General features: G+C 37.9%; 3 protein-coding genes and 1 pseudogene across 3 annotated transcripts; 2 read left to right on the top strand and 2 right to left on the bottom strand.

Annotated features, from left to right (window-relative positions):
* The first annotated feature begins 16478 nt into the window (after window positions 1–16478).
* Window positions 16479–20155, top strand: LOC137711095 (tetraspanin-10). Its single transcript, XM_068450298.1, has 11 exons — window positions 16479–16746; window positions 17126–17238; window positions 17350–17404; window positions 17496–17551; window positions 18102–18149; window positions 18414–18462; window positions 18559–18642; window positions 18762–18829; window positions 19222–19347; window positions 19455–19530; window positions 19833–20155. The coding sequence occupies exons 1-11, from the start codon at window positions 16693–16695 to the stop codon at window positions 19896–19898; spliced, it is 795 nt and encodes a 264-aa protein (XP_068306399.1). The 5' UTR covers window positions 16479–16692; the 3' UTR covers window positions 19899–20155.
* Window positions 19832–33263, bottom strand: LOC137710046 ((+)-neomenthol dehydrogenase-like; annotated as a pseudogene).
* Window positions 33264–42418: 9155 nt separating this feature from the next.
* LOC137711094 (salutaridine reductase-like) lies at window positions 42419–44279 on the bottom strand. Its single transcript, XM_068450297.1, has 5 exons — window positions 44133–44279; window positions 43758–44004; window positions 43543–43617; window positions 43035–43217; window positions 42419–42920 (listed from the first exon to the last, which is right to left on the bottom strand). The coding sequence occupies exons 1-5, from the start codon at window positions 44159–44161 to the stop codon at window positions 42537–42539; spliced, it is 918 nt and encodes a 305-aa protein (XP_068306398.1). The 5' UTR covers window positions 44162–44279; the 3' UTR covers window positions 42419–42536.
* A 3260-nt stretch (window positions 44280–47539) lies between these two features.
* Window positions 47540–52132, top strand: LOC137710837 (probable DEAD-box ATP-dependent RNA helicase 48). Its single transcript, XM_068449974.1, has 10 exons — window positions 47540–48485; window positions 48617–48723; window positions 49104–49159; window positions 49247–49471; window positions 49574–49780; window positions 49909–49995; window positions 50199–50294; window positions 50372–50587; window positions 51035–51217; window positions 51570–52132. The coding sequence occupies exons 1-10, from the start codon at window positions 47629–47631 to the stop codon at window positions 51798–51800; spliced, it is 2265 nt and encodes a 754-aa protein (XP_068306075.1). The 5' UTR covers window positions 47540–47628; the 3' UTR covers window positions 51801–52132.
* Window positions 52133–72089: the final 19957 nt, after the last annotated feature.

The raw sequence follows: 72089 nt of genomic DNA, 5'->3' as shown, positions 1-72089 counted from the left end.
TGCTGCCTTCGGTAAAAAAACACTAGCTTGCTTCTGTTGAAATTGAGAAAATATTGAATCTTTGCTGTAGTGGAATCGAAGCTTGGCAACCAGATGAAGCCAATTCAAATCTCGAAAGTTCATAACGTTGATTGAGATTGGAAGTTGTGGTGGGGGTTCAAAAAGGGGTTGCAATCAAATTATATAGGAATTTTGATGTGGCAGGAGGTGGAGGTTTGAGCTGGGAATGAAGTTCCAGGTTGGGGATTGGGTTTGGGGCGATAAGTTGGGAGCGAACGAGTGAGACGGGAGGGAGAGAACCAGTGAGATGCAGAGTAAGGAAGAAGATGACGCGAGAGGTGAGGGTAGGATCGGCATATGCAAACTTTCATTAAACATTACTGTTCACCTGTGTTTCTAAAATAAAAAGTTGGTTTTTGAAAGCAGCAAATAGCTGCTTCCATTTTTCAACTGTTTCTCGCAATAATTTTGAAAATAAGTGCTTTGTTGTTGAGTTACCAAACACAATATTGAGCTCAACTTTTTTTCATTCCTGGTTTTAAAAAAAATTTAAGCAGTACCAAACTGGTACTTAGTTGACACACCCCGACCGAAATCAAGGCGTGCTGGCTGTCACGTGAGAGTGACGTAACCCTGTGCACAGTTCGAAAGTATAAATAATAATAGAAAAGCGAATAAATAAAAACCAAACTACTAGATAAACTGGTTAAAGTAATACACTAGTGTAAGACTAAGTGTGATAAATATAATCAGAGCACAAAAAGCCTAAGTGCAGTCCAGTAGGATGAATACTAATTACACAACACCCAAAAGTGATCCTACATTTATGTTGTTCTGTCAGAACCACCGTCAAAGTCCTTGTGAGCCACCAAAGCGCTTCTACCTAAAACCTAGAGGGGCGCAAAACAGAAAGTGTGAGTGGGCAAAAACAAAACTTTTCAAAATCATTTCATTCTCAAAAGTTCTAACCCCTCTCCGTAAAACCTGTATAATTTCCCAGAAAATAGAATACACACACACACACACACACCCCAACCATGCTCAGAATAGCAACATTCACAAATATGCCATGTCAAATATCTCAGCATAAATATGAAAATCAGGTGATATTAATCAATGCAAATGATATGTCAGCCAGAGTCACTTAACGTGACCTGTACTGCTGAATCTAGAGCTTAATCCACATCTCAACAACTATACTTGCACACGAGTCGGAACCACCTAAGTGGTCTGTACGACAGGACTAGGTGTAAATAAATACGCTCAAGTGCTACGATCACGTGAAAACTGTGTGAATAATCGCGGGTCACCTACGAATCGGAACCACCTATAGTGGTCTGTAGGACAGGACTGTGCACCTAACTTGGATCCAAGATGAGCGTATGGTGCGAGAGGTGAACATCACATGAAGGACCGTGCCCTAACTCTGGGCGGGAGCACTAACACCGTGGTGCAGGTTTATGAGCTCTCAATGCATCTCACATAACCACTAATTCACAATCATAAACTATAAACTTAACTGGAACTTACATGTGCGTCCACAGCACTAAACATACATATATGCAACTACTAATGCATAAATAAATAGGCAAACACTTTGCATGGCATTTGAAAACATATAAACATTCAATTTCATTTTTTGGGAAAACTCTCAAGTATATAGGTATATACGGAAAGCCAAAAGCCCACTCACTGGTATGTGGAAGAGTTGTAGCCCCCGAGCCTTGAGTGACTGCGCTCGTCCTCAAGATAGGTCTCACCTATATGCGAAACAACTATAAAAACGTCAATTTAAAGCACATAACCAAAACTAGGTAATAACTTCTCATACAATGCTTAAATAGGGTGCTTGAATATACCAACGTGATCTACTCAACCTCATAAACATCCTCATATTTTTAAAATAATTTTCTGACTACCCACGCGCAGCCACGCGCCAGCCAAGGCACAGCCAGACTCGCCGGCCACGCGCAGGAACGTGTCTGGCACACTGACGACGGTAGTTAACGTCGTTGGGAATATTCCGTTAAAACTAACCTAACACCGTTACTATCGTTATGAATATTCCGTTAAAATTAACAAAATATTCCCCTTTCTTATCTGGCTAGCCGTCGGACTCCGTCGCCATCGTCGGAAAACTGGGAAAAACTTTCATTCGTCAAATCTCACTCATTTCTCAACCAAAATTCACGAATTTTGTATGAAGATGAAGCTTACAAAGAGTAGAACAAAACCTTACCACTTTGGGGACTTAAAACCAACGGAATCTCACCAGAAAAAACCCACGATATTCCGGCCAAACCTGCAACTCACTGAAACTAGGCTTCCCGACGTCCAAAACACTTCAACTTTCTTCTCCGAGCTTCGTGAGAGTGTTCTAAAACTCCCTATGACCTTAAAAACTCCTAAAAACTTCACGATCATGTGTGCATGAACAATGCATGAAATCTGGGATTAAGGTTCTCGAGGTTTTCGAAGGTTTCAAGTCTCACAAATGGTATGGATGTACTCAGGAGCTTGCCAAGAACTCAAAGACACCAATTAAAACCTCAATCTGTGAATGGTTTATGGTGTTCAAAGGTTGTCTGTACGGTTTGTACAGAAAAATTTCAGAAAATCGAAAGAGGAAGAAAAGAGAGAATGCACGGGTGTGACTGTATATGTTTGTGTGGTCCTAGTTGAGTCAACAACCAAAAGAAACAACTAAACAACACCCCACAACGGCAACTAACATCCAAGGGAAATTTAGTCTTCTCACACCTACGGTGCAAATAATTCGAGACGGACTGTTACAACCTACCCCTCTTAAGAGAATTTCATCCCTGAAATTACACAACTACCACAACTCAAACACTAGTAATCATAAAACAAGCATGGATACAACTCTCTCATCCGGTCATCTGTCTCCCAAGTAACCTCCTCCATTGAGTGATTCATCCACTAAACTTTCACTAAACTCACAGTTTTGTTCCTCAGAACCTTTTCTTTCCAATCCAAAATCGTTACTGGTTCCTCATCATATGTCAAATCCGGATTTATTTCCAATGGTTGAGGAGGTATCACATACGACGGATCCGCAAAGTAATGACAAAGCATAGACACATGAAAAACATTATGCACTTTAGCCAGCTCAGAAGGCAACTCAAGCCTGTAAGCAACTTCACCAACTCACTCGGTGATCTGATATGGTCCGATGTACCTGGGACTTAGCTTGCCTTTCTTTCTGAACCATACTACACCTACCCACGGTGATAACTTCAGAAACACCCAATCACCAACTTTATACACCCTGTTAGTGGCATGCCTATCCGCTAAGCTCTTTTGTCGATCCTGGGTCGCTTTCAGGTTAGACTTAATTACCTGAACATTCTAAGTAGTTTCATCTATAATCTCGGAGCCCACCAAAACTCTTTCTCCGATCTATGACCAACGTAAAGGTGTACGACAAGATTTACCGTACAGTGCCTCCAAAGGTGACATGCCTAAACTTGAATGAAAGTTGTTGTTGTAGGAAAATTCCATTAAATCTAACTGCTTGTGCCAAGCGTCACCAAATTGCAACACCGAAGATCTCAACATATCCTCCAATGTCTAAATGGTCCTCTCTGATTGTTCGTCTATCTGAGGATGATATGTCGTACTATATAGTAATCTCAAACCCAAAGCTTCCTGAAAAGCTACCCAAAATTTAGAAGTAAATCTAGGGTCACGATCCGAGACAATATTCATTGGAACTCCATGGTACTTCACAATATTCGATATGAATAATTTAGCTAATCGGCTTAAAGAATATTTCTCCGTCACTGGAATAAAATGCGCTGACTTAGTAAGCCGATCAACTATCACCCAAATGGCATCATAACCATTATGTGTACGATGAAGCTGTACACAAAATCTATAGTAATGTTTTCCCATTTCCACTGTGGAATGGGAAGCGGCTGCAACAACCCAAACGGCTTTTTCCTTTCAACTTTAACCTGTTGACAAATGGCACACCTACTCACATACTCAGCTATCTCTCTTTTCATACCCGACCAATAATAAAATGGTCGAATGGTATGATACATTTTAGTACCAGCTGGATGCATTGCATAAGCTGAGATATGCGCTTCATCAAGAATTGCTTTCTTTAATTCCAAATTATTCAGCACATACATTCTACTCTCTTGTATAAGCATGCCATCAGACTCTCAAATTCTGAAGTCTTTCTTTTTCCCCTGATTCCTTGCTTGAATTATTTCCTGGGTCTTTTCATCATCCATCTAGGCTTCAAGTACATGATCAATTAAAATTGGCCTAACTTGAAAATTAGCAAGTAAGGCTTCCTCTCAATCTTCTACCCCTAACCTCACTTCAGTTCACCTCAAGTCTGCCAGAAGAGGAACACGACTAGCGTATAAAGCATTAATACGGCCCTAAGATTTTCTGCTAAGTGCGTTAGCTACCACATTTGCTCGACTAGGATGATAATCAATCGTGCAATCATAATCACTAAGCAGTTGCAACCATCTCCGCTGTCGAAGATTAAGATCCCTCTGAGTGAAGAGATATTGAAGACTCTTATGAGCCGTGAAAATCTTACATTTTTCTCCATAAAGATAATATCTCCACATCTTCAAGGAAAAGATAATGGCTGCTAACTCTAAATTATGCGTAGGGTAATTATCTCATGAGGCTTTAATTGTCGTGAAGCATAAGTAATCACCCTACCATGTTGCATCAGCACACAACCCAGACCATTCAAAGAAGCATCACTGTAGATTTCGAAATTGCCACTATCATTTGGGAGTGCCATAATAGGTGCATGAGTGAGACAATACTTCAACTACTGGAAACTCTGCTCACAATTATCATCTCACTCAAATTTAACATCCTTCCTAGTTAGCCTCGTCAGTGGTAAAGCAATCATGGAAAATCCTTTACAAACCGTCGGTAATACCCTGCTAAACCCAGAAAACTTCGTACCTCGGTGACGATTAGTGGCTGTTCCTAATTCTCAACGACTGCTACCTTTTGAGGATCCACCAACATACCTTGAGTAGATATGACATGTCCCAAAAATGCCACTTGATCTAACCAAAATTCGTACGTGCTAAACTTAGCATACAATTGGTGTTCCCTCAATCTTTTCAACACCAAAGTAAGATGTTGTACATGCTCAAATTTAGACTTAGAGTATACCAAGATATCGTCAATAAAGACAATGACAAACTTGTCTAAATATGGCTGGAATACTTGATTCATCAAATCCATAAAAGCTGCGGGTGCTTTCGTTAATCTAAATGTCATTACCAGAAACTCGTAATGACCATAACGAGTCCTAAAAGCTATCTTAGGGACATCCTCACTGCTGATCTTCAACTGGTAATAACCAGACCTCAAATCAATCTTAGAAAATATGCAAGCACCTCGAAGTTGATCAAACAAATCATCTATATGCGGCAATGGATAACGGTTTTTAATTGTTATCCGATTCAATTGCCAGTAATCAATGCATAGCCTCAAAGTCTCGTCTTTCTTCCTCACACACAACACTGGAGCTCCCCAGGGTGAAGTACTAGGCTGAATAAAACCTTTATCCACTAGTTCCTACAACTGAATTTTCAATTCCCTAAACTCAGCAGGAGCTATTCGATAAGAAGTTAAGGATATAGGATTTGTACTTGGAAGCAAATCAATAGTGAACTCCACATCTCGGTCTGGAGGCAATCCAGGTAAATCATCAGGGAATACATCAAGAAAATGCCTGACTACCCTTACGTCCTCCACGCTACTAGGAGCAACATCATTCAACATCGCATGGGCTAAATATCTCTGGCAATCTTTTGATAATAGCCTTTTTGCTCTCACAGCAGAAATAACACCATGTCTCACCCCACTCTGTTCACACACAAAAGTAACGACAGGTAATCCAGGACGATGGAAAGTAACTGTTTTCCCATAGCAATCTATATTGGCATGATTATAATGCAACCAATATGTGCCCAAAATCACATCAAAATCAACAACATTTAACGGGATAAGGTTAGCTGGCATAACTACATCCTCCACCATCACTGGACATCCTAGATACACACAATAGACATAACATATCTCCCCTCTAGGCATAGGAAACTCTAAATCATACCTTAGAGGTGTAGGGTGAGGTTGTGTCACTTGAGCAAATGTATGAGAAATAACGGAATGTGTAGCACCACAATCAATCAATACTCTAGCAAAATAACCAAGGATATTTAACGGACCCATGATAAAGTCAGGATTATTCGGAGCATCCTGCAAAGAAATATTGTGGATACGCCCCTGGGTCTGTTGTAGTCCACCACGACCTCTGCTAGTTTGACCACCTCGACTCTGCGCATTATGCCCCTGACTAGGCTGACCAGACTGCCTTGAAGATCCTGCACTACTAGAAGCAATCTCTCTTTGTTGGGGCTGTCTTCCCTAGTACCATTGAGATCCACCAGCTGGAATGGGAGGATATGACATATAGCCTCCAGAATACTAAGGATACCCACTCTGAGAATAAGGATCCTAGGGATACAGATACTGCCTTAAAGCATAAGGAACAGCGTCACCTTGATAATGGTAAGCACCACCACGACCCATTTGACCAAAACCACTAGACCCTGGAACTTGTTGGATCCACACTGGTGGTGGTAAGAAAGGCTGCTGGGGCCTCTGCTGATTCTGAGGACAACTTACAGCTCTATGTCCCACATGTAAAACATCCACTGCTGTTACTTCGCTTAAAGCTTTGAGTCTTGCGAGGTCCTTCAGAAGCTTGACCTTTACCTTTATCATCTTTCTTTTGATTACCATCATTTTCTTCTTCTTCACTCTCGCTAAGCATATTCTCAGAATCCTCAATCCTTAACAAAATCTCATAGAACTCCTGATAAGTATCACAAGGAGTAGTGGTCGCCATAGAACGCCACTTCTTCTTAATACCCAATCTGAAACGACGAATCATCTCAACTAGATTAGCAGCAACTTCCGGATGATAACGAGACAAATCAGTGAATCTCCTGTAATACTCATTCGCCGTTAACTTCCTCTACTTCAATTCAGTAAATTCTTACTTATTACGATCAATATACTCAGGGGGAACAAACCTTTTCCGAAACAACCGTTTAAACACTTCCCAGTTAGCAACTTTCTCTGGGGTTAAATGACAAATCTCCTGTCCCCACCAGGATGCCGATTCTTTACCTAAGAACCATGAAGTCGTCTCTAACCACTTTTCAGAAGGAAGATTCCCTTGACTTTGCAACACTCGAAAAGTCTTTTCAATATGTTCAAGCCACTGCTCAGCTCCCTCATATCCTTCATGACCCTCAAACTTATCCAGCTTTAAATTATACATGGTCTCTAAAGGTGTCCTATGAGGAGGGCGGAGCGCAGATTGAATAGCAGTAGCAATATCTTCCCCCAACTGAGCTATATCGGGGAAACTAAGCTTAGCTGAGCGACGTGGTTCTCTACGAGGCGGCATAGTTTTGACAGAAGACACCAAAACAATTAGAAAACTCACAAAATATGCAGGATTACCAAACCTAGGCTCTGATACCAAACTGACACACCCTGATCGAAATCAAGGCGTGCTGGCCGTCACATGAGAGTGACTTAGCCCTGTGCACAGTGCAGAAGTATAAATAATAATAGAAAAACGAATAAATAAAAACCAAACTACTAGATAAACTAGTTAAAGTAATACGCTAGTGTAAGACTAAGTGTAATAAACATAATCAAAGCACAAAATACCTACGTACAGTCCAGTAGAACGAATACTAATTACACAACACCCAAAGGTGATCCTACATTTGTGTTATTCTGTTAGAACCACCATCAAAGTCCTCGTGAGCCACCAAAGTGATTCTACCTAAAACCTAGAGAAGCGCAAAACAGAAAGTGTGAGTGGGCAAAAACAAAGCTTTTCAAAATCATTTAATTCTCAAAAGTTCTAACCCCTCTCCGTAAAACCTGTATAATTTCCCAGAAAATAGAATACACACACACACACACACACCACAACCATGCTCAGAATAGCAACATTCACAAATATGCCATGTCAAATATCTCAGCATAAATATGAAAATCAGGTGATATCAATCAATGCAAATGATATGTCAGCCGGAGTTACCTAACGTGACCTGTAGGGCTGAATCTAGAGCTTAATCCATATCTCAACAACTATACCTGCACACGAGTCGGAACCACCTAAAGTGGTCAGTACGACATGACTAGGTGTAAATAAATACGCTCAAGTGCTACGATCACGTGAAGACTGTGCAAATAATCGCGGGTTGCCTACGAGTCGGAACCACCTATAATGGTCAGTACGACATGACTGTGCACCTAACTTGGATCCAAGATGAGCGTGTGGTGCGGGAGGTGAACATCATGTAAAGGACTATGCCCTAACTCTAGGCGGGAGCACTAACACCGAGGTGCAGATATATGAGCTCTCAATGCATCTCACATAACCACTAATTCACAACTATAAACTATAAACTTACCTGGCACTTACCTGTGCATCCGCACCACCAAACATACATATATGCAACTTTGGGCGGGAGGTGAACATCATGTAAAGGACTATGCCCTAACTCTAGGCAGACACTTTGCATAGCATTTTAAAACATATAAACATTCAATTTCATTTTCTGGGAAAACTCTCAAGTATATAGGTATATACGGAAAACCAAAAGTCCACTCACTGGTATGTGGAAGGGTCGTAGCCCTCGAGCCTTGAGTGATTGTGCTCGTCCTCAGGATAGGTCTCACCTATATGCGAAACAACTATACAAATGTCAATTTAAAGCACATAGCCAAAACTAGGTAATAACTTCTCATACAATGCTCAAATGGGGTGCTTGAATATACCCAACGTGATATACTCAACCTCATGAACATCCTCATATTTTTAAAATCATTTTCTGACTACCCACGCGCCGGCCACGCGTAGACACTTGCCTGGCACACTGATGACGGTAGTTAACGCCGTTAGGAATATTCCGTTAAAACTAACCTGACGCCGTTACTATCGTTATGAATATTTCGTTAAACTAACATAATACTCCCTTTTCTTCTCCGGCTAGCCGCCGAACTCCGTCGCCATAGCCGAAAAACTGGGAAAAACTTTCATTCGTTAAATCTCACTCGTTTCTCAACCAAAATTCACGAATTTTGTATGAAAATGAAGCTTACGAAGAGTAGAACAAAACCTTACCACTTTAGGGACCTAAAACCAACGGAATCTCGCCGGAAAAACTCACGATATTCCAGCCAAAACTGCAACTCACTAAAACTGGGCTTCCCGACGTCCAAAACACTTCAACTTTCTTCTCCAAGCTTCATGAGAGTGTTCTAAACCTCCCTATGATCTTAAAAACTCCTAAAAAGTTCATGATCATGTGTGCATGAACAGTGCATGAAATATGAGGTTAGGGTTCTCGAGGTTTTCGAAGGTTTCAAGTCTCACAAATGGTATGGATGTACTCAGGAGCTTGCTAAGAACTCAAAGACACCAATTAAAACCTTGATCCATGAGTGATTTATGATGTTTGAAGGTTGTCTGTATGGTTTGTATAGACAAATTTCAGAAAATCAAAAGATGAAGGAGAGAGATAACGCACAGGTGTGAGTGTGTATGTTTGTGTGGTCTTAGTTGAGCCAACAACCGAAAGAAACAACTAAACAACACCCCACAACGACAACTAACATCCAAGGGCAATTTAGTCTTCTCACACCTACGTTACAAATAATTCGGGACGGACTGTCACATAGTCATCTCTTTGAAATAGAACAAGCACATATATATAATTTCCATGAGATATCAATAGATAAACTTTACTTCATTATAATGCCCATACGTTGGTATTGTGCTTCATAGAAAATGTAACATTTGATTCTGTGTATTAGCTAAATACAGTAAGGCCTCGTTTAACAACTCAGACAGTACTGATTATTTCAGTCGGATGAGATAAATAGTCATCAGATAGTATTGACTAAATTAGTCGGGCATTTGGTGTTTTGTCAGATTAATCTGTGCAATGGTTCATATTGTTCTTAAAATGAATAAAAAGAGAGAAAACCATAGAAAAACAAAAAAAAAGGAATTAATCATCATAAAAAAAAAATTAAAAAAAAAAGAAAAAAAAACCACAGGTTGAGTTTTATCTCCCAGCGTGCCTTTATTTCTTCATCTTCCCCAACCTCCCATACGAACCCCCTTCCTAATTTCTTCAATCTCCTAAAACCCACATCGATTCACCACCAAAACAATGCTATTAATTAAATTGAAGATGCAAATTGATGAAGAAAAGAAATCAATTCGTGGTGCTAGTTTGAGTTAACATGAGTCGTTGTTGGATCCAACGCCATTGGCTACGGGATGATTGAGTTGTTGAGGTTGTTGTTGTTGACGATGAAGATCGAGCTTCTTGATCTGAACTACATCTTCGTCCACATCGTCACACTTTGATGTCGACGAGTAAGACGCGATGAAATAAGAAACAGCAAACCAGATGGGAAATTGCTTAGAACTAATTGTAGAGGAGTGGTGGCCGGGGTGGAGAACTTGTTGAGGAGTGGCGGCTTCGTGAAGGTGGAGAGAATGCGGCCCGACTAATTATCTCGAGCTTTTGGGATGTTTTAATAATCCGGGTTCAACCATATAAAATTTGATAGACCCGTTAATTAAGAAAGTGCTTATTTAGTACGAGAGTGCACCAAACAACTACTTCCATATTATTAATCCTATCTGATGTGTTATCCCACGTGCCAAACGAGGCCTAAAGCACATACTTCACTGAGATATGGTAGTTCTGGACCAAATATCAATTCATCATTTTCCTCACGAGGATGAATGATTTTTCTTTAATGTCTAAAAATTGATTAATAATTTGAGTGTCCAACTCATGTTCTTCAATCCATATGTTTCTTTAATACCATAAACATTTTGATGGATAAGAATCATGCTGGTATATTGTTCGATCTGCAGCTCGAGACAATATTTCTTTTAACACTTTCTATTTTTTCTAGACTCTTTAGGAGTTCCATTTTAATATAAACTCTTGCAAGAGATTTAGTATGTTATAACAATATCATAATGATAGTCCTAACCAAGGCATTTTATGCCATCCACTGGTATAGAGTACATGATTTGTGTTTTACCCTTCCACGGCTTTCTTCAAGCAATTTGAATCCTTTAAGGATTTTCTACACTTCATGACACATTCTCCTTTGGAAATTATACAGGGTAGCTAGAGTTTGCTGGGGTTATGAGTAGGATTTCCATCATTGAATTTTGGTCTTCCATTCACTTAGTCAGTCACTCATTTTCTCCATTTGAAATTCTATGGGTTCATTATTGATCCTTCAGCTTCAACCTCCTGCATAGCAGAAGTGGTGTGCAACCTTTGCCTTTGAATGTCCTTCAAAACATCATTTCTTGGTGACTCATCCATCCTTGGTAGCTTCAGTGTAAAGAGCCAACAATGTATCAACTGTTTTGTAGTGTTGGTGACTTGAAATCCTACGCCAACAATAGCTGAAGATGAATACTCGAGAGCAATGCAAGGTAAGCAATCAAGCAAAGGTTCCAGCTAATCAATTTCAGACCGGAAGTTTGATTTCAAGTTTTGACTAATTGCTTTCTTTCTCCTTGTTTGTAGACAAAAGCAAGGGCAAAGGAAAAGACAGGAAAAAAGCATGATATGAGATACTTTTGTTCTTGAAGAAAAAAGTAGAACGATTTGATGCTATTGTAAAACTTCTTGGCTAAAATATTTTCTTGCTGAGAAAGTGAGTTTGGCATTTTGAGGGACTTGGTTGAAGAAGTATTCTCAGAGATGAGGGAAGCTGAGTATTTTGAGAGACTTGGTTAAAGATGTATTCTAGGCGAGGAAGAAGAGTTAGACACTTTTGGAGCTCTACCTTGCCATGGAGGGCGGAGGTCGACATATAGAGGGATTGCCTAATAGCAGGTAGTGGTGTTGTTGGGACTATCCCATTCACACTTGTCAGCAACATCTGCGTAGTTGGAATAGTAAAATTCACGTGCTTCAACTTTCTCAAAGATATTTTGGCAGAGTTGTCCTTGATAACTAAAAAGCTGAGGTTGCGTCTAAGAAATGCCAATGAATTTTATTCAGGAAAATCTGACTTTTGAAATTCGAAAAGTAGTCTCTTCAATTACAAGTGGCCATGTTCCCTATTCTTTTATTGAGACATCAATTGTATCCAAAATGCACACAAAGTTGCCCGCCTGTGAAAATTGCTTCTGTTGTATTTCTGAGATTTCACTTTATCTGGTTTCCTTTTCTTTCATCTTTTCTGGAAATGGCTTGCCCATCTGACCATTGTTTTGATTTGAATGTTGTGGAAGATGCAGACGTGCCTCTTTAGGACAATATTTGGTGCCCATCCTTCTTATCCTCTAATGGTCCTCTTACGGTTAGGGACTTTGCGATGAAGAATGATATAACTGCTGCTGTAGTAGCTAAGAACCTTCTTACTTCCAAAAGACAAAAGAATACTTTCAAAATGGTTTGATGAATTGGCTTTTCAAGACTTTTTGGCTTTCAATATTCAGTGTGCGAGTTTTGTATCCAACATGGGCCAATGTCGACTTGCTTGAACTCGCCAAGTTGAATCATTAGCGATTGAGGTGGCAAGTCTTAGACAAGAGATTAGAGGACTCAAGCATAAGAATAGAGAGTTGCACATACTTGCAAATAATTACTCAACCAACATGAAAGAAAGCTTGACTAGCTGCAGGAATTCGAAAGTCGGATTCAAAGTGACCATCAGAGGTTCGTGGCTTTATTCCGAAGGTATCCATTGCCTCCACTATCTAGAGTTCTACCAAGTACTGAGGCTTCAAATGATCAACCTTAGGTGCTTCTTCCTTCTAAAGTTTTGTCAAGTACTAAGGTTTCACATGATCAACTTTTGTGAAAGCTTCCCTTTTTCCTTTTGTTGTTGTTGTAATTCATGTGTATGTATAGAAAAGTTCCCTCTTTTTGGGTTTTATACATGTCTGAAACTTCTGGTTCAGTTTGTTAGATATAGGAAACTATGAAAACTTCTAGTTTCATTACTATGAATCAATGAATAAATGATGAAAACTTATGGTTCCATGAATATGATTCAATGAGTTGTTTAGCAAAGATGTTTTCTAATATCACATAATTCTTGGGCATTATGAATTCATGAAAGTATCTCTTGTATAAGATGTCGATAGTAACAAAATCAAGTTTTGCTAACTTCACAATTTTCTTATTCCCAAAAAGGAAGAAATTCAGGATGACGAAACTTACGATACTTAATTCATACTATATATAACACATGTCTACAGAAAATGTTAGAACTTTAAGTTCTTAACGTTATTCATATGTACTCGAAATTCATTCTTGATGTCGACATCATTAAAACTTTTAGGTTCATATTTTTGGAATTCATACTCATACTTAATCTGTACATGGATTAAGAAATCAGTAATGTTATTCTTACCATGTTTTTATATCATATTTATATATCACCTTATGTGGCATTTGATGTGGACAACCACATCATTTAAATTAATCAGAATTTAATTTAAATTAAAAACCATTTAATAAACCAATAATTAAAAAAAAACTGAAATTAAATGGTGATTGTAGCATACAATGAGTCTTCTCCTTCCTTCCCCGCTCCATCTTGCCTTCTCCCGTTTATTCTTCCACTTTTAAGCCTTTTTTTTTTTTTCAGTCACCTCAAGCAGATGAAGTAATGGAGCTATACTATTCTTTCTGGTTCAAGGTCTGGATCTTTAAGAAACAACCAGATCATGAAATCGAAGAAAACCTAGTAAACCCATCAAAGCCAGAGTTTTTACTGATTTCCGACAAGACTCCATCATACACAAAGCTTAAAGCATCAAATGAACTTGTGGGTTTAACTCATTTTCCACAATAAACCCATTAAACGCAACAAAATTCATTCTTTAACCACCATTCAATTCCCTAAGTCTCAGATAAAGACTACTTAGATACTTGAGTGAAGCTTGGTGGATGGGGATAGAAGTCGAGGAAGAGGAAAAAGGATACATGGGAGACATCTCGAGCACCGCCCGATCGTCGTCGACGACGGAGCGGTACTTGCGACCCTTCTGGCCATCGAACTCGTCTTCCGCACCAGCTTCAACATCGACATTGTCCATTTCTGCGCCTTGTTTGGATCGATCCGATACAAAACTATTCCTACAGAAACTGGATTTAAATCTATGCGAGAAAGGGATAGAAACAACATTTAATTTCACAGTCATCATTTAATTCCAGCTTTTTTTTTATTTTTAATTATTGGTTTATTAAATAGTTTTGTAATTTAAATTAAATTCTGATTAATTTAAATGATGTTGTTGTCCATATCAGATGTTACATAAGGTGATATATAAATGTGGTATAAAAATATGGTAAGAATAGCATTACTGTTAAGAAATTTATAGTCATCATTTGCATCAATCAAGGAACTTCTGGCCCAATCTTTTTATATGATGGAACTTCAGGTCCAATCTTTATATATGCTAATGATTAAGGAACTTCAGGTTCGATCTTTTTATACAATGAGGATCAAGAAACTTCAAGTTCTAATTTGATCAAGGAACTTCTGATCATGTATATACTCATCATAAAAAAATGTAGCACAATAAGTAAATTAAAGCATAGGGTGATAATTCCAACCACTATAAACAAATTGCTTTAACTAACTAATGATTGTGACAAGGGCTTTAATTGAGCACCATTCACATAAATATCAAAACTTAAAGATAATAATTGTTATTATAAGAAAGGTGACGGTGCCGCGCCATTCACATATATATTAACGTATGATTGGTGATTATACAGCACCAAACACTTTAATAACAAGATTAATAATGATAAGGAAAAAGTAAATATTAACTCACTATACTTCCCTTTTTCTTTCTAATCATGGTCATGTATCAACGGTAGTGTTTGAGAATTATAGGAAGAGCAAACTGTTGGATCTGACCCAAATTTTAGTATGATATGAATAAGAGGATAACGAACAACTTTCGTGTGCCCGCATCCGATCCCCAATTATTGTTCACCCCCGATGATCATGTTGGGTGAATTGTGACCTCGTACGATCGCCGTTTCGATCTAAACTACAAATGAGGTTTTGGCACTTATAAGATGGATGTCCAGTTTTCTACAAAATTGGAAACTGGGTTGGTGTTTAACATCTGCAACAATCGCATCGCTAGATTTCTTGAAATTTGAATATGTTATAGGTAATGGGCAGACAAACAACTTTCAAGAAGGAAGTATTTCAATCTGAGGTCAGGAAGTTGGAGTTCATAGGCTGTTTACATGGTTGTAAGATTTTCTGTCAATAATAATAATAGTTATATAGTCAAATGTACATCTGCTTAAAGAAAATTAGTTGTACAGGAGTATGAAGATAAAGTAAAAGGATTTTCTTATCTGTGAGATTCTAGTCGACAGAGGTAAAAGGTAGGTATTGCTTCACTAGATTTACGGTGTTGTGATTTTCACTAATACAAGAGCTTCTCGTGCTGATAACATATTGTGAAACTGAGGATATGTGTGCAGTGGAATATAAAGTAAATAAGACACAATATTTATAACGTTTGACAAGTGTGCTTATGTCCTCGGAGCAGCAGTAGTACTTTCTTTTATTATTTGAAATAATAGGAGTACAAAATAACTCTCAGTATTCTTTCTTCTCTCTCGCTTGACTCACTAGTATTTTCTCGTGCATATATCTCTTCTTTCTTTTTCTTTCTTTCTTTCTTTTCTTTTGTATGCTTTTCTCTCTTTTTGTGTCTTTTTTATTCAATGGTGCAAATACCTCTTTATATAAAAGTTTTCATTCTTCCCTGATCTTATTTGGTCGACCATGTTTTTCAACATACCAATCTTACGAAGATTTTTTCTTTGACAACATTGTAAAGCTACCATCATATCTGGTTGCCTATACTCTAGGCATTCACACCTCCATTCATAACATAAAAAATATTTTAATGAAATAAAATAATTTGTCGAAAATACTTGGTTCAAATCCATTTTGTATTTTCAACAAATTACCGAAATAAAAAAAATAAAAGAAAGTTGTTGTCGTGTCTGGTAACAAATGTCTGAAGAATCTAAGCTGTGTGACATAGATTCGCACCGAAGCCATGTCGCCTAAAGCGAACCGAACTACCTCGACAGCGGTCAACGTTATACTTTCACCTTTGACTGCAAGTTAAACATCAATTTCGAGTTAATTTTTGACCCTGAGTTACCGCTTGCCTTTGTTGTTTCGGTTATCTCGGTGTCGTGTGTCCGCTGGTAAATCCCGTGGATCATGAACCATGGGCAGGCGGTTGTCCATTGACCAAAATACCCTTCTGAACTCTGCATTATCCCCTTTGGGCCCCTTTCTGCTTCAAACTTCAAGTGCCACTTTATCAGCTCTCAGAGCCGCAGAAGCAAGTGGCCAATTTGTAATGAATGCATCTTCGGAGCCTGAGAAGAAGTCTCTGACATTTCTCTCCTCTCTTGCTTCTTATTTTCTGCAAGTTCAGAAAGATTAGATTTTGATAAAAGTTCAAGTCGTGAGAGGAATTTAGATTTTGGTACCAAAAAAAAGAGAGGGGGGATTTAGAAAGAAAAAAAGGAAGAAATGGGAATGGGAACAAGCACATTTATCATCAGATGGGTCAACTTTCTCACCATGGTAATCTTTCAAAGTTTTCATCATTCTGTAAAAATCTGTCTGAAAAAAAAAAAAACTGAAAAGATTGCTTCTATTTTGTCCTTTTTTGTTTGCTCCGTTTCTGGGTATTTGTTCGTTTTAAGGATGGGTTTGGTTCTGTTTATGGGTTTTAGTTTGAAACTGTGATTTGGTTTTTGTCTTTGTCATCCTAAATTTGATTGTTTCTTACCAGATTGATGTTTGTTTTGCAAAATTTTCAGTCTTTGCTCTTACATTGTCATTCAAATTGTTGGAGAGAATCTGTTGAAATTTGTGTAGCTGGTTAGCTAACCAATGAGCAGCTCTAGTTTATATGTTCTGTACATAAATTTGATGATGTCTTATTATGTTTGGTGTGCAGCTCTTAGCAATTGTTGTCGTAGTTTTCGGGGTGTGGATGAGTACTCATCACGATGGCTGTCGGAGATCCCTCACGCTCCCCGTTATAGGCATTGGTGCAGTCATCTTTTTAATGTACGCTTTGCTTTCTTTAACACCCGAGTTCTTATGAATTCTTCGATTCCACTCTCTAACTTTGTATTGATCTCGAGAAATCTACTTATACTTGTGTGCTTTGGCTGTTAGATCAATAATCGGCTTCTTGGGTGCAATGAAAAATAGCTCCATACTCTTGTGGATTGTATCCTTAGTAAATGAATTTTGGTTGATTTTTGATCGAGGTTGTTTTGCGGTCGTTCGTTCTTGTTTGTTCCTTGACTTTTCATGTGCAGTATCTGATTCTGTTGTGCTTCATACTGGTGGGAATCCTGGTGTTCACGGTATTAGCGTAAGTAAACATCATCTGGAGCTCAACACTCTTCGTAATTCAGTTTGTACTTCATATCCCATCCATCTATTGTCTGAATTTTTTTTTCCTACGCCAGTTGACAGGATATGTATTTGAAAATATAAGAGAAGTCGGTACTTTTATGCAGTTTGACATTTTGATCGGGAGTTTAAGAAAATTGTAGACTTGTGGTAGTCACAATGAAGTGGGCATGCTTTTGCATATATTTTTTGTTCTGGAAAGTACTTCATCATTCTCAAATGCAAGCTGATACAGGGGCTCAATTGCATTTTTGTCTGTATGCTTCTGTTCTCGATTCTGTCTGTGAAGATAATGTTGATTGTGATCTTCCATAAGTATTTAAATGTTTTCTCGATAGTTGATAACCTTACATGTGATTTTTTTGAATGACTGCAGTTCAACCCAATTCAATATTTGCTCCTTAACGGTTTAGTTTTCATTGTACCAGTTTCATAATATTTGTACGAGGGCCCAGTTTTATTTGTGTGTATGAGTTAGACGTCGCATAATTTTCTGCCTTTACTTGCAGGTTCATTGTCACAAATAATGGCTCTGGTCATAGCGTGGTTGGCTTGAGGTATGCAAATTATTTTCTGGTCACTCGACTTGCTTTATGGGAGGGCATGATCTTGATTTGTGGTATCTACTCCTGAAATATTGTCTGACCAGAACTTTGAAATGATTAGGTTACAGAAAATTGCAGCTGTAAAAGTTTAGTAGCTTCAAATCATCTAGAGAAGCACAAGTTTCAATTTTTATTTCGTCAAAAGAATGCACTTCTAACCACTGTAGGAATAAAATACAAAACATTTTTTCATCCTCTTTTTTCTCATATGGACAGGTACAAGGAGTATCAACTCCATGATTACAGTCCGTGGTTTCTAAAACAAGTGAGTTCCTTTTTTCTTTTGCAGTTTAATGATGATATGTAGTGTCCGCTTTGTTATGCGTTTTTTTTATATCAGTTGCTCTCTTTCGTGTTTTAGTTGAACAATACGCAAAACTGGAAGCACTTAAAGAGTTGTCTTGTGAAATCTAATGACTGCAACGACCTACCAAAAAAGTATAAGGTGCACTTCTCAAGCTTGTTTAAATTGCTTATTTGTCTGCATAATATTGTTGTGATTTCCTTTACCTTCTCTTTTTTTCCGATTGACTTAATTTCTTTCACTTCACTTGTTGGATTCAGACTCTGAAGCAATACAAATTGGCAAAGCTAACCCCTGTGGAGGCTGGTTGTTGTCGACCACCATCTGAGTAGGTGCCATACTTCTTGTTTTCATTTCTGTGTCTTTTGTTGTTTGGTAAGTTTCCGTCGCCTCATCCTCCTGACTGTCTTTCTGCTTTAAGATGGAGTTTCACTAGTCTGAAATATGCATATAAACTATTAAACTTCCATGAACTACACAAAACAGTCAACAAGAAATAAAGTGCCCCCCCGCCCGCGCCACCCCCCCCCCCCCCCCCCCCCCCCCCCGGGCGCAAACACAACAACTGAGATGATAAGCATTCACTAACACAAATATGTAAAAGTATGAGACGATAATATAAAATAATTAAGTATATGAAATAGACAATTGAAGTGCATGGTACATACTAGATAACATGTTACTGATTTACCAATTGCTGGGATTCAACTTTATTCCTAGATGCGGTTATCCTGCTGTTAATGCGTCATACTATGACATGAGCTTCCATCCAGTTAGTTCAAACAAGGACTGCAAACTTTACAAAAATGCCCGGGACACCAAGTGTTACAATTGTGATTCCTGCAAGTAATCATCACACCTTTATCTCAATTTTTTTGTCTCTTCTCGTTTTTCCTGTATTCTTGTGTATAAATTTAATCAATTCTGAGCACTATTCGTCAATCATTTTCAAGGGCTGGAGTTGCACAATACATGAAAACTGAGTGGAGACTGGTTGCGATCTTTAATGTTGCTCTGTTTGTTGTTTTGGTGAGGCATTCTCTCTATTTATTCAATCACAACCATTGAAATTTCTTTACTTAATAACAAAAGCTGAACTATGTAAATTATAACATTATCAAACATTTCCAAAATTTAACGAACAAGAGTAGACATTTTGTATGTGATGCATGGCTAAAGATTAGAGAATAAACATCTACTATATTCATATAGTTAGTCTCTGTTGAGAAGACTGCAATAACTTGCGTTCTACGGTTGTACCATCATTTAAGATCAATTTTCTCCTGTAAGTGCTTGATGCCATGACATTCCTTTTTTTTGTGAAATGCCAGTCTATGATATATTTCGTGGGATGCTGTGCAAGAAGAAATGCTGCAAGAGTCCGTTCCAAAAATTAACAAGAGGACCTCTGCTATGAGAAACGCTCTTAGGGACGAAGAAACTATGTAGTCCTGAAAATGCATTCAAGCAACCTGTGAGTGATTTCTTTTATAGAATTTAAACAAAGAAAGTGCTCCATCATACAATGGGGAAGTACTTGCTACCTAGAGGCTATCTGCCTTAAGATTGTATAAAAATGCTTTGTGATGCTACGGAAACAAATTATATCATTTCTTTACTTATCTGAGACTAAAGTCTGAAGCATTATTTTCTATCATGTTCTTGCCACACACACACACACATATCTACCTACGTATACTACAGTTACTGTATCATGATCGCAAATTTCAATCAAAGGTTGACAATTCAGTCTGTTCGAAGTAGAGGCCAGAAACTCGACTGTCAGGCAACCAAGCTAGCTCTACAGGACCTTTTGCGCCTTCTTCAACTGTAAGCATCCCAGTATTCTCGTTTATGTCAGTTCTGGTGAAACTAGGACTGACTGCGTTCATAGCAATGTCGGGATACGTCTTTGCCAAGGCTCTTGTATAAGCATTCAGTGCTGCTTTGGATACGATGTAGGCAGATAACTTGGCAGGCCAGACTTTGGCTTCAACCAAACTCTGCTTCACATCCTCCATAAATTCCTCAACTAGGTTGTCCACTTCCTCTTCTCTGAGGCTATCAGTATCTCCTAGAACCCTCTTTGCTTTCTCATTTGGTATTCCAAACTTAGACATGCAGTTGAAACACTAGAAATGAACAAAAATTCGTATACAATAGTTTTATATCAACAGAATGCGTCGTTATATAGGTAATGTTATCTTGCCACATTTCTATATGTCATGTTATGTTGTCAGTTTGATGACATAAGATAACATTTTGTTTGTATAAATTGGGAATGCATAGCATTGATGGATTTCAGATTCGGGTTTCGGTACTGTACTCTTAGCTTTCCCACCGAGGAGGAGACATTGACTATCGTTGCCGAGTTGGATTTTTGAAGCAGTGGAATAAGTGCTTCGGTAAGTTGCTTAACTCCATAATAGTTTGTTTTCAGGCAATCCCTTGCTGTCTCATAGGTTTGCTTCACAACTTCATTGTCGGATCCGGCATTGGAACGTTGAAGCTGCATCATTATTCTCTCTTGTCAATGAAATAAAAAGTTAATTATACTCTCTATGTACTATGTGAACAAAATAAAGAATCAGTGAAGCGAAACTTCTGAGTGACGAAGTAGCTCGACCGTGAGTGAGAGGCGAACCGTGTAAAAGTAGGGTTCCTAAGCAAACGAAGGTGGACAACGGAAGGGTTGGGGCTTATACTCCAACAGGTATTTCCATGGCTAGAAAGTCTTCTTCAATCCAGCCGTACCTTACCCATGATCGACCCGGGGCTTTTGAGCGAGCAAGCCACTTCTCGGCAAGCTACAACCAATGTCATGTATATATGTCTGCCCCTTCGCGTGCATGATGGGGTTGCACACGAGAAACGGTGTTATTAGTAGCGAGAAACGCTGTTAGTAGTTAACTTCGTAGACATGATTAACCCATTTTATAGCTGAAGCTTTAGAGTAATGATTATCCAACGCAGCCGATAGAAGAATACAAACTTCCAAAATGATGTACAAAAAACAACCGAGTTCTATTGACTTACATCATCAGGTGCTATGGATCCAAGAGTTCCTGCATTATTTACCTGCAATATTGTAAAAGTATTTACTTCTTTTAGTGCTTAACCAAGTGATAAGGAGACCTTGGAAGTTCTCGTGCTGCATCCCTTTCTTTCGTCGGCAGACTCAAACATAGGAAAAACATCGTAACAAGATTCGTAGTTAGAGACGGGAATTACCAATATGTCAAGCTTTCCGACTTGAGTTTTGAGAAATTCGGCCTGAGAAGCAATGCTTGTTGAGGAAGTTACATCAAGCTGATGAAATACTACCCCATAGAGGCCATAAGAAGCCTTCAATTTCTCAACAGCTTCTGTTCTCCTCACATCTCTTGCAGTTAAACACCACCCCAACTCCATGAGCAGCTAATTGCCTGCTTATCTCATATTCAATCCCTTTGTTGCCTCCAGTAACAACTGCAATTCTGTTAAGAAAGAATATTAATAAAACCGTGATCACTAATTAAGCATCGTTACTGATCCTTCGTTGTCACGTAGCACTTCAGGAGAGGATGCGGATCGATTAAACGAAAGATTGATGTACCCCTTGGACTCAAAAACTGGTGGTTGTTTCTGCCATTTGTTGGAGATTTGGAGGAGGAAAAAAATGTTAGCTATGTGGATGGTGGTGATGATTTAGAGGGACTACTCCAAGTGCTTCTTCATCTCTTGTTCTTAGGCTATTTATAGTTTAATTACTAAGCTACTGATTTATCATTTGTCAGAGATGGTCACGTATGCCGTGACATTATCAAATGTTTGAGAATTCTATTTTCAATTTTCTTCGGTTAGGGAGCAACTTATATGATATGAGTTCATTGTCATTGTGACATTTGTATTATTAATACAATACCAAATAAAAAGAAACTTACATGTAGTATGGTCAGTGGCACAAAACGTCACAATTGCGATGTACCATTTTCATGTAAAAGTTTTTCTCCTTCAATCATATTTATTGTTCAACGATGTTTCATATCCAGTTCAGTCATATGGATTCATTTGGATTTCAAGAAATTGGTGGTTTTCATTTTTCTGTTTATTCTTTGTTGTGTTCTTTGTCAAATTTTACACGTGGCACGAGCTTAGAATCTAAGTAAGAAGAGACACTCTCATATTATTGGGGTAATGTTTGAGCATGTGACTAGTATCCAATGGATGAATTGGTGATACCACTAAGACTGTATATTGGTTGCAAGAGAGAGTCTTTCCCAATTAAGCCGGAAAGTGAGTCCATTGTTGCCGCATAAACATCTTACGAAATTATTAACCATGGTTTAACAAATATGAAATTTGTTTTAAAACATTAGATAATTTGTTTATAATGTTTGAAAAGGTACTTAATCCTTGTGTTTTTCACAAGTGATATTAGGGAAGATGAGTATGAATACAAGTTGTATGAACGAATATGCGCTCTTTTTCTTTGAAAAACATGAAACTAATCACGAATAAGATCATCGTTAGATCTTTAAACCACACATGTCAAATTGTTGCTAAGAAATTATATCAACAGAAAATAAGCAAACAACACACAAAAATGACTCTAAATATGCCTCAACATAGAAAATTCATCCGCTGTCATATTGGCATGAATATGCATTCCTAATCACTTAAGTTGAATTTTATTTCTTTTGGTCTAAAAATATTATCAATTTAAAGAATTGTCCGTAAGAAAATGTCTCTTATTTAAATTTTGGATTTGATTACAATACTTACATGTACATTTACCATCACGATATTCAAATAGTAGTTGTATTAAATATAGGTAAATATTGTAGCCAAATCCAAAAAAGGGACTTGAAGACGCAGCAAACAAGAAATTCAACTAAAACACTCAAATGACTGGAGACGTAGCAAAAGTTAAAGACAATATTAGTATTGTTTGAAGTGACCTCTGTCTCTTTGATAATTCTATAGTCAATTTCTTAACACGTTAAATGTTTTAGTCCAACGATTGTTTTTCATAAGCATGACAACAGTATTTTATTAGAAAAACTAATGAAAAGGGTTTGAAAATTTTAAGTTTAAACAGTAAGTGCAAAATAAAGGGTAAAGTGAATAGTATTAGAATTGACTTTTTAGCGTAAAAATGTGATTTTTCGTAAAAATGAACAGTATCAAAATCCTCAAAAGTGGGCCAGATTCATTTGGAATTCAAGAAATTAATTAAGACCCAAGCATATATGTTCTTTTATGGATTTGACAAATTGAAGGCGGCATTGTTTTTGGGGTGCATTTTTGCTCACCCTGTAAACTTTGATGCATGCTTTCCACACACATCTAAGCCTGCCAAATTATGGGATTGAGATTGGGTCTTTCAAACCAAGCTCAATTCGTTGGCTATAAATACTAGGCACTCATTCATAAAGTCAATAAAGCAGAACGCATCATCCGAATCGAGGCAGAAGACATGGAGAAAGAAAGAGATAATTGCTTGTCGTTTTCAACTCCCTCCTATAAGCCTTGGATTGGCTTTCTCAGGATAAGGTTTGAAGTCGATTAATCTAGTTAAGCTAATCTTAAGTGTGGGCAAAAAGAAGGAAGCAAGTCCACACGCGCATCCTCACACTCAAATGCTCAAACTCCCAAAAACTCTACACACTCAAAAGATTTAAAAAGCTCTTTGCATTCTTCGCCACACTTGTGAAGAACCATCAAGCACCACTACACATGCAGGTTCTTCCACCGGCTCAAGCCAAACTCTTGCAACGTTCATTGGTTCGAGAACAAGTCACTACGACCCCCAGATCAACAACCCTACACGTACATTTCGCAACCCAGGAGATCGAATCGGATGATCACATTTTGGAATAAGAGATTGTAACCCTAAACATTCATTTAAAACAAATATTATTCTGTACATGTGTTCTTGTTTCGTTTGTCATAGGAATTTTCATGTTTACAAGGAAATCCCCTGGGTCTGAGGATTTTGATAGTCGTAACGTGTCACCATGACACGCTTGACCCTGATATTCCTTGAACACCAGGGTAGACACGTGTTGGCCGACACCCGAAGGTGACGAAGCCATATTAGGATGCAAGAGAACTATGAATATGAATAAAATAATAGAAATTTAAATATAATGAATGTGCATTTAAGGAAAGTATTCAGGGCATACAACTAAACTAGAACACTAAAAGAGGAATAATATAAAATTGAATGAATAAGTGAATGTGTAACATCCCACATCACCCAGGGGAGTGATCCTTATATGTATATTCCCATCTCTACCTAGCACGAGGCCTTTTGGGAGCTCACTGGCTTCGAGTTCCATGGGAACTTCGAAGTTAAGCGAGTAGCGCGTGAGAGCACTCCCATGATGGGTGACCCATTGGGAAGTTCTCGTGTGAGTTCCCAGAAACAAAACAGTGAAGGCGTGGTCGGGACCCAAAGCAGACAATATCGTGCTATGGTGGTGGAGCGAGCCCGGGATGTGGTGGACCTCAGGCCGGGATGTGACAATTTGGTATCAGAGCCTAACCCTGGCCGTTGTGTGCCGACGAGGACGTCGGGCCCCTAAGGGGGTGGATTGTAACATCCCATATCACTCAGGGGAGTGATCCTTATATGTATATTCCCATCTCTACCTAGCACGAGGCCTTTTAAGAGCTCACTGGCTTCGGGTTTCATGGGAACTCCGAAGTTAAGTGAGTAGCGCGCGAGAGCACTCCCATGATGGGTGACCTATTGGGAAGTTCTCGTATGAGTTCCCAAAAACAAAACCGTGAGGGCGTGGTCGGTGCCCAAAGCGGACAATATCGTGCTACAGTGGTGAAGCGGGCCCGGGATGTGGTGGACCCCGGGCTGGGATGTGACATAATGGGTCCTACACCGAAAGGACTCGAAGATACCGATGCGGAAGAGCCTTTATGCCATGATCGTATGCCTCGAATCTAAATCCTGAGGGGGCACAAAACAAACATGAGTAGACCAAGTTGATATTTATATATATGTATATATATATATATATATATTACTGATACAGTTATCAACATACTAACCCCCAAAGTTTTATGAAAACATCAATAGCATAATATATAATAGGTTTTCGAAACCTTAGCATGCCATAAAATTCTTTCATAAAACATATCTCGTATATAATGGGCTAAATAGTGGTATCCAGTAACGATATCTCCCGGCCCAATATCAGCTCCATGTCTCTGCGCCCGTAGCCAGAGATTATTTCTCTCGGCCCAATGCTAGTTCCATGTGTCTCAGCCCTAAGCTAGAGATTATTTCTCTCGACCCGCAACCAACAACCATAATCATCGCCCGTGGCAGTATAGTGACCACTAGATAAGCACAAAACCATTGAACATAGACTTTCAAAACATAGGTATATATATATATATATCTCAAAAACATCTTCATAGTATAAAGTCATCCATCATCTATACTGTAAAAAACATGTGTTTGATAAAATATGGTAATTCAAAATATTCTCAGTAAGCATAATATCTCATAAAACGTAATCATTAAATCATGTTTTTCATGTATGCATTTCAATGTTCAGAACTTGATTGTATTAAATACATGTAATTATTTTAGCCAAATCCACATAGAAACTGTAGACGTAGCAAACAAGTAATTTAACTAAAACACCTAAATGATTGAAGACGAAACAAAAGTTGGTTGAGTTGTGACCTAAAACAAGAGATTTAGAATTGAAACTTCATTAAAACTTGACATATTTTTTATTGAGAACACATTGTGCTTAGGAGTACATGTCACATGTGCATATAGAAAATTCACAAATATGCCATGTCGAATATCTTAGCATAAAAATATATAAGCCAGGTGATATAAATCAATGCAATTGATATGTCAGCTGGAGTCACCTAACGTGACCTGTACGGCTGAATCTAGAGCTCATCCATATAGCCGGAGTCACCTAACGTGACCTGTACGGCTCAAATCTACATTTCAACAACTATACTTGCACATGAGTCGGAACCACCTAAAGTGGTCTGTACAATAGGACTGGGTGTAAATAAATACGCTCAAGTGCGGGAGGTGAACATCACGTGAAGGACTGTGCTCTAACTCTGGGCGGGAGCACTAACATCGGGGTACAGGTTTATGAGCTCTCAACACATCTCACATAATCATCAATTCACATAAACAATCTATAACTCACCTGGTACTTACCTGAGCGTCCATCGCGTCAAATCACAATATGCACAAATCATACAAATTCATAGTCTAAGCATAAAATCAATAGGCATGGCAAACACAATTTCATTCAAATCGATTTTCTGGGAAAAATCTCAAGTATATAGGTATATACGGAAAACCAAACCCCCCCCCCCACTGATATGTGGAAGGGTCGTAGCCCCCAAGCCTCGATTGACTGTGCTCGTCCCGAAGATAGGTCTCACCTATATGTGAAACAACTATATAAACGTTACATAAACAAAACTAGGTAATAACTTCTCATACAATGCTCAAATGGGGTGTTTAAATATACCAACGTCATCTACTCAACCTCATGAACATCCCCATATTTTAAAATAATTTTTTATACGTCCCACGTGCCGCCACGCGTCGGCCAAGGCACGGTTAGACGCGCTGCCACGTGCCTGGCATGCCTAACGGTAACCGTTAACGCCATTAGGAATATTCCGTTAAAAAGTAGCATATTCCGTTAAAACTAACCTGATGCCGCTAGAATATTACGTCAAACTTGACGGAATATTTCGTCGTCTTCAACCTCGGTTCGTCGGTGACAGTCGCCGTCGCCGTCGCCGGAAACTGGAAAAACTTTAAACCTTAATATCTTCTTCATTTCTCAACCAAAATCCATGAAATTTTCACCAAAATGAAGCTCTAAATAATAGAACACATTCTTACCACTTTTGCGAACTAAAATCCACGAAAATTTTTCGAAAAATCCTTCGATATTCTGGTCACCTCTGCAACTTGCCAATCCGAGCTTTACCAATGTCCAAAACACTTCAAAATTACTCCCCGAGCTTCGTGAAGATGTCCTAAAGCTTCCTAGAACCTTAAAACTCACGGAAAACTTCACGATTACGTTTGCATGAACAGTACATCAAATCGGGATTTCTGGTTCTTGGGTTTTCAAAGGTTTCACGTCCAACCAAAGGTATGGATCGACTCCTGAGCTTGCAAGGAGTCCAAAAACACCAACAACGATCTCGATCTACGACTGGAAGGGTTGGTTTGAGGTTTGTCCGTACAGTTGTACGGAGATGGAAAAGAATCCGAGAGAGAGGAGAGAGAGATAGGGGGTCAACGAGTTGAGGTTGTGTATGAGTGTGTGGTCCAGGTTGCAGCCAACCAAAAACACAAAAACAAACCTAAGTTTAAGTTCCTAATTGGTTCCAAAATATTAGGGACTTAATATATTGGTCCACAACCAAAACTTAAACCACAAAACGCCACAAAGTTCAAGGGTACTTTAGTAATTTCACGCCATCGATACAAATATTTCGGGACGGGCTATGACATTATTGCTAGCTCATTGTGAGGCTAAGCCCACTCGCCTCCCTCTTAGTGTAGATAATATCGTTTGTTAAAAATAAAAAAAATAAAAAATATTTGAAAACTACTTTAATCACATTATTATTCACGTGCGAAAGACCTTTTTTTATAACCAGCATTACACTCGTCTTAAGATGTTTTGAACGTGTTTAAAAATAAAGAAAATAATATTTAATAAACAACTAATTGAATCATATTATTGCTAGCCTATTATGAGGCTAAACTGACACACCCCGACCCAGAAAGTCCACTTGGACCCTGAATCGAGCTGTGCTGGCCGACACCTAGAAGGTGACGAAGCCATAAAATGTGATAGTGTATAAAAAGTGAATGAATTTGAATCCAAAAGTTTCTAAATACCAGAGTGCGCTACAAGTGGGAGCGAACCCATTTCACGCGCGATGTCAGAGCATAAGTAAGGTACAGTAATGTGGGTAAGAATCATACCCTCAAAAATATTCATCAATACTAAGATTCGCCACAAATTCTTGTCGATACAAACTCAGCAGCTAAAACCTGGAGGGCACCAAACAGAAGGTGTGAGTAAGCAATAAAACCAAGCTTCCCAAAGTTACTACCTCTTTAAAAGTAATGCCCCTAAATGTAAAACCCGTATCGTTTTCCATAAGATAGTACAACATATATACATGTATCCAAACCATACTCGGAAATGACCAAAACCACGGTTTGCCATCAACTCCACCATACATTAATAAGTAAGCCAAATGAACTAAATCAATACAAAGTGATATATCAGTCAGAGTCATCTAAAATGACGTGTACAACTTATTCGTATCTCATCAATCATAGCTAGCATATAAGTCGGAGTCACCTCTAGTGACCTGTACGACTTATCCATATCTCATCAATCCTGGCTAGCATATAAGTCGGAGTCACCTATAGTGACCTGTACGACTTATCCATATCTTATCAATCCTGGCTAGCATATAAGTCGGAGTCACCTCTAGTGACCTGTACGACTTATCCATATCTCATCAATCCTGGCTAGCATATAAGTCGGAGTCACCTCTAGTGACCTGTACGACTTATTCATATCTCATCAATCCTGGCTAGCATATAAGTCGGAGCCACCTCTAGTGACCTATACGACTTATCCATATCTTATCAATCCTGGCTAGCATATAGCTCAATAAGTATACCTGCACACGAGTCGGAACCACCTAAAGTGGTCTGTACGACAGGGCTGGGTGTAAATAAATAAGCTCAAGTGCTACGATCACGTGAAGACTGGGCGAATAATCGCGGGTCACCTACGAGTCGGAACCACCTAAAGTGGTCTGTACGACAGGATTGTGCACCTACCTTGAATCCAAGGTGAGCGTAAGGTGCGTGAGGTGAACATCACGTGAAGGACTGTGCCCTGGCCACGGGCGGGAGCACTAACACCGGGGTGCAGGTTTATGAGCTATACTATGTCTCAACACAATCGTACTCACTACCATCACTAACATCAACATATACTCACCTGAAGCTTACCTGGGTGTCCTGCGTCCACCTTTGCACTTGAAAGCATTCCCAATAATTATATGCAAGTAGTATACATATGGATATACCATGATGCAATCTAAAACTCAACCATGTTGTAGCATTTTCAATTATAAACAATACGGTGTGAAATGTACAATCAATAACGCTCTACTCCCGAACTACTTATTTTCAGGGATAATTATCCATAATAACCCAATTAACACTAATTAACTAACTAATTCACAAAACTAAAACTTGTCTTTATCAATTTCCTTCGCATTACTCAATTTCCCAAATAAGGCTTTTGTCTCAAATATTTTATGGCTGCATCTAACGTCTCGTTAGACTGCCTACGTACCCTAACCAGGGATCAAGCCATTCGTAGTTCATATAGGTACTTCAAGCATTCACAATAATTATATGAAGGTAATATACCTAATCAATTTAAAAATATCGATAGAACTCTCAATAATATGCACAATAAAAAGGAAAAGATCCACTCACCTGGAGTCCACGCTATACTTCTCTAGCACGCGCATCGAGGCGTCCTGAATGATCGGTCCCTGTGGCCAATTATCAAATCACATCTCAGAACTCTTATCCGTAGAATACGCAATTCACATAAAACACAACCTCAACGACATTCTGAAATAATTTGATACCCATTGACCACAAGTCAACCGTCGATCAAAGATCGACGGTAGGGTTTACAACCCTGTATATCTTGACCTGGAAGATCCGCATATCAGATTTTCAATCCACAACTCCCAACGATCCACAATATGTTTCTAGAATAACATATTAAAATTTCATTACGATCCAACGGTCAGATCTCCGCCAATTGCCTAAAACAAGTGGCCGTGAACATTTATTTTACTAACTTACAAATCCAATTCAGGAAGATCCGTAAGTCGGATTCCCGATCCGTAAATTCCTATAATCTTTAAATATTACGTATTATAATGTATCCAATTTTGGTGACGATCCAACGGTCGGATCATCGATTCACATTTTATCAAGTAACGTATCGTAACGAATTTAGGTTCCAACTATCAACCTACGTCATTCAAATGACAAAACTGAATTCAAAACATTTGACATAGCCTAGAAATAGCATTGGCGGCCCACTGGCCACGCGCCGCCGCACGCGCCGCCGCGGGTGGCGGTCGGCCGCCCCGACTCGCCGGAACATTTAACTATTTCCAAAAATTCTCAAACTTCACAGAAATAAAGATCTCAGTGAGTGGAGCAACTTTCATACCTGCCACGAAGTCCAAAGGTGGACGGAAGATGGTCAATTTTGCCCACGAAGCCGGCGGGTGCCTAAAACTTCCCGACGTCGATTCGTCGTCTACGGTGGTCCAACGGGGTCAAGGTTGGTTGGGTTTTGCTCCTGGGATGATGGGCTACAAAGCCCAAGTGGTGGCATCGGCCATTGCTTTGCCGATTTGCCGGAAAATCAAGAAGGGTGGCCGGAGCACCATTGATTTTCGTCAACTTTCGTGGCCTCAAACCGCCTCATACCATGGTTAATCAAGGTGGTTCTTGGGTGGGTTTTGTAGAGAGGAATGAGAGCTTCAAGATGGTGGTGGTGGCATCGAAAACTCCACCGGAGTTAGCCGGAATCGGCTTTGGAAAATGGGCACCCGCGGTGGGTGCGGGTGGACGAAAACCCATTTCCCTTCTTTTTTTTTTTTTTTTTCCTTTTTTTTTTCTTTTTCTTTTCTTCTCCCTCCATTTCTGATTGGGCTTCTCCCACAAAGTGGGGATTTAATTTAAATAAACACTAACCTTGAATAACCAATTTCGAACGTCCGTAACTATACCGTTATAATCCGGACTCGCAAACGGCTTTCGCCTATAAGTTCGTACCAATGAGTACTACGAGGATATGCTAAAAGAATAAGTCCCACATCTTTCAAGTCGATGGTTAACGGAAGTCAAAGTCCTTGCCTCTAGGGCAATTTCGTAAATTCACGCTTTTAAAATAAAATAAAAACGTAAAATTTGGAACGGGTTGTCACATAAACCCACCCCCTCCCCTTAGTGTAGATAATATCGTTTGTTAAAAAGAAAAAAATCATTTGACAACTAATTTAATCACATTACTATTACTATCCGTGAAATACCTTTTTTTTATAACCGGCATTACATGCTTCTTAAGATGTTTTGAATTTGTTTGAAAAAAGAGAAATTGAATCACTTTATTACTAGCCTATTGTGAGGCACTAATTAAAAAAAAACAGCATAAAAAATAATTATTATAAAAAAAAATACTGTAAAAATGATGACAATGCCCCTGCCTTATTTGATGCATTATTTTGGGATGCCTTCGAAATTTTTTGTCTTGGGGGCATTTTTATCCAAATATTTTTGTTAAAACTTGGTGACACCAAAATCCCTATTCACTTTTCCATTGGCTTTATATATAGAAGATTAGTGAAGACCCAAGCATGTAGGTTTTTCATGGGATTGGAAAAGTGGCATTATTTATGTATTTATTTTCCATTTTTTATGTTCAAAAGTTTTTTTTTTCTTTAAACATTTTTCAATAGAGGGAGAGAAATTGGATTTGGTGAAACTGGGGAGAATTTGGGTGGCTAAGAAATTGGACTTGAGGGGTCGTATGAAATTATTTTGTTTTTTGTTTTATTCAATTTTTCAATTCAAAAACTATAAGTTAAGAGAAAGAGAATTATTAATAGGATTTTAAAAATCTCATTTTACACTCCTCATATTCTTTCTCATTATAGAAAATTTAGAATGCAAAATGAGTTTTAAAGTCACTCTGTCACGAATATTTACAATCAAGACTTAAGTGGTCAAGTTCAAGTCAATGGGACTACATTTGTTTCACCTTCTATGTTTAAGACTAAGCAATACATGAATTGTGAAGCTTTTAATGACCGTATAGCCACCACTAACTGTGTAAGTTTCAGTTTTGGAGATTTCAAAGCATGACCCAAGTCCAATGGTGGATGCATTAAGGGACTCAATTGATTTCGGGACCATCAAGAAGCTTTGATATGTCGTTGTGACGACAAATGAGGACCACCCAAGTTTAGGCATGTAGCGGAGGAAAATAGTGTAGCGGCGGACCGGCAGCTACAGGTTCTATAAATTATTACCTAAGAAGAAGAAGATTATTTTGGTTTTTAAAAGTCCTTGTGAAAATTATGTCATTTTGAGTCAAACCATTTGAAACAAATAATTAAAAGTAAGTTGCTTATTAAACCACTTTAGAAAAACCCTTTATAATTAAAAATAAATAATGCCTATTCTCTTTCCTTCTACTCCAGATCTCCACCCAATCCGAATCGATGCTGAGAAGCTTGAAGGATTAAATGCGTCTGTCACCCCACGGTCATCCCCCCACAACTTCGTATGTGCCGACGTTGGCATGAGAAACATGATAGCCGATGGGGAACGATGAGATAGAGCTGGGTCAAATACCCTACTCATTCTTTAAGATCAGCTTGTTCTATAAAAATTCATCACAGCCGCTGAATTTCAGGTATCAAAATAAAAGGCTCAGATTCGATCAAACCGGGTCATGCCCACGACCCAGATGTCAGTTTGGGTCAATTTGGGCCCAACAACACCCGAATGTAGGCCTAGCCCAAACGTCCTTCTTAAACCCCAAACCATTAAAACCCTTTCATACCTCCTCTTTGATCGCCGACTCTCTGAGTGACAGACCAGTGACAGCCCCATTGTCCATTGGTGGATCCGACCCTGCTGACCGCAAACCATGTCCGCCTCGATGCTCATGGAGCGTCCGAGACAGTTCTCCAAGCTTCTCTGCAGGCTTATTCTGACCCGACCCATGGGCGGCGGGCCTCGGACCTTCCGGGGCGGCGTCAGCAAGTGGAAATGGAAGCGCATGCACGAAAAGCGAGCCAAAGAGAAAGAGAAACGCCTTTTAGACCAAGAGAAACAGTTATACGAGGCCAGCCTCCGCTCCCAAATTCGGGCCAAAGTCGCGGGAAACCCCGACCCGTTTTCGAGTACTGGAACCGGGCACAACCCGATGAACCCGAACCAGCACCTGAGGGCAATTGCCGATCGGTTCATGAAGGAAGGCGCAGAAGATTTGTGGAACGAAAAGGACGGGCCGATTGTTGAACCGTCGCCGTCGGTTCGACCGGACGGAACAACGAGATCGATTGCGGCGCCGCCGCTGGACCTGAGGAAGCTGATATCGAAATGTCGTGATTTGGCGAGAAACAGGGACAATGTAAATTTGAGTAATTTGGGTGGCAATTATGTTGGGAGTAGGTACCACCCGGCGTAGAAATGAGAGTTCTTCCGACGACTCGGATTTTGATTCGGACAGTGAGTCCGTACAGCCATTTTGGAATGAGAAATCGAAATTTGGGAGAAATTGTTAGAATAAGCATTTAGTCCCAAACTAAGATTACGATAAACAATAAGATAATTCAAATGAATGAATCAGTGTATATATATACATACCTGCAGAAGCCATGAGGTAATGCGAACACATTGAAAGGAAGTTAACAGAAAGTCTTCTACTCACACAGCTCTTAATGTCCAATACTAGCGATAGTCTAGTGATCGAGTGAACGTATTTTCTGGTGAGCAGGGACGTTCATATTTATAGGCTATATTCCTAACGTGATCCCAGCTATCATGGGATCAGTTAATACCTATTATCTTTCACGTTCAAAATGGGATAAGGTTTAACGCTCCCACAATCCCTCAATTCCAGGAGATTAGTTGTTGACATGGTCATGACTTCTAATTGATTCAATCCACGTTTTTTAGGTATCCTTATCATGATACGGAAGTTCAAAACCTAACATTCTCCCACTTTTGAACTTCCGCTTATCATGTTCCTTGTCCAACGCATTAAACCAATCCCTTCAGTGATCACTTGAATCATTTCAACCATACAACAATTCATATCTGCCATGAAGAGTTTCAAAGAGTTGAACCCCAGAAAATTCGTACGTTATAATTTGTACTAACACTCTGAGATCACATCCCCCAAAACTGCTCATGCATGATATTCACAGAGCAAGCAGACATATTCAACATGTCATTCATTCACACTCCCACTGATCAAGCCAAACATCATTGTCAAGCTTTTATTTAGCTCCAACGATAAGCCTTTTATAACGACCAGCTCATTAAACCTTGGTTTGATCAGTAATTCATCATTTCATAAAACTGCACATATATATTTGTACATATACACAGTAGTCGAAACAATCATATTGAATTCATTGTCATAAAATAAACCAACATATGAATACAATAACTCATGCTTATTAAGCTTTCATGAAAACAGAAAATGATGAGAGAAGTTAACCTTCATTCACGCATCACATAAGCATCAAAAGATTCCACAACACCCATGCACGTAACATGATCTTTAAACACTCCAACTCCAAGAGGTTTTGTGAGAGAATCTGCCAGCATTTCCGATGTATTAATGTGCTCAATGGAAACTATCCCAGCCTTCACCTTTTCTTTCACTGACTGATATTTCACGTCCATCAACCTCGCTGCATAAGATTTTTTATTGTTTTTGGAGAAGAACACGGCTGCCTTATTGTCACAGAAAATGACAATTGGTCTTCTTATGCATTCAACAACCTGCATTCCAGTGATGAGATTCCTCAAGAAGCTAGCTTGTTGTGAGGCTTCAAAACATGAAATATACTCAGCTTGCATTGTTGAAGTGGCCAAGGTTTTTTGTTTTGCACTTCTCCAAGATATTGCACCGCCAGCCAACAGGAAAATAAACCCACTCGTGGACCTCCTGTCATCCTCACAACCTACGAAATCAGAATCACAGTAGCCAACCAATTCTAATTTCTCAGATTTCCCATACACCAACATGTAATCTTTTGTCCTTTGCAGGTATCTCATAACCTTTTTAGCTGCTGTCCAATGCTTTTCTCCTGGATTTGCTTGAAATCTTCCAAGCATACTTATGGCAAAGGCTAAATCCGGTCTAGTGCACACTTGAGCATACAATAGACTGCCAACGATAGACGCATATGGCCTGTTAGCCATCCCTCGCATTTCAATCTCATTACTAGGGCATTGAGACTTGTTTAATTTATCTCCTTTGCTCACTGGTGCTTCACCCTTTGAACAATCTTGCATGTTGTACCTCTTGAGCATTTTCTCAATATAGGTCTTCTGTGAAAGACCCAAAAGGCATCTGCTTCTATCACGAATAATTTCTATACCCAAAACGAAGGAAGCCTCACCCATATCTTTCATTTCAAACGTTCGTGACAGTAGTTTCTTTGTTTCCAGCAAGAGATTAAGATCATTACTTGCTAATAAAATGTCGTCAACATATAGAATTAGAAAGATAAACCTCGAGCCACATACCTTGAGATACAAACAATCATCAGTTTTGTTTTCAACAAAACCAAAACTGGTTATTTTCTCATCAAACTTTAAGAACCACTGCCTGGAAGCTTGTTTCAGCCCATAAATCGACTTTCTCAGTTTGCACACCATTTGTTCTTGCCCCATTTCAACAAAACCAGGTGGCTGGACCATGTAAATCTCCTCATCTAACACTCCATTTAGGAATGCAGTTTTCACGTCCATTTGGTGGAGTTCTAGATTGTAGTGAGCAACTATAGCAAGGATGATTCTGAGAGAATCCTTTGAAGAAACAGGTGAGAATGTCTCAGAGTAATCCAATCATTCCCTTTGAGTATACCCCTTTGCAACTAGTCTTGCTTTATGCCTCTGAACCTTTCCTTTTAAGTCTTTCTTTGTTTTGTATACCCATTTGCATCCAATGGGTTTTATGGACTCATTTGCTTCTGTCAAGACCCACACTCCATTCGAATACATGGAGTCCATTTCTTCTTGCATGGCTATCTTCCACTGCTCAGCCTTTTCACTTGTCATCGCTTGCTTGAAGGTGACTGGATCAATCTCTATGCCTTCCTCATGTTCAGTTCTATCTCCATTTGCTTGCTGAAAATCAAGTGAGTCATCGACAGTCTTCTCTAGTTTCTCAGCTTCTCCCACATAAACAAGAAAATCTCCTGAAATTGGAGACTTTCTTGTACGTTGAGGCTGCCTCCTTATTGCAGGAACCATTACTGATTGCATGGTAGTTGTACCATGATTTTCATCTCCATTATATTGCATGTTGCAGACTTGTGTATTGCTGCTGCTTGATGCATGCTGGAAACCAGTAGCCCCACCAAAATCACTTTGATAAAAATCTTCATGGACTTGGTTTTGCGTGTCAAAAGTTGCAAAATCAATTTTGGTTGATGACATTGGGGAAATTGTTGTCACAGCCTCTTCTTCTTCTTCAAAAATAAAATCACGAGCCTTATCTCCATTTGATTCTTCCGCTTCAATAAACCTTGTATTATTTGTTTCAAATATTCTCGTATGTAAGGTTGGAGCATAAAACCTGTACCCCTTTGATCTCTCGGGAAAACCAATAAAACTGTAGCTTACAGTCTTAGAGTCAAGTTTCTTTGCCTCAAGATTGTACATTTTTGCTTCTGCCTTACATCCCCATACATGAAGGTGATTCAAACTAGGTTTTCTTGAAGTCCAAAGTTCAAATGGAGTCTTGTGCATGGATTTACTTGGGACTCTATTCAATATATAATTTGCCATTTTAAGAGCCTCACCCCATAGAAACATAGGAAGATCAGTCCTACTCATCATGCATCTCACCATTTCGATCAAGGTCCTATTCTTTCTCTCGGCTACACCATTTTGCTGTGGTGTTCCGGGAGTAGTATACTGAGCTTGAATCCCGTTTTCTTCCAAGAACATGGCCATTTGGACCCTTTTGTTGACCTTTCTCTGTGTACCTGCCATAATACTCCCCTCCACGGTCCGATCTCAAGATTTTAATTTTCTTTTCTAGTTGTCTTTCCACTTCATTTTTGAAATTTTTAAAACAATCAAACACTTGATTTTTCTCGGATATCAGATATACATATGCATATCGAGAAAAATCATCAATGAAAGACACAAAGTAGGCATTTTTGCAGATTGTTTGCGTGGAGAAAGGTCCACAAACATCTGAATGGACGACTTCTAAGAGGTTAAGACTTCTTGTGGAACCAATTTTCCTTGTGTTTGTTAATTTCCCTTTCCAACAGTCAATACAATTTTGCATATCATTAAAATCCAACGTTGGAAGCATTTGTTCTTTAACTAGAATTTCTAATCTTTGCTTGTTAATATGTCCAAGCCTTCTATGCCAAAGCATTGAAGACCCTTCATTAGTCAGAGACCTTTTCAAAGATAAATTTGATTCCACTGTCAAACATTTTGAATTTAACATTACTTGACAATTCAACCTCCAAAGATCATTGTTTAAAAAACAAATACCAAGCAAAAGATTCATATTACTTTTCTTATAAATCCGTACACTTTCATCATCCCCAACAAAAGCATAACCGTCTTTTACAAGCTTTGAAGCAGAAATTAAACTTCTAGTTAACCTAGGAACATAAAGAACATCTAGCAACTGTAAAACGAAAACACTTGACAACTTGAGCTTTAGGGTGCCTATTGCCTCCACAGCTACTTTATTCCCATCCCCAACGTGGACATCATAGACCTCATTTCTTGAAATTTCCCTTCTTGTGAACCCCTGCAAGGAATTGGTAATATGCACCGAACAACCAGTGTCAAACCACCAAGAATTTGGAGGGACTTCAACAAGATTAACATTAACACAGACAAAAACATTTTCAATTTTATTACCTTTCTTAGGTGCCCATTTCTTTCGTTTATCACAGTCCCTCTTCAAGTGACCAAATTCTTTGCAGAAATAACATTTAATATTTTCAATGTTGCCTTTAAAACCTTGAGATCCCTTGGAGGATGATGGAGTATCATTTCCAGCAGCAAGAGAATAGGAAAAAGGTTTATATGGCTTACCAGATGTCGAGATAGTTTTCCTCGTAGTCTCTGCCTTTATGAAATTCACTGTTTCATTTGACACCCTTTTGATCCTGCTTTCTTCTTGAACACATATGGAAATGGGATCATTCAGGCTCCACTTCTCCTTTTGTGTGTTGTATGACGTCTTCAGTTGTTCATATGCATCTGGGAGGGAATTAAGGGCCATATGAACAACAAAAGCATCATCAATGGGAACCTCCAGGTCTGTGAGCTTCGCAGCAGCCTCCACTAGCTTCAGAATGTGTTCTCTGACAGTGCCTTTCCCATCATATTTCAGAGTTGTCAAGGTAGTCATGAGGTTTCCCATCTCTCCCTTCTCTGAAACCTTGAATTTTGCCTCAATTGCCTCCAGGAAATCCTTCGCTTTGTCAGTTGCAGGAATGCCTCCTCTAACAGCTTCACTAATGGATCATTTGATCACCAATAGTGCCATGCGATTCGCTTTCTCCCATTTTTCAAATTTCAGCCTTTGTTCAACGGTGCTATTGTTATCCAGTGCTTGTGGTTCATCTTCCCTCAATGCAAGATCGTAGTCCATTAGTCCAAGAATAATCTCCACATCCTGTCTCCATTTTTTGTAATTTCCTCCACTTAAAGGCTCAATAGAGGAAAAATTCATTGAAGTGGGATTCACTGCAGAAGCTATGAAATTAGACATTATGAAAACAATGAAGTAGGGCAAACACAGTAAGATACAACACCTTTGGGTGAGGAACATTTACTGCAAGAACTTAATCCATGCATAGCCATTTAGTTATTTGTTAAAAATATTTCAAAACTCAAGTCTTTAGACAAGAATTCGAAACACAGTTAACCATTCACCAAACTATGCCCTATTCCATTAATCGAACCATTCATACGTTGCCTTCTTTAGAAGATCTTATATGCATGTTATGACTAAATGAACTACGAATTCCCATACTTCTGATTTCTTAGTTTAACATTTCAATATGAACCCATTTTGATGTAGTTCATACGATCAATTATACTAAGAAAACAAATCCACACACGATCCTCCTTTATTCTGCAGTCACTGAAGAACACTATGAAGTATAGATACATATATACAAAAACTTGAATCTCAGTGAGACTAAAAGGCTCTGATACCAATTGTTAGAATAAGCATTTAGTCCCAAACTAAGATTACGATAAACAATAAGATAATTCAAATGAATGAATCAGTGTATATATATACATACCTGCAGAAGCCATGAGGTAATGCGAACACACTGAAAGGAAGTTAACAGCAAGTCTTCTACTCACACAGCCCTTATGTCCAATACTAGCGATAGTCTAGTGATCGAGTGAACGTATTTTCTGGTGAGCAGGGACGTTCATATTTATAGGCTATATTCCTAACGTGATCCCAGCTATCATGGGATCAGTTAATACCTATTATCTTTCACGTTCAAAATGGGATAAGGTTTAACGCTCCCACAATCCCTCAATTCCAGGAGATTAGTTGTTGACATGGTCATGACTTCTAATTGATTCAATCCACGTTTTTTAGGTATCCTTATCATGATACGGAAGTTCAAAACCTAACAGAAATGTGATGAGATTTGGGAGTAGTGCTTCATTGGGAAAGTATGATATGAAGATCATTAAGAGGAGAGTGCCCCTTAATTCACTGGATGATGAAAATGACTGCCTACATATCTCTGGGAAGGAGAATTAAATCACTGGTGCAGTTATTTAGAAAGATGATACTATGTAAGTTTTACATTGAGGATCATCTATGACGAATATGGTGGGGGCGTTAAAGAGATTAGTTCTCCATGGACTTGTCTTCGCGCAGGCTAGGGTGTTGAAATTCCTAGTAGTACGCCTAAGCTTGGGGATATTCAACCTTTTGGTCATCCAAGTTCCATCCATGTGCTGCAAATTGTTTGTTCTGAGCTTGCCTTCTCTTGGTACTTTGTGTTCTTGAAGACTTCTCTTAAGACCACTTCTCTTAGAACCAGATCTCCAACTTGAAGGCTTCGAGGTTTAACGCCCTTGTTGTAGTACAACCGAATATGCTATTGATAGGCGGCAAGCCCGACTTGGCCGCATTCTTTGCGTTTCTCGGCAAAGTCTCCAATGTGGTTTGTTCGTCAGTATAAAAGTTAGGCATCGTGATAACTTGGGCTGGGAATGATGGCTTTTGTCCCATAGGCCATGGAGAATGGGGTTCCCCGGTTGCTTTTCGAACAGTTGTGCGATAGTGCCTATAGAAATCCAGGCGACTCATATGTCCACTTGCTTTTCTTTACAAGTCTGTTCTTTACGCATTGCTGGATAGTCTTGTTTGAGGCCTCTACTTGCATGTTGGCTATGTATCACGGAGTAGAGGTAAGATGGCAGATGCCGAGTTCCTTGTACCCATTTCGTGCGCTATTCGTAAATCATTGCACAACATAACTTGAGTGGAGACTGATTGTGATCTTTAATGTTGCTCTGTTTGTTGTTTTCCATTTGTTGAAGATTTGGAGGAGGAAAAGAAAATGCTTGCCATGTAGATGATTATGATGATTAGAGGGACTACTCCAAAGTGCTTCATCTCTTTGTTCTTAGGCTATTTATAGTTTAATTATTAAGCTATTGCCTTATCATTTGTTAAAGTTGGTCAAACCTATGAGGAGTCCGTGATGATCATGTATGACACAGTCGCCTAATCACGTGACAAGTATTCAATAGAGTGGGGATGCCACTAAAATTATGCAGCAGTTGCAAGAGGGAATCTTTACCATGCATGCCCAAAAGTGAATCCCACTCTTGCCTCATAGACATTTTATGAATTTATTAACTAGAGTTTAACGGATATGCATTTTTTTAAAGAAAAAAAATAAAGAAAATACTTTGAAAACTTTGAGTTTTAACGATAAGGACAAAATAAAGGGTAAAGTGAATGATACCATGATTGACTTTTTAATGTAAAAATATGATTTTTTGTTTAAGTGAACAATACCGAGAGTTTTTCGTTAAAGTTCTTGTATTTTTTTAACATTAGGCATTTAGAATGTTTGAAAAGATATTTAATGCTTGTGTTTTTTAACTTGTGATATTAATACGAGCTGTATGAATGAGTATGCATTCCCTTTCTTTAAAAAACAAGAAACTAAGTACAAATAGGCTTTTTAGTTAAAATGATCACTGAGATTTGTGTAACTCATCAGTTTAATCCCTGAGATTTGAAATCAATAGAATTGGTCTCTGACTATATCCACCATCAATCATTTTGGTCCATCCTTGATAAATCTCCATTAAATAAGAATATAATGACCAAAATACCCTTAATTTTTGTCAAATCATTTTGGCACATTGTTTATTAAATTGAGGGTATATTTGTCACTTTGATCTTTATTTAACATAATTTTGCACGGTAAGAGCAAAATGATTGATGACGGACAATCTTAGGGACCACTTCTATTGATTTCAAATCTTAGGGACCAAAGTGATGTGATATGCAAATCTCAATGACCATTTTGGTTAAAAAGCCCTTACAAATAAGATCATCGTTAGATCTTTAAACCAAACATATCAAAATGTTGCTAAGAAATGATATCAACAGAAGAATAATCAAACCACGCACAAAAAAGATGTAATTGTGCCTCAACGTAGCAAAATCATGAATATGCATTCCTAATCAATAAGTTAAAAGTTAATTTCATTTTGATCAAAAAAATATTTTCAATATTAAGAATTGATCATTAAAAAATATCTCTTATTTAAGTTTTGAATTTGGCTACAATACTTACATGTATTTAATACAATCATGATTTCAACGTTCACAATTTGATTGTATTAAGTACATGTAATTATTTTAGCCAAATCCACAAAGAAACTAAAGACGTAGCAAACAAGAAATTCAACTAAAACACCCAAATGACTAAAGACGTAGCAAAAGTTGGTTGAGTTGTGACCTAAAACAAGAGATTTAGAATTGAAACTTCATTAAAACTTGACATATTTTTTTATTGAGAACACATTGTGCTTAGGAGTACATGTCACATGTGCATACAGATATATTAAGAGACGAAAAACAGACCAATTATTTCACAGTTTCAAATTTTCATTCGAAGGTTGACAGTTCAGTCTGTTCAAAGAAAAGGCCAGAAACTCCAGTATCAAGTAGCAAAGCCAGCTTCACAGGACCTTTTGCAGCTTCTTCAACTGTGAAAACTCCAGTGTGATTGTTCATGTCCGTGTCAGTAAAACCCGGACACACGGCGTTGATAGCAATTTTGTTGGAATACTTCTTAGCCAAAACTCTTGTATAAGCATTCAGAGCGGCTTTGGATACAGTGTAGGCAGAGAAATTGGCTGGCCAGCTTTTGGCTTCAACCAAATTCTGCTTCACATCCTCCAAAAATCCCTCAACGAGGTTGTCCACTTTCTCTTCTGTAAGGCTATCACCATCTCCTAGCTCCTTCTTCGCTTTCTCGTTTGGAATAACCTAAAAAAAATTGAAAAATTAATTCGATAATGTGATGTTATCTTGCATCTTATGTTATGTTGTCAGTCTAACAATGAGAATGCGAGATTTGAGACAAGGGTTTCGGAGGTGTACCCTTAATTGTCCCAATTGGGAGGAGACATTTACGATCCTTGCCGAGTCGGATTGTTGAAGAAGTGGAATGAGAGCTTCCGTGAGTTGCTTAATTCCATAGTAGTTTGTTTTTAAGCAATCCCTTGCTGTCTCGTAGGTTTGTTTTAGGGCTTGATTCTTATTTCCTGCTTTGGGACCTATAAGCTGCATGATCATTTGCTCTTGTGAATATGATGTGTGTTATACAGTAGTGTTCACTAAAGTTGATATACGTATATCGATCTATTTGCTAACATCTTATTTTCACGATCGAGGTCCTTGGTTTGAATCCCTCGATCCCTACCCCTGCCTGTTACATATTATTTATTATGTATATGGTTGTCTGAATCTGTATGCCTCTCCATGTGTAGATTCAACCTACACGAGAGAGGGCACTAGATAGCTCGACCGACATTTTTAGAACCATTCAACGGTTTAAGCTTTTGAGATCTGGCGATTCTCTAAACACAATGAATTTTCAAGAACTTACATCATCAGGCCCAATTGCCAACTTCTCTTTGTCGTCTGTGAGGAATACGGATCCGATAACTGCTGCATTATTTACCTGCAATATGAAGAAAATATTTATATATTATAATCAGCAGATTACATATATTTTTAACAGGACGTCCGCCGCTCTTAATTACTTGAGTTACAAGCCTACAAGCCTTTTAGAAATGCGTAGAAATAAGCTAGGGAAATTACCAAAATGTCAAGTTTTCCAAGTTGAGTTTTGAGAAATTCAGCCAGAGAGGCAATGCTAGATGGGTCAGTTACATCAAGCTGATGAAAAACCACATCAGAGAGGCCATAAGAAGCCTTCAATTTCTCAACGGCTTCTGTTCCCCTCCTCACATCTCTTGCAGTTAACACCACCCCAACTCCATTAGCTGCTAATTGCCTGCTAATCTCAAATCCAATCCCTTTGTTGCCTCCAGTAACAACCGCAATCCTATGAAAAAGAAAAAACAAAAATTAACAGAACATTACTCAAATCATGACTAATCCGGAACTGTTCTCAGCAGTTAACACTCCAAAATAATCATCGTTCACTAACGAATAAACGAAAGATTGATGTACCTCTTAGACCCGAAACTGGTTTCTGCCATTTTTGTCGTCGACTTGGTTGTGGATGATAAATTTCAGATGGTTTACAAGGACTTCAATTATTTGTTCTTCACTGCTTGGTGTTCTTGAGGCTGTATTTATAGTTCATTAGCTATTGATTTGTCAAAGTTGGTCCAATCAATGCGTCGGTATCGGTCACGTATGCCATGACATAATATGATATTTCGACATAATATAATATGATATTTCCACTTTTAGTGTTCTAATTAATCTAATTCTTAATAATGAATATATACATTTCTGTTGAAAAGTCTAGTGGGTATTGAATGCCCACATAGAAACTGAAGACATTGGGTGGATTTTCAATGCCCATAAAATTAATCTTGACTTGGGAGATGAAGAAAAATTATATTGTCAAAGATGTGTGCTTGGAGTTGCTCTATAAATAGAGCACTCCGTATGCTTTCAATCTAGAGCAGAGAAAGAAAGAGAGGAAGAGGAGAGGAGAGAATACATAGAGTTATCTTTGTACTCCTATTATTCCAAATTATAATGAAAGCATCACTGCTGCCCGAGGACGTACTCCAGTCATACTGATTGTAGAGGAACCTCGTAAATTTTGTGTCTTGTTTTATTTATTCTACTGCACACACACCGTTGATTTTACAACAATTTCAAACACTTTCAATTACTTTTTGAGTTGAACATGTATTATTTTGGAGGACAAAAAAAATTTGAACTCGGAATCTATTACAACTTTAGAAGAAAAGTATCGTTCTGTTTTCATATTTACAAGCTAGTGAACTAGCGGGTAATTTATTATTCGTCATTGACATGTTAATTCAATTTAGTCATGTGTTTAATAATGAAAAACTTGATATGCATTGTTATCAATTTTTTTTAAACACAGTAATTAGTGGGCTGATAATTGTTTTACATCAACATGACATTATAATTTCATTTGTAAGTGGTCTTCAACACGATTTTCGTTCCCTCTTTCTTTGTTAGTTTGCATGATGCGGATGAGTTGCACCAAGATGTTTGACGAAGATATACATGTAAGATGCAAAATCCTCGAAAGAGGGCCAGATTCATTCGAATTTCAAGAAATTAATGAAGACTGGGCATGTAGGTTTTTCATGGGATTGGACAAGTACTTGGTGGCATTATTTATGTATTTATTTTCCCTTTTTTTCTTTTTTTTTTTTTTTTTTTTGGTTCAAAAGTATTTTTTAAAAAAATATTTTTCAAATGAGAGAGACAAATTGGATTTGGCGAAACTGGGGAGAATTTGTGGTTAAGAAATTAGGGTTAAGGGGTCGGATGAATTATTTTCTATTTAAGAACCATAAGTTAAGGGAATAGTTACTAATACTCTAAAAAATTTATTCTGTAAAAAAAAAAAGGAATAGTAATCTAAAAATTTTCGATTTAAGAAATATAAGTTAAGGGAATAGTTACTAGTACTCTGAATAGAAAAAAGTAAACACATTAAAGCTTTTTTAAATAGATAAAAATCATGCATAAAATAATTCAAAAACTGAATTAAAAGCACTATTAGATTAAGTCATTATTGTCATGATTAACCATAAATGGATTGTATATGAAGTGTAAAAGCACTAATAGTAAGATGAATATAAAAATAAATGAAATATAGGGAATAATTGGTTTGTACCCACAAGAGATACCTAGGCTATAGCTAGACTTGTAAACGGGTAGGGTTCAATCCGACCTATTAATTTAACGAATCATTTAAACTTAATCTGTTAAGCTAACAGGTGATCCGAATTCAATCTCTTTCGCCTGTTAACAAATTTTTATGGTCCAGCTTTTTAAAGTTTTTCTTACCAAACCGCCGTTGAAGACAGCCTTATTGAAGAAAATTCGTGCTCAAATTATTTTAGTCCAACATAAAAGCACAAGGCCACCAGGGACTGCAGCCGAGTCGACTGGACAAACCTCCCACACCAGCTCCCCCCACTCATTGCCGACCGCCTCCAAACCCACCTCGAACACCTCGGATTCCGCAGCGTCCATGCCCCGCTTCCAAAGTTCCAATCCACCCAGATTCCCTATTCCGCTCTCCCAAGTGCCCACTGCCTCCCTCTCCCAAACCACCGTCTACCTCGTCCGCCCCGACCCGGGTCCAAATTCAAGTCCGAAACCTTTCGCGTCATCATCTTCAACCTCTTCATCCATGGGTTGGCTGCTGAAGCTGGAAGAGTCTTCTGGCAAAATCCGTCTACTGAATCCGATTCGGTTTGTGGAAAGCTCACCGACAGCGCTTGATCCTTCGGATCCCATTTTTTGGGGGTTGAATTTTGCAGAGTCCGGATTCAGGTTAGATGGAGAGAGAGAGAGAGAGAGAGAGAGAGAGAGAGAGAGAGTAGCAGAAAGGTTTTGATGGTGGCTGGAAGACTGTAGGAAGTCCAGCTACGATTCGCCGAGGGCAAAGTCGTGCATGGAATAAAAAAAGGATAAAAAGCAGGAAGAAGAAGAGAGGATGAGCAGGATCCGAGTCGAGTATTCCTTGAGTTGAGGGTGTATTGTTATTCTTCTGCACCTGCGCATCTCAGACGTTCATCAATCACTGCAATCGGATTTCAGCTGAGGGTTTTCTATTAGGACTATTGAAATTACATAAAAGTTCTCGACAAAGGGCGTTAACGGATGGTTAACCCAAAATTTTAATGTTCTAATTAATCTAATTCTTAATGATGAATATATACATTTCAAACACTTTCAATTACTTTTTGAGTTGAACATGTATTATTTTGAAAGACAAAAAAAATTTTAACTCGGAATCTGTTACAACTTTAGAAGAAAAGTATCGTTCTGTTTTTATATTTACAAGCTAGCGAACTAGCAGGTAATTTATTATTCGTCATTGAAATGTCAATTCAATTTACTCATGTGTTTAATAATGAAAAACTTGATGTGCATTGTTATCATTTTTTTAACATAGTAATTAGTGGGCTGATAATTGTTCTACATCAAATGACATTATAATTTCATTTGTAAGTGGTCTTCAACACGATTTTCGTTCCCTCTTTCTTTGTTAGTTTGCATGATGCGGATGAGTTGCACCAAGATTTTTGACGAATATATACATGCAAGATGCAAAATCCTCGAAAGAGGGCCAGATTCATTCGAATTTCAAGAAATTAATGAAGACTGGGCATGTAGGTTTTTCATTTATTTTCCTTTTTAAATTTTTTTTTTGTTCAAAAGTATTTTATTTTTTAAAAAAATATTTTTCAAATGAGAGACAAATTGGATTTGGCGAAACTGGGGAGAATTTGTGGTTAAGAAATTAGGGTGAAGGGGTTTGGGTCAATTTGGGCCCAACAACACCTGAAAGTAGGCCCATTCCAAACGTCCTCCTTAAACCCTAAACCAGTAAAACCCTTTCCTTCCCCCTCTCTCTTTGATCACCGACTCTACGAGTCACAGACCAGTGACAGCCCCATTTTCCATTGGTGGATCCGACCCTGCTGGACCGCAAACCATGTCCGCCTCGATGCTTATGGAGCGTCCGAGACAGTTCTCCAAGCTTCTCTGCAGGCTGATTCTGACCCGACCCATGGGCGGCGGGCCTCGGACCTTCCCGGGCGGCGTCAGCAAGTGGAAATGGAAGCGCATGCACGAAAAGCGAGCCAAAGAGAAAGAGAAACGCCTTTTAGACCAAGAGAAACAGTTATACGAGGCCCGCCTCCGCTCCCAAATTCGGGCCAAAGTCGCCGGAAAGCCCGACCCGTTTTCAAGCACTGGAACCGGGCACAACCCCATGAACCCGAACCAGCACCTGAAGGCACTTGCCGATCGGTTCATGAAGGAAGGCGCAGAAGATTTATGGAACGAAAAGGACGGGCCGATTGTTGAACCGCCCCCGTCGGTACGACCGGACGGAACGACGAGATCGATTGCGGCGCCGCCGCTGGACCTGAGGAAGCTGATATCGAAGGGTCGTGATTTGGCGGGAAACAAGGACAGTGTAAATTTGAGTAATTTGGGTGGCAATTATGTTGGGAGTAGGAACTACTCGGCGCAGAGTCGAGGGCGATTTCGGAGAAATGATAGTTCTGCCGATGACTCGGATTTTGATTCGGACAGTGAGTCCGTACAGCCGTTTTCGAATGAGAAATCGAAATTTGGGAGAAATGTGATGAAATTTGGGAGTAGTGCTTCATTGGGAAAGTATGATATGAAGATCATTAAGAGGAGAGTGCCCCTTAATTCACTGGATGACGAAAATGATTTCGAACAGCAGGTGGAGGTGATCCGAAGCGAGCTCAATAAGAAAAAAGCCGTTGAAATCGAAAGAGAGGAGAGCGAAAAGGAGGAGTCAATTCTTAGCGAGAAGAGGTATGCAAGTCATGTGCTTTGGTTGATTGCATGTGGAACATTTGTGTTAACATGTTGAAAAGTTTTAGTCTTTGATGAGTTAAATGTTTGTCTTCTGTTTGGTAATTCCTTTGGTTTTCGGCGTTTGGCAGATTTGATGAGTGTAGTATATCTCCATTGACAGTCAAGGCACTCACTTCTGCCGGGTATATTAAAATGACAAGGGTACAGGAGGCTGCTGTTTCTGTTTGCCTTGAAGGTCAGTTGGCTTCTTGTTTAAGTGAGATCTTTGTTATATTTATCGCCTTACTAGTTAAATTCTAATCGAAAGTAAACTGTAACTGTTGCGATGGATATTGTCAAAATTGATGTTCTCTTCCTCTTACTAAATTAGATAGAACGGTAACGTTTGTGATTCAAATCCCAGTGATCTTGGGGACGAATGAGATCCTAAGGCCTCTAGGGTGTTTCCCATGGGACATTTTGTCAATCAGTTAGTTGAAAGCCACATGTGGTGTGATTGATATTTAAGTTCTTGTTCCTCCAGTCCGAGTAACTTGAGAGACAGTGGTGTGCTAATTGTTAGTAAAAACAACCAAACGCTATGTATCTGATGATTTTCCTTTTAATTTGTGACAGGAAAAGATGCGTTGGTCAAAGCTAAAACAGGCACAGGCAAAACTGCAGCTTTTTTGGTATATCAATTTTCCTTTTTGTTACTTTGGAGTGGTTCATAGTAGTTTAGGTTCTCTTGTTTTGTTTCTCTTGTTAAACACAAACAGCTTCCTGCTATTGAAGCAGTTGTGAAGGCTATGGCTAGCAATACCAATCAACGGGTGTCTCCAGTTTTTGTTCTTATCCTCTGTCCCACAAGAGAACTCGCAAGTCAGATAGCTGCAGAGACAAATGTTTTGTTGCGGTACCATGATGGCATAGGTATGCAAACACTAGTTGGAGGCACACGATTCAAAGAAGACCAGAAACGTCTGGAATCAAATCCATGCCAGGTTTGTACACTGGTCCTGGTCATTGAAACTGGCAGCAAAAGTTTCGCTTGATTGTAGTGTGGATGTTATGAGATTGAAAACCGTTCTACAATTCTTTTGCAGATAATAGTTGCAACCCCTGGCAGGTTGCTAGACCACATTGAGAATAAATCAGGCTTGTCTGTGCGGTTGATGGGACTGAAAATGCTAATACTCGATGAAGCGGGCCACTTACTAGACCTAGGATTTCGAAAGGATATAGAGAAAATTGTTGACTGTTTGCCTCGTCGAAGGCAGTCCTTGCTCTTTACTGCAACACTTCCAAAAGAGGTTTGGCTATCCTTTATACTTCAACTCCAAAGCCTAAAGTAGCTTTTTATTTGTTACTGTAAACACTTGGTATGTTTTACTGAATGAAACCACCATAAGCCAGATTTTTCTTGATTACGAATGTGCAGGTTCGCCGAGTATCACAGCTTGTTTTGCAAAAGGACCATATTTTCGTTGACACAGTGGGTTTAGGTTTTGTTGAAACTCATGCTAAGGTATATATAACAGTCACCAGTTGGCTAGTTTTCACAATGGGAATTATGCTAAAACTTTTACATCTCTGTTCAGCCTTATAATGCGGAGAGTACTGGTGTGCACCATTTCAATTACTCTATTATTGATGATTGAAAGTACCTGAATCATAAAATATGACACGGGTGTCATGATGTCATGATCCTATCTTGTCTTGTGAATGCAGGTTAAGCAGTCATGTTTTGTTGCACCACATGAATTACATTTCCAAATAGTGCACCAGCTTCTGATGGAACATATCTCAGAGTCACCTGATTATAAGGTTTGGTGTTATAGCTTTCTGGATTCAAATGTTTGGTTGTATTTTCTGTGCATGAGGCCTAACATTAAACATTTCAGGTTATTGTTTTCTGTACAACTGGAATGGTAACATCCCTCCTCTATCATGTTCTCCGTGAAATGAAAATGAATGTCAAGGAGATACATTCTAGGAAGCCTCAACTCTATCGAACTCGCGTCTCTGAGGAATTCAGGGTATCAAAACGACTGATTCTTGTTACCTCTGATGTATCGGCACGTGGAATGAACTATCCTGATGTGACCTTGGTCATTCAGGTATTTGCAGCTCAAGAGAAATATTACTTTATCTTTTGCTTATAGGTTGAACCTTAATAATATCACTGACGTGTGAACTATCAATATTTCTAACATTCATATGTCCTAACCACAAAATATAGGAGGTTGCTCAGGTGGGTTCAAATTAATTTATTAGATTTACGTGGCAGCCTAGGGCACAATTTTTACAGTATGGTACCTACATTTTGTATAATGTCATCGTTTATGTTTAATGAAACTGGAACTTCGTTGTTCTCACATTCAGTACTAATGTTTATAGTGTTCTTGAGTGTTAATTTTCTAGTCATTGCTATGATAAATCTTGACTTTTGGTCTCAAAATTTAGGACATGTCCGCATCTATTAACTATTTCACATTAAACTAACAAAGAAAAAGACAAAAATTTTAACTCATGAATGTAATAACATGTGGTCTAACTGTAATCAGGTAGGTATTCCTTCTGACCGGGAACAATATATACATCGTCTTGGAAGAGCAGGAAGGGAGGGTAAAGAAGGACGAGGCATATTGTTACTTGCACCATGGGAGGAGTATTTTCTGGATGAATTAAAAGATTTGCCTGTGGAAAAATTTCCTTCGCTGCAATTGGATCGGGATACTAAGCTTAAGGTACTTGCATCACCTCCTTCAATTGTTTTCTTTGCTTTATGTGTGCATGCTGCACCTGAATCACATTATTTAGTTCAGAGGAGCTCACGGTTCTGAAATTGAAGTTCTTAAAGCAGTGTTCTCTTTTCATGGTCCAACGATTAATTAAAAAGATTTATTGGTTCAATTTGTATCCTTCATTCGGTTTCAGTTTTCTGGAAATATCAGTATCTGAATAGCAGTGATGAACTAGTATTTATCAAACAATTCCCATATTTGTGGGATCGATAGCTCGGTATCTGCTTGTAGCTCGTAGGTTTTCATTACCTTGTTTGAATTATTTGTAATGCTCGGAACTTGCTTATTCTCTTAGATTGACGACTCGATGACCAAGATTGACACTAGCATCAAAGAAGCAGCATTTCATGCTTGGCTGGGGTATTATAACTCGATCAGGGAAACTGGCAGGGATAAGACGACACTTGTTGAGCAAGCCAACAAATTTTGTGAGTCAATTGGTTTGCAAAAACCTCCTTCTCTCTTTAGAAAGACAGCCTTGAAGATGGGTTTGAAAGACATACCTGGCATAAGAATACGAAAGTAGGGCGTAATTTGGAACACGGAAAAGCAACCAACCTGGTGATTGAGCGGCGGGAACGGAAGGACAAGAAGTGAAGGATCTTCATCGTATTCTCGTTTAACGTAGGTAAAACAGGTTCACCCAGTTCAAGTTGTTATTTCATATGAAAATTGCCTTAGGTGAATGGCTGGTATAGAACTGGTGTGAGGTCTGTTTTGTAAACATTTGAATTATAATGTAAAGCTGCATTTTCTTCCTTCCTATACTCTAGTACGCAAAAACGATGGCAATGACAGTTTTAACCCTAAACATAAATCTAGCAGAAGTTTACTCTTATCAAGAATAAAACTATTTAGTTCCTAGGCTGGCGTGTGAGCCTTAGGTATAACCGGAGATATGTCTATGGTTAGCACACATGACCGTGATATATATACATACACACGTTAAAATCTTTTGTACTTATAACATGTTTACATGCATAAAGGCAGAATGAGTTACCAGGAAGAGAAATGTGAGATAAATTCTCAAAGTGAGATTCTTCATGGACTCCTTACCATCTCATGTTTTTGGCACAATTTTTGTACCAGCATTGTAAAACATTTTGCAAAAAACATGAGGTAGCAGAGAGTTCATGAAGCGTTCACCTTTGAGAGTTTCTTTAGCATTTCTCAATCAACATTGTAGAAGGGGTAATGCTAGGGACATTAAATTTGTAGATAAAATTTGCAAACTAAATAATGCACTTGTATAAATGAACACGTTTACAACGCCTTACGTCATAATCCAATCACCAACGCCTTAAGTCATAATCCAATCACCAACTTTCATGTCATTAAGTTTACAAAACTTTGTTTATAAATTTAGTCTTCTTAGCATTATCGTTATAAAAAGAGGGACACCTTAATCAATCCATGTAACCGTCCTTGATACCGTTGTTGCTACCCCCGCTAACATTAATTAGGGGCAAGCCCCATGAAGACCCAAACCCGGTTAGAAAAATTGTCATCTTTTCCATAAAACCAATTGGCTATATGAGGAGTAGCCCAACATTTTATAAGCTCATACAATGTCTCTTCTCCTATCAATGTGGGATTCATTTTCAACAAGTCCCCTCACATGTGGCAAATTTTCAAGCTTAACACGTGAACAACATAATTGGGGTGATATGGAGCACGTGTGGTCGTTGGGATTCACAAGTGCAACAACTTGGCTCTGATATTATGAAGAAAATTAAGGTTCCACCATTAAATCAATTGGCAATATAAAGAATTACCCAACCTCTTATAAGTATATGTAAGGTCTTTTCTTTCATTAATGTGAGATTCATTATCAATAATTACAAACTAGTAACACACAACAAAGGCAACCTTGCTCTTCTTGGAAACATTGACCATTTTTTGTTTTTAATTAGTTTTCAAATAGTATTAAGAACTAAACGCTCCCCATAGAACTGTTTGCTGTCTCAAAAACTCTCACTGATCACTCTTTCTTTTCTATAAGTGGTGTGGTCATATGAATGGAAAGACCTGCGTTTTAAAAGAGGGAGGAAGTTCTACTTCTTTGATGGAACTGTCAGTTTCTGGCAATGCAAGATTATTTTATGGTGGTTAATTTTTCCAAGAAGAACAAGGTTGCCGTTGTTGTTGCCGAAGTTAATCCGACCAGAAGTAGTAGAAAGGTCGGTATATGTGTAAACGAAAGTCGTACCAACCAAACCCTAAGACCTACTCTAAGATCGGAGTAAAACTCAAATTTTAGGTTCTAAATTTACCCTAACTTGTTTCAACCCTTGGGGCAAATATGAGTTTGAACCTAAAACTTATTTATGGGACAAATTTAACCTAGGATTCTCCCTGAATTAGTGGGGCTGACCCCACTATATATGTGTATTGTTTTTAGTTTTATATTTATAAATTTATTTAATCTAATGGTTAAAATCTAATATAATCAAATCTAACTGTAAAAAAAAAAAAAAAAAAAAAAAAAAAAATCAAACGGTCTAAATTTAAATCCAACGGTTAAAGTAATTAAACAAAAAAAATCTTTTATCTGTTTCATATTTTTTTCATAGTGTTCCACGAGTTCCATGGTATCGGTTTAGTGAAATTTTTTGGTTAAAATGTTCATAAAATTAAATTAGGATAATTTACATAATTTTTTTTTTTTTTTTAAAGTTACTTTAAGAAAAAATTATCCTAAATTTATTTTTTAATAATCTTGAGCTAAAAATTTAACCAGAAAGGTTGGATGAGAAAAATTGTTTTTGAGTTAAAACCTTAATTTTCTGAATTAAAATTTTTAAGTTTTAACTCAATAGTTAGAGATGGCCTATGAATGACCATCTATTTCAAGAAACAGCTTATCGCGAACAGCTTGTCTCGATTGATCCTCATCCGTCTCCACATTGGGTAAGCTATCAGCGAGCTATCCTTTGCCTTTGATGGTCTAATAGATTTTTTCATAATGCGTATTAAATTATGGTTTTTCTCATAGATTTTATTTTATTTATTTTATTTTTTATTTTTTTTTAATATAGAATTGCTCCTTCCTCTTTTATTTTTTTTCTAACTAAACATTTATGCTTTTTTATATTTTTTTTTAACCACGGTATATTTATACTCAGAGGTGGGCAAAATGTATAGATGCCATTTCAAACTTTGATGAACAAGTTTTGCGGTCATTGATTTTCTATTTATTTTCTTTTTTAAAAAAATGGGGACAAGTCATGGTTATCCACCTCTTTCGGGAGTCGGGAAGACTCGCAGAGATATTTCAGTCTCCCCTTAGATCTCTTTATCCCACTTTTAAAATTTGAATATATATTTATGTTGGATAGTCCTATTCATACACCTATTTTTACCTCTTACACACCCTTCATAAATTTTGGCCATTGGTCTTCATCAATTCATTTGATTTGACGATAAAAAACTAAGAAGGTGTGTGAGAAGTAAAAGTAGGTGAGAATAACACTACCATTTACGTCCATGCAAAAAGTGTCTCATCTTACCCTCTTCTAAATTTTCTTTTTACTTATTAGTTTTTTAGTAAACTTGATTATTAAGTTTGGTCTCCTTTTGTTGAGTTATGTCCTTTCACTGATCATGCTTTTGTTATTATGTTTTTTATTAAATTGTGATAAATGTCATTCCTTGTTATTAGGTTTTTCTTCAAAAAAGAAAAAAAAAAAATCTTTTTCTTGCTCGTAATTCGTATCTCAATTTTTTCTTCTACCTCCATCACATATTAACTGTGTTGTAGGTACTATATATCAGCATATATACTATTATTGAATTATAAATGTATGGAAGATAAAATTTCTATGAACAATTTTTATGAATGATAGGTAGATTAATTTTTATATATTTTTGTAATACTTTTATCACAAATTAAGTATATTTTATCAACCTATTATACATGCATTAATGGTTACTGTGCTAGAACAATATAATCTGCATATAATTTGAGACACTACATGTATTAATTTTCTTGTTTTGAATTTGAATTTCATGACCATATATGTATTGCTTTAGAGAAGCACAAATTCATTACCCTATCCTTGAAGAAAAGGATGGAGGAGTATGGCTCCACTTGCAATTGAACGACGTGGACTTTATGCAACTTTGAGCTCTCAGATTCACGTTAACATGATGTGAGTAGAGCAGCATATGTTCTCTCTCTCTCTCTCTCTCTCTCTCTCTCTCTCTCTCAATTTTTTTGGTTTATTTTTGGTTTATTTTTGCATGTCAGACACATTTCGGTTTGATGGACATTGGTAGGAAGGTCACATTACGAAAATTATAATGGTTTCCTAGGCTAGAGCATTCCATATTTTGTTCAAGTTCTATTTTGGACACAAGTTCAATTCCTTTCCATTAAGGCACTGTACCCTGTTTTGATTCATGATGATTGTAGGTACTATCTCTTCTGAAACGACGGATCCAGAGTTAGAAACTGAGCAGATATAGACTACGACATCCTGGCGAGGAATTTATGACCTTAAATTTTCTGGTTTTGATGTATCTCTTTTGTTTGTAGATCTTGGAATGCAGCTTGCTGCAATCGAATCCATTTGAATAAAGCTTGACCTGACTCTGCTCAAGTTTAACTTCTTTAATGCTCCTCGAAGATTGACTACTTGGTTCCATGATGAATCAAGCAAAAGACGGAGGGGAATATTGGAGAGCGCTTTGCTTTTCAGTTGTGGAAATTTATCCTCCTTGGTTTTCCATTTCTTTTTATCAATAAGCAATGACCACTTGATGTTAAAAACTGAAATAGAAAAGGAACGAAGTTACCCGAAAAATGTAGAAGCCTTGAGTGGTGAATGATTCTTGGGATGAGTCGCGGACTAAGTCGCTCTCTTTCAGACGTTTTGCGGCTCTGCCCAAAGTGTGCAAGCAGTTTCACAAACACCACGTCGTCCCCAGGATAAAACAGCCCAGAATCTTCTTCTTCTGATGAGGTTCTTCCTTGCACACCGGAAGAACCTTCGAACTTACACCTTTTCGATATGTTGCTATTAAACTAATATATGTAAAACTTCTATTTTTTTCACTGAAAAAAACTTTCTGCATCCAAATCACTTATACATATATGTGTGTGTGTGTGTGTGTATATATAATATAAAGAAATAGACGTTGGGATTACAAAACCGTAAGGAATCAAAACTGTAGGAGTTATTTGGGGTGCAAAACTGTAGAAGTTATTTGGGGTTCAAAACCGTTGGAAATCATAAAGAAAAATTAAACGGACGAGATCCAGAATGGGACAAAAACAATACGGAATGATTATGGAAGGATTATGGATTAAGACTTGTTCTTCTTCTCTATACATAGAAGGAATCTCAAAAAATATTTATGTGGTGCCAATTACTCCTTTTTAACTGATAAGGTTAATAGCAATTAACAAATATATACTTAATATTTCTAATAAAACAAAACATAAATATATGAACATTTAAATAAAAACATAACTGTTCCAACAATCCCCCACTTGTTTTTATCTAAAAAAAGTATATCAAGCAACATATCATAAAACTATGCATAAATAAAGGTGTTTCTCAACTTGAACCTGTACATAGTGTTAGTGATCCATATTATACTAGAGTAACTTATAGTTTTGAACTCTATCTCTGACAACACCACACACACAATTTTATTAAGGAGAAGTTCAAAAAGCCAGCACATTACGGCCATGTGCTTGTATCACAGTATAGTGAATGCTCTAGAAACTTGCCAAAGATTTCATAGGAAGCGGCCTCACTTCCACATTCATATAGGTAAGGCTATCAAGGATATTCTTGCAACTAGATATCCCACTCAACATAGAGTATAGACCTTACTAAGAGAAAAATAAAATCTCAACCTAAAATCGCTTCAAGATGTCATGCTTCTTAGGGATGGACATGGAATAATATTCCAAATTAAAATTAGCAAGACTTCACTCATATCACTTGTGATTTGTTATTACCCTTTGAACCTATTTCTTGGGATCTCCAGTCTATAGGTTGGGTTGCTATCACAAATGACTCAATTTTCTACGGGCTTTAGTCCCATCCCTTTCGAGGTTTTCCAAACCTTTTCTCGTGCTAGTCCTTTCGTCAAAGGATGAACCAAGTTTTCTTCAGACCGTATATGATCCACTCTTACAGCTCCATTAGAGCAACTCCAGCGTTGGAGCCCTCCCCCTGGCAATACACTATTCAATCCACCTAATGAACAGTAACTGCCCTTAATGAACAGTAAGTAGCCCTGGCAATAGAATTTGCATCTCCACCGTTACACTTCAATAGCCCTGGCAATAGGCAATAAAATATTAGTATTTTTTTATTTATAAAATAATACAAAATAATTTTAATTATAATATCGGATAAGATTTTTAATCGTTCTCGTTGTGTCACGTGTCATTATCCGAAGTATTATTAAATAATACAAAATAATACAAAATAATACAATTATTGGTGATGGATTTCTGATAAGATTATTAACCAATCACGTCGCGCCACGTGTCATAATCGGTTCACAATCTTTGAGGATAGATTTCCATCAGATTTTTAACGAATGACGGCATGCCACGTGTCATAATCTGTTCACAATCTTTGAGGATAGATTTCCATCAGATTTGTAACGAATGACGGCATGCCACGTGGCATTATGCAGAACCTAATCCTTTCTGAATCCTCTATATAATCCACCATCCATCCTCACAAATCTCACACCAAAATTCTCAAGATCTCTATCATTATTCATAGTTTCTGCTTCCTTATTCACAAAAATCTGTATCATTATTCATAGTTTCTGTTTCTTTCTTTCAATGTCTTCTTCTTCTTCCTCAAGGATGATGTGGGAATTCAATCAGGAAGAGGAAGAATTGTTTAACGAATCTCAAGCAATCTTCAATCACCAGGGGGTAAGAAATGAGAGGGAAGAGGATGAGGAGCGTCAAATGAGAAATGACGAAGTAAGAAGGGGCAGAGCCTCACATTCCCGTCGAGTCATCCAAGCTGCGGCTCAGATCTGCAGGCCCAGCCGTTCCGGAAACCTTGATAGAAGCAGGCAACGACGAGGTATGGAACTCTTGGATGATTATTTTGTTCCTAATAGTGCATTCCCTGATACGTACTTTAGACGTCATTTTAGAATGGAACGACATTTGTTCAACAAAATCATGATTGCTGTTTGCAACCATGATTCTTATTTGTGCAAAAAAAAGATGCTTTTGGTGCTATGGGTCTACTGCCTGAGCAAAAAATTACTGCTGCCTTGCGGATGCTTGCATATGGAGCATCTGCAGACCAAGTGGATGAGATAACGAGGATGGGGCAATCAACCATTCTTGAGTCCCTGATGAGGTTTTGCGGAGCAATCGAATCTATCTACACCGCTGAGTATCTCCGCAAACCTACACACATGGACTTGGAGCGGCTGTTGAAGAAGGCGGAGATGCGTGGCTTTCCTGGGATGATTGGAAGCATTGATTGTATGCACTGGACGTGGAAAAACTGTCCAAGTGCATGGCAAGGCGCTTACGGGGACAGAAAAGGAGCAAAAAGTATCATTCTGGAGACGGTGGCATCTTTTGAGACATGGATTTGGCACGCCTTTTTCGGGGTCCCAGGAGCTCAAAATGACATCAACGTCCTTGCCCAATCCCTAGTGTTCAACGATGTCCTGCAAGAAAAGGCATCAAAAGTTACGTATGAGGTCAACGGACGTATGTATGACGGCATCCACCCGCGCTGGTCAACCTTTGTCAAAATAGTGCCACGTCCGCGGAGTGCAAAGGAAAAACACTTTGCAAGCTGTCAAGAGGGGTGCAGGAAGGATGTGGAGCGTTGTTTCGGTATCCTCCAAGCTCGCTGGGCGATCGTCAGGGGTGCTGCCAGATTGTTTGATGTAGAGTCGCTTCGATCCATCATGATGACGTGCATCATTCTTCACAACATGATTGTGGAAGATGAGTACGATTATGAAGCTGTTGATGAATATGAGCCAGACCCGATGAACAATTCAAGAACACGTATATATTGTGCTCATGACGCCACCAATGAGCCCGTGCAACATGAGCCATTACAAAGGGATGGACGTTACAATGAAAGGCTCATTCAACGATATACTGCATTTCAAATGCCAGACATGCACAATGCCTGACAAATTGACTTGATAGAGCACCAGTGGGCATTGAAACAAGCTGAAGATAATTAAGTTCATTTAGTGTGTTTTTTTGAATTTGGAATGTTTATGTTATTTTATTTGGTGTGTTTTATTATTTGGTATGTTTATGTAATTTTTTTATGTTTATGTTTATGTAATTCTTAGTATATGTAATTCTTTGTATGTTTATGTTTATGTTTATGTAATTTTTTTATGTTTATGTTTATGTAATTCTTAGTATATGTAAATTTTTTATGTTTATGTTTATGTAAACGATGGACTTTTAATTAGAACGATGGACTTTTAATTATTTTATACAAGGACTTTTAATTAGAACAATGGACTTTTAATAAATAACTTACCAAATTAATTTGAATAAATATTCTAGAAATTGGAAACAACATAAATAATACAAACAATAAATAATAAATTACAACCCAAAGTGATTGGAAAATTATGGGCTCCGATTACAAAAAGTACTCTATTCATCATCACTTAACCAATTTGTGGTGCTAGGATGATCTTCTCTTGCGGTGCTAGAACCACCTTGGCTTGCTATCGTTTCTCTTGCACGCCTCCTTCGCACCACATCCGCTTTCTCTGACTTCCAAAAAAATTTAGAATTTGGAGACTTCCCTTCTAAAGACATGTTCATAATCTCACGATCTTGTTGAGCCCGTCTTTCTTCTCTAACATGTTCCCTTTCTTGCCTAAGTAGCTCTCTTTCTCTCTCATTAGCATAAAATTCTCTCTCAACAGCTGCTTGTTTTGATGCCTCTCTAGCCTTATCAGCCTCATCTTTCGCCAGGTCCCTCGCCAAAGTCAATTCACCTTGGCGAGTAAGTTCTTCCATGAACTTTGCATAATCGTTCTTGGAAGCACTCCCTTTTCTCTTTGAAGCCTTCTTACCTTGAGGCCTAATTGGAAAACGGGTCGAACCCGACGCTTGTTCAGGGAGGGGCGTTTCGGGCACTTCTTCTGCATCATCTTCATGAACATGATCGGGTGTAGAGTGTAGAGGGGTGCTGTTCATGTGCACTTCTGGACCGACTGGCACAACTCTAAATTTGGGACAATCTTTGACAATATTCCAACATTCCCACCGGTTGAATGATTTATTTTTGCTTTTGGTTTTGGCAGCGTACCAAGCTTGTGCTTGAAGTTCCTACACAATAAAAATAAGTAACAAATAAATAATTATAATGAAAATAAGTAACTAGCAAATATATACATACATATATATATATATATATATAAGTAACAAATATAATGAAAATAAGTAAGAAGGCTTCAAGTTTAGTAAATAATGAAAATAAGTAACTAGCAAATATATACATATATATATATAAGTAACAAATATAATGAAAATAAGTAATAAGGCTTCAAGTTTAGTAAATAATGAAAATAAGTAACAAATAAATAATTATAATGAAAATAAGTAACTAGCAAATATATACATATATATATAAGTAACAAATATAATGAAAATAAGTAAGAAGGCTTCAAGTTTAGTAAATAATGAAAATAAGTAACAAATAAATAATTATAATGAAAATAAGTAAGAAGGCTTCAAGTTTAGTAAATAATGAAAATAAGTAACAAATAAATAATTTTAATGAAAATAAGTAACTAGCAAATATATATATATATATATATGTCATGTTAATCATAACATGGGGCTAGAGTTCCAAGTTTAGTAAATAAATAATGCAAACAAACAAATAAATAAATAATACAAACAACATAATTATAATGTAACAAATAAGTAACAATAAATAATAAATTTTGTACGTAACAAATAAATAATACAAACAATAAATAATAAATTATGTAGATAACAAATAAATAATACAAACAAATAATTATAATGTAAATTTGGGTATCAAATAAATAATATATTGTTACCTGATCCGAGTAATTTTCCCCACTTCGAATATTACTACTAGCTTGTGCCAAAGCGTCTCTCCACGTACTAAACGATTGGCTAAGTAATTTCCAACGACTGGACATCGATTCTTTGGTTCTTTTCCCACCAATTTTCTCAAGAAAATTGGTATGAATAAGACTCCACATTTCTCGCAACTGCATCTCATTACCCGTAAGCGAACTATGAGTAACTTCAACCCAGCTAGTACACAACGCAACATCTTCAATAAGCGACCAATTCGTACCTGCACCAGTGGTCATTTTGTTGAAAAAAAATGGATTCAAACTTTGAGACAAAGAAAGGAATGTGATTGAAAGTAGTTGAGAAAATATGAAATTGTTGTGTAAGGTAGATGATAATGAGAAGGTATTTATAGAAAAGTAAAAACAATTTTTTTTACAATTTTTTTCAGATATTTTTTTGAATTTTTTTGAATTTTTTACAATTTTTTTTAAATTTTTATTCAATTAATTAATCTCTGCCGTTGGATATAAAAAAATTTGAATTCCAACGCTCCAGATTGTGCCACATGTCACAACGGTAACTTTTCAGATTTTTAAAACTATTTTTTCATTTATTTTTTAATTTATAAAGCATTTTAATATCCACCGTTGATCTCAGATCGAACGGTGGATATTAAATCTGACTTTTTTTTTTTTTTACCGTTGAGATCTAACGGTCCACATTAAGTGACCGTTAAGATCTAACGCACCGTGGGAAGCCACGTGGCTTCCCAACGGTAACTGACATAACCCTTTTTTTTTTCTGATTTTTGTGTCGGGACGCGCCCCCACGCGCGGGTGGGGTGCACGCGCCTGACACAAAAAAAATTAAATAATACGCTGACGCCACCCTGGCGTCAGCCTTGCATCACCCCCACCTCGGGCTCAAGGGCTGGCAATCCCTCACGGGCCCTTTGCTCGGGCCTCCCCCTTCCACCGGGCTACCTCACGCTGGAGGCCTGCCACCGGCCCTCGGGCCATTGTTTTGGACACTGTCCCCCGAGCTGTTTGCAACGGTGGGAATGCTCTTAGAGAGATAATCTCTTACAATGATGTGCTTACGACGTATTTGTTGCCTTTTCCCGTTATAATAACGATTTTGCACTTTAGCTATTGCTGTTGTGCTGCCACAATGGATCAAAACTGCTGGAATCGGTTTCTCCCATAAAGGGGTATCTAATAGTAGGTTTCTCAACCATCCTGCTTCTTCGCTTGCCGTAGCTAGTGCCATTAATTCTGACTCCATAGTAGACTGCGCCAAGATAGTCTGTTTCTTAGACTTCCATGACACAGCCCTGCCACCAATACTAAAAATATATCCATTAGTAGCTTTAGAGTCATCTGACAGGGTATTCCAATCAGCATCGCTGTAACCTTCTAGGACAGCGGGAAACTTCTCATAGTGTAATCTGAAATTCAACGTCCTTTTAAGGTATCTCATAAGCCTCTTTATAGCATGCCAATGCTCCAAACTAGGTCTGCTAGTGAACCTGCATAAAACTCCTACGGCATACGATATATCAGGCCTAGTGCAATCAGTAGCATAATGAAGACTGCCAATAATGCTCGCATACTCAGATTGTTTAACACTGTCATCAGTGTTCTTGAACAATTTTACACTAGGATCATAAGGAGTACATGCTGGTTTACAATCAAATAATTATACTTTCTTAAAAAAATTTCTATGTAGTGGGATTGATCTAAAGAAAACCCATTTTCGGACCTAGTTATTTTCAAACCAAGTATTACACTAGCTTCAGCCAAGTCTTTCATATCAAAATTAGCACATAACAAAGATTTGACATTATTCACAACATGAATATTCGAACCAAAAATGAGCAAATCATCCACAAATAGGCATATTACAGTGCATATATTATTTTCAGACTTATAATGTATGCATTTGTCACTTTCATTTATTTCAAAACCATTCGAAGTAACCAAACTATCAAATTTCGCATGCCATTGTTTATGAGCCTGTTTCAATCCATAAAGTGACTTATCTAACTTGCAAACTTTATTTTCTTGTCCTGGAATAATAAAACCCTTTGGTTGATCCATATATATTTCTTCCTCTAATTCACCATTCAAGAAAGCTGTTTTAACATCCATTTGGTGCACAACAAGATCATGAATAGAAGCTAAAGCAAACAATACACGCATAGAAGTTATTCTAGTCACAGGTGAATAAGTGTCAAAGAAATCTATATTTTCTCTTTGTCTAAAGCCTTTGGCAACAAGTCGGGCTTAAAAATTTTCAACTGAACCGTCAAGCTTTAATTTTCTTTTAAGAATCCATTTGCAACCTATTGTTTTGCAACCAGGTGGAAGATCCACCAAGTGCCAAGTTTGATTTGACTCCAGGGAGTCCATTTCATCATTTATAGCTTCTTGCCACAAGTCTGCATCTAAAGAAGTTAAAGCTTCTTGAATTGTATTAGGATCTTCTTGTAAGTTATAAACATGAAAATTAGGCCCAAAAACTTTAGCTATTCGAGGTCTTTTACTTTTCCTAGGTTCTAATGCAGATTGACTATGTTCTATAACAGTAGGTTCATAAATTTTAAAAGAATTAGAAGCCCTACTATTTCGAAGATTAAAAGGAAATTTATTCTCATAAAAATCAACATCAAGTGACTCAATTATGACATGATTTTTCATATCGTAAAATCTATATGCTTTGCTATTACAGGCATAACCAATAAAAACACATTCATATGCTCTACTAGCCAATTTCGATCTTTTTGGATCAGGTTTATGAACATAAGCTAAACAACCCCAAATTCTGAAATACAACACATTTGGTTTCTTATTTTTCCAAATTTCATAAGGAGAAATATTCGTTTTTGAATTAGGAATTCTATTTAACACATAACAAATAGTCAACACAATTTCACCCCACCAATAAGAAGCAGCTCCAGAACTAAGCAAAGTAGCAACAGTCAATTCACAAAGAGTTCGATTTTTTTTTTTCCGCTTTACCATTCATTTCAGGAGAATAAGGAGCAGTAGTTTCATGAATAATTCCATGAGACTTAAACAAATTAACAAATTCAGTGGAATCATATTCTTGTCCTCTATCACTACGAAATCTTTTAATCTTACGATTAAATTGATTTTCAACTTCAGTCAAGAAAGTTTCGAACATGTCAATAGCTTCACTTTTATTTTTCATAAGATAGACAAAACAATAATTCGAACAATCATCAATAAGGGTAATAAATTAACGTTTTCCATTTCTAGTTAACACTCTATCAAATTCGCATATATCAGAATAAATTAAGTCAAGTGGTTCAGATTCTCTATCGACAGATTTATGCGAAGTTCTGGTGATTTTAGCTTGACTACAAAATTCACATTTTTCAAAATCATTCAATGATAAGTTGGGTAAAAAGCCTAAGTTACTCATGGTCTTCACCAAGCGTTTGTTCACATGAAAAAGTCTAGCATGCCAAGTATTAAAAGAAGACAACATGTAAGCAGAAGTAGACATTTTATCAACATTCAATTTAAACATTCCATCAGTAGCATATCCCTTTCCCACAAAAACCCCATTTTTAGTAAGAGTATATGTATCTGCTCCAAACATTTGAGTGAATCCAGACTTGTTGAGAAGAAAGCCCGAGACAAGATTTTTCCTTATCGCTGGAGCGTGCATCACATCTTTCAGTATCATGGTTTTTCCAGAGTTGAACTTCAACTCCACCTATCCAGTACCAGCAATATTAGTTGAATGTGAATCACCCAACAAGACCTTCCTTCCCTCAGTCACAGAATAGGTTTGAAAAAGGAACGATCATAGTAAATATGGCGAGAAGCACCAGTGTCCACCCACCATCCCTCGGATCCATCAACTACGTTGATTTTTGATATCATTGCAATCAGTTGCTCTTCAACAAGATTTGCCTGAGAAGCAGAGTTTGCCTTATAATGCATGGCAGATTGAATTCGTCTTAAAATTGTTGAAAATTGAAATAGAAAAGGAATGAAGTTACCCGAAAAATGTAGAAGCCTTGAGTGGTGAATGATTCTTGGGATGAGTCGTGGACTAAGTCGCTCTCTTTAAGACGTTTCGCGGCTCTGCCCAAAGTGTGCAAGCAGTTTCACAAACACCAAGTCGTCCCCAGGATAAAACAGCCCAGGATCTTCTTCTTCTGACAAGGTTCTTCCTTGCACACTGGAAGAACCTTCGAACTTACACCTTTTCGATATGTTGCTATTAAACCAATATATGTAAAACTTCTATTTTTTTCACTGAAAAAAACTTTCTGCATCCAAATCACTCATATATATATGTATATATATCTATATATATATATTATATAAAGAAATAGACGTTGGGATTACAAAACAGTAAAGAATCAAAACTGTAGGAGTTATTTGGGGTGCAAAATTGTAGAAGTTATTTGGGGTTCAAAACTATTGGAAATCATAAAGAAAAATTAAACGGACGAGATCCAGAATGGGACAAAAACAATACGGAATGATTGTGGAAGGATTATGGATTAAGACTTGTTCTTCTTCTCTATACAGAGAAGGAATCTCAAAACATATTTATGTGGTGCCAATTACTCATTTTTAACTGATAAGGTTAATAGCAATTAACAAATATATACTTAATATTTCTAATAAAACAAAACATAAATATATGAACATTTAAATAAAAACATAACTGCTCCAACACTTGATCTATGCAGCCTAAAGGTATTGGTTTTCCATTCCTCTGTATTCATCACAAACGTTTTGTTTTGCGACTAGTACTGATTTTTGCTTCTTCGCAGAACCCAGGCCTCAAACAACTTGTTTTACCAACCTGGAACCTAATTACAGTGACTGGATTTGAAATAGCTATTAGGAATTGGGAAGGGCTAGAATCAACGGCTGTTGCATGTCTTGATTTTCTTTTTCGAATATGAAGCTAGTTGGAAACTACTTCAGCAACATCCCAGAGCTTATAGTTATGTGCCAGCTTAAGGTGTACATCAAAGCTTTTATTTGTATATTTGGCGAAATGGAAAATTGGGAAGTTATAACTTGTAAGTTTTCCTTGCTGCACTTTTTAGAGGATTATGAGTATCTTGACTACTCTTATACTTGTGAACAACTTGGAGAGTCAATCATTGCACAAGCCTAACGGCATAAGGAGTTTCTTGTGTGTCCAGGATTGCTTTTTGATAAGTGCAGGGTGGAAATGGAATAGCTGATGAAGAGGAGAACATGTGGTATAGACTTGAAGAAGAAATTTTCGGTAGTAGTTTTGCTTGCTTTTTTGATAGACCAGTTGAGAGAGTAAATATGTCTAAGCTTTGTATCTAAAGGATAGAAAAATCATTTGCATGTAGTCATCAATCTTATCTTTATTGAGAAGGAAGACAAAGAACTATTCCTACTCTTGTACTGTTGTAATCTAGCCATACAACTCCAATTTTAATCTCAACCCTCCATTTACCTCTTTGGATTTGGCTTGAGAATGGCTTTTAAATAAAACTAGCCATTGGCTTCTTGCTGCTGGAAGCTGTTTAGCTTCCAACACTTCTTTCCAAACTGTTACCTGCTTGCACTCTAAGTAGCCCTCTAAGATACATAAATCCTTCCTTGGGCAAGGCCTTGGTAAAGATATCGGTAATTTGATCCTCAGATCTGTAGTAGAGCTATTCAATCATTCTCCTGCAAGCCTTCTCTGATGAAGTGTTACTTTTTCTTGATGTGTTTTGTATTTTGATGTAACACAGGGTTTCTTGTCATTGGTATTGCAGAGGTGTTGTCACATATTAAGGGTGTGGCATCCACTTGCAATTCAATCACAAGATAAAACTAAACTATGAGATTTAGGGATTAATCGTTCATGCTATTCTTCTCCCTTAAAGAGGCAATATATATAAAACATATATTATGATACAAGGAACATTAAAGGAATCCTAACTAAATTAGGAAACACAATTATATCACTAATCACAAACATTCTCCTAATTAATAGGGTTGACTCACACCAACACTTCCCCTCAAGTTAGTGCGTAGATACCTCCTAAGCCCAACTTGTCGAGTAAGTCATGAAATCTTCCAGCAGGTACCGCATATGTTAGAATATCCGCCAGCTGTTCTTTTGTCTTCACAAATGGAATGTCAACCAGTTGAACATCAAGCTTTTCCTTTATGAAGTGTCTATCCACCTCAACATGTTTAGTCCGATCATGCTGCACCGGATTGTTAGCTATCTCTCGAGCTGCTTGATTATCACAGTACAACAACATAGACCCCTTGGGCTTAAAACCTATCTCAGTAAGAAGTATCCGAAGCCATAAAAGTTCACATACCATGTGCCATTCCCCTGTATTCAGCTTCTGCTGACGATCTTGCCACCACATTCTGTTTCTTACTTCTCCAAGTCACCAGGTTACCAGCCACAAACGTAAAATAGCCTGATGTAGACTGCCTATTAGTGATGTTCCCAGCCCAATCTGCGTCGGTATGCCCTTTCACCTCCATGTGTCCATTCTTTCTGTACATTAGACCCTTTCGTGAAGCTTCTTTTAGATAGCTCATGATTCACATTACTGTTGCCATATGATCCTCATTCGGTGCATGCATAAACTGACTTACCACGCTTACTGCATAAGCAATGTCTGGTCTAGTGAGTGACAAGTAAATCAATCTTCCCATTAACCTTTGATACCTTTCCTTATTTGTTGGAACTTGATCTTGATAGATTGCAAGGTGATGATTTTGAACAATTGGAGTATCAGCCGGTTTACATGCCAACATACCAGTTTCGGACAATAAGTCCAACACAATACCTAGGAAGTACTTAAGTTGTGACACGTATATCCATTCTCGAGATCTAGCAACCTCAATACCTAGGAAGTACTTAAGTCCCCCCAAATCTTTGATCTCAAACTCAGAAGCCAAGTACCCTTATAACCGTTCAATTCCCTTCGTATCATCACCTGTGACAATCATATCATCGACATATATAATGAGTAAAGTAACTTTACCATCCTTGTGTTTGATGAATAAAGTATGATCTGAGTTCTCTTGCCGGTATCTGCACTTTTTCATAGCCTAAGTGAATCTCCCGAACCATGCTCTAGGTGACTGCTTAAGACCATACCATGCTTTCCGGAGTCTACACACTTTTCCACTAGAGTTTGTCACGTCATATCCTGGTGGAAAATCCATATAGACCTCATCCTCTAAATCTCCATGCAGAAATGCATTCTTTTTGTCAAATTGTCTTAGAGGCCAATCAAAATTAGCAGCAAGAGATAACAACACTTTAATGGCATTCATTTTTGCAACCGGAGCAAAAGTTTCCTGATAGTCAACACCGAATGTCTGTGTGTACCCTTTGGCCACTAGTCTCGCCTTGTACCTATCGATGGTTCCGTCAGCTTTATGTTTGATAGTAAACACCCATTTGCATCCCACTGATTTTTTTCCTTTAGAAAGTGTAATCACACTCCACGTATTATTCTTCTATAACGCCTCCATCTTAATTTGCATTAACTTTATCCATTTCGGATCTTTCAAGGCTTCTTCCACTCTAGTAGGTATTTTGAGTGTCCATCTGTTGAACAGGTGCATAATATTTTGGCGAAAGTCGATGAATGGAGACATAATTTGCAATAGAGTATCGTACCTTCCCTTCTGGAGAGTACATGTCTGGCAACTTTCCTCGATTTTGTCTAGGAAGTAACATATAAGGTGGTTTAATAATTTCTGCGTGAGTATTTACCTCTAGGTTATCCGGTGGATCATGCGCGAGTATTGGAGGAGTGTGAGAGGGGTTGTCTTTTAGGATGACACTCGAGGATGCGACAACGGGCCCATTTGGGCAAGTGGCAGCAACAAGGGGCCTATTTGAGCTGGTGGAACTAGCAGGAGACAACCCTGCAGAAGAAGGTAGCCCATATGGGCTTGTAGTATCATGCGGCCCATCTGCCGCTGTCTTATTATCATCGGGCCTACTAGCAACCATCTTAATCACGCCATCATTAACAAGCCCACATGGCTCAACATGCATATGCGCATCTGGGCAATCATTATGTACTCTTCTGTTTTAGATTTCAGCACGCCCATTATTTGGGCCAGCATATACTTCTTCAACATGCCCATTATTTGGGCCAACATGTACATCTTCAATACACCCATTATTTGAGCCGACATGTACATCAAACCAGCCATAGTTGGGAAAAAAAAAAAAATTCATCTTTGGAGAAGGTAACATACATAGTGACATAGACATGTCGGGTAGGTGGATGATAACATCGGTAACCTTTTTATTGGGGACTAAAGCCAATGAAAACACACCAAATAACTCACACCAACATCACATTCTCCTGCAAGGCTTCTTTGATGAAGTGATACCTCTCTTGTGTTTTTTAATCTCAAATGGAACATATGATTTCTTGTCATAGCTATTGCAGAGGTGTTGTCACACATTAAGGGTGTGGCATCCACTTACAGTTCTCCAAAGTCTTTGTTGCTTGACAGAAGCCCAAGAGAAGATCCATGAAGAAAATGTGAAAGAATATGTTGAGGTGTTTCTCATGTCATTCTCATTTCCACCCCAATCATTGTCATATAATCTTATAAGAATAAGTGCTTCTCCTTTTTCATACTTGATACCATAATCAATACTCTTTTGGCTATTCCTATATGAATTCTAGTTGGATTGTGCATGAATCTAGAAAGAAAACTTGCTGCAAACATCACATTAGGTCTAGTGGCGGTTAGATAGATAAGACTTCCAACTATTTTTTTGTAAAGGTTTGGATCTATACGTTATGTCCCATCATTCTTGCATAGTTTCTCATTTGACCAAATATTTCTAGCAAGGTATGAGCATACTTCTTTTAGTGAATGAAGATCCCTTCAACTCCTTGAATTACTCCCATCCTAAGGAAATTGTGCAATAACTCCAAATCTGACATTTCATACTTTTCCATTATGTCATCTTTGAATTCCATCATCATTTTCTCATTGATGCCAGTAAATACCACATCATTAACATAAATTGTGCCACAATGAGAATATTAGTGCCACTTGCTTCTTTCACATATAATGTAGCTTCACTTGGACTTTTCTTGAAACCACTTTCTAAGAAGTGTCAATTTCACTGTACTATGCTCTTGGAGCTTATTTGAGCCCATATAAGGCTTTTCTCAATCTATACACCTTGTTTCTACATTTTTTTTACTTCAAATCCTTAAGGTTGTTCAACATAGACATCCTCTTGAAGTACGCCATTTAGAAAATGCCGACTTGACATCAATTTGAAACAAATTCCATCCCTTTTATGCAGCAAATGCAATCAATGTTCTAATTGTATAAAGCCTAGCTAATGGTGTAGATGTCTCATTAAAATGAACTCTTGGTTGTTGAAAGTATCATTTTGCAACCAATCTTGATTTGTTCTTCTGCATTGAGCCATCAAGTTTAAATTTGGTCTTATAGACCCATTTAACTTCTATCACAGGCTTGTCACTTGGTTTATTGACTAATTCCCAAATGAAGTTCTAAGTCATTGCAATTACATCATCCAGGCTATGTCATTTTCATCTTATTCAAAGTTCTCAGGCTCCAGAACACAAAAGTTGCAGGTGGCATATATTTCACTCATGCTCTTCATTCCAACAAGAGTAGAGCTTGGAGTTGAATTATGAAATATTGCATTTTATTGAGTCCTCATTTTTAGATTAAGGTGTAGATTGTTGAGGTGATTGTAACAATGGAGGCTGAGGAGATTCATTTGATGTACGAGTATCATTCTGAGCTTGCACTTCTCTATCTGTCTCACTACCAATTTTGCCAACCTAATAGGTATTGAAACCTCAGTTTCCATTTCATCTTCCCAATTCCACCTTGCATTTTCATTGAAATCACATCTTTTGAGATGTTAATCCTTGGTGTCTTTAGATTGAACAATTTGTACCCTTTTCACAGCTACCATAACCCACAAATATACACTTATTGCTAGTTTCCTGTAATTTGTGCCTCAATTGTGTTGGTATGAGTGCATAACATATTGAACCAAACACCTTGAGATGCTTCACTTCTGGATTCCTGCCACTAAAGGGTTCAAATAGAGTTTTCTTGTTTAAGGATTTTGTTGGACAGCTATTCAAGAGGCAGATTGCTATGTCCACAGCTTCCCCCTAAACTGGTAAGGAATGATTTTTTCATGAAGCATGAGATTTGTCATCTCCACTATGGTTCTGTTCTAAACCTCATTTTGGTGAGGGGTGTATGCTCTTGTCAATTGCCTTTCCAGGGCCATATGTCCTCACAGAAAGAATTGAACTCAAATGAGATATATAATCACCTCCCCTCTCATTCCTTATCTTCTTCAACTTGTGCTCAGATTGTAGTTCAACCATTGTTTTGAACTTCTTGAATATGTTGAACACCTCAGACTTGTACCTCATAAAATATACCCAACACATTCTAGTATGATCATCTATAAAGGTTAAGAAATATTTGTTGCCACTTAATGTTGCACTTTGAAAAATTTAAGTGACCATATCTCTTATGCCATAGCCAAGTAGTCTATGTGATGCTCATAGTGAGATGGATTCATGGTAATTTAGTAACAGTGGGAAACTTTTGTTTTCAATCATTTCAACTCTGGTAACCAAATTCTCCAAGCATTTGTCATCAAGGACCTCCATTAAGTCACCTAAGAGTATAAAATAGCAATGTAGTATCATTTGGCCTACACTCAACAAGTTCCCAT

The sequence above is a fragment of the Pyrus communis genome, chromosome 12 (genome assembly GCF_963583255.1).
Source record: "Pyrus communis chromosome 12, drPyrComm1.1, whole genome shotgun sequence".
NCBI classification, from domain to species: domain Eukaryota; kingdom Viridiplantae; phylum Streptophyta; class Magnoliopsida; order Rosales; family Rosaceae; genus Pyrus; species Pyrus communis.
Note: the sequence above shows the minus strand (reverse complement) of the source record. Positions and strands in the feature narration are given on the sequence as shown.

Bases quoted from the DNA above. Each gene is read 5' to 3' on its own strand.
- LOC137711095 (XM_068450298.1), top strand. From the start codon at position 16,693: ATGGGAATGGGAACAAGCACATTTATCATCAGATGGGTCAACTTTCTC. The intron at 17,405-17,495 runs GTATCCTTAGTA...TTTCATGTGCAG, and splicing joins GCTCCATACTCTTGTGGATT to TATCTGATTCTGTTGTGCTT. The intron at 17,552-18,101 runs GTAAGTAAACAT...CTTTACTTGCAG, and splicing joins CTGGTGTTCACGGTATTAGC to GTTCATTGTCACAAATAATG.
- LOC137711094 (XM_068450297.1), bottom strand. From the start codon at position 44,161: ATGGCAGAAACCAGTTTCGGGTCTAAGAG. The intron at 43,618-43,757 runs GTAATTTCCCTA...TTCATATTGCAG, and splicing joins TTGGAAAACTTGACATTTTG to GTAAATAATGCAGCAGTTAT. The intron at 43,218-43,542 runs GTAAGTTCTTGA...ATGATCATGCAG, and splicing joins TGGCAATTGGGCCTGATGAT to CTTATAGGTCCCAAAGCAGG.
- LOC137710837 (XM_068449974.1), top strand. From the start codon at position 47,629: ATGTCCGCCTCGATGCTTATGGAGCGTCCGAGACAGTTCTCCAAGCTT. The intron at 49,472-49,573 runs GTTTGTACACTG...ATTCTTTTGCAG, and splicing joins TGGAATCAAATCCATGCCAG to ATAATAGTTGCAACCCCTGG. The intron at 49,781-49,908 runs GTTTGGCTATCC...ACGAATGTGCAG, and splicing joins CTGCAACACTTCCAAAAGAG to GTTCGCCGAGTATCACAGCT.